The 72,089-nt window shown below is 41.0% G+C and overlaps 1 protein-coding gene, 1 long non-coding RNA gene and 1 other non-coding gene across 7 annotated transcripts in view; 1 reads left to right on the forward strand and 2 right to left on the reverse strand.

The window, feature by feature from the left end:
* Positions 1 to 4,793, reverse strand: part of CPOX (coproporphyrinogen oxidase) — a 14,578-nt gene extending 9,785 nt beyond the window's left edge. The window contains exons 1-3 of the mRNA XM_019968039.2: positions 4,118 to 4,793; positions 1,673 to 1,816; positions 476 to 586 (exon numbers count right to left, since the gene is read on the reverse strand). Coding sequence (XP_019823598.2) covers positions 476 to 586; positions 1,673 to 1,816; positions 4,118 to 4,658 — 796 coding nt within the window. The 5' untranslated portion in view covers positions 4,659 to 4,793. The remainder of the gene's footprint in view (positions 1 to 475; positions 587 to 1,672; positions 1,817 to 4,117) is intronic.
* A 6,419-nt stretch (positions 4,794 to 11,212) lies between these two features.
* LOC109564677 (uncharacterized) lies at positions 11,213 to 44,878 on the forward strand. 5 transcript variants are annotated; one of them, XR_011565959.1, is made up of 4 exons: positions 11,213 to 11,416; positions 38,259 to 41,904; positions 43,362 to 43,487; positions 44,563 to 44,878. It is a non-coding gene; the product is annotated as an uncharacterized lncRNA (long non-coding RNA). The 5 variants fall into 5 exon arrangements; XR_011565961.1 differs by having other exon boundaries at positions 38,259 to 41,615; positions 41,700 to 43,487; XR_011565953.1 differs by having other exon boundaries at positions 38,259 to 38,358; positions 41,342 to 43,487.
* LOC139185328 (small nucleolar RNA SNORA68) lies at positions 20,313 to 20,449 on the reverse strand. Its single transcript, XR_011568952.1, has one exon. It is a non-coding gene; the product is annotated as a small nucleolar RNA SNORA68 (small nucleolar RNA).
* Positions 44,879 to 72,089: the final 27,211 nt, after the last annotated feature.

Genomic DNA, 72,089 nt, shown 5'->3' on the forward strand with positions numbered 1-72,089 from the left:
AGCCCAACTAATGGCACACAGAGGCTGGAACTATATTTACATCACGAGGCATGATCAACTGTACCCCATCTTAAAGCCACTGATAATGGACTGGGACTGGCAAAGCTACGTATGTGGAAAATAATTTCCAAAAGCAAGTTCTCAATGGCAACTTAACAGGGCCCGTGAGGTTTCCCTTTGTTCATAATAAACTGCTATTTGCAAAGACCCCTATGTGCACTTTTGGTTCAGGTGCATTACACCATTCCTTGTGTTGGAGGAAATATGGGGACATCAGAGTCCAGCCAATACTCCTTTCACTTTTCACGTCTAGTGTATACAATCCATTGCACCTGCCAAGGAGTAAGCCTTCACGTGCCTCCTGAAACAATTAAGACTGTACTTGATTTTTCTTGACTTTAGATGTTATGCCTAGTAACCTGTTTTAAAATACTCATTTTGCACAATAATACTTTTCACAGCTTGAGACACTTACCGTCCGCTTCTTCCACCTCGAAGTATCTGTAGTTGAAATGGATAGTAGGAGTATGAGGATTCTTGGGGTGAATGACAGAGCTCACGCCCATAGCAGAAAACGGCAATTTACCTGGAAAGGAATACAGAGAACTGCACTTGAACACCTGGCTTGATACAAATTAACTCCGACATGGTTTCTGAATCAATTTTCAAAGGCCGCTTTTTAATTTATCTCTTAAAACATAATTTTAAAAAAATAATTGTAAGGAATCCCCAGGTGATCCAGAGCTTAGGACTCCTCGCTCTGACTGCCGAAAGCCTGCAGTTCAATCCCTGGTCAGGGAACTAAGATCCCACATACCTCAGGGTCAAAAAACGAACAAACAGACAACTGTTAACATTTTAGCACATGTGCCTATGTGCAAATGTGTGTGTGTGTATATATACTACATGTTTGTGTGTATGCTTAGTTGCTCAGTCATGTCTGACTCTTTGCGACCCCATGGACTGTTGCCCACAAGGTTCTTCTGTCAATGGAATTCCTCAAGCAAGAATACTGGAGTGGGTTGTCATTAAAAAAGAGTAACTGTGAACAGGCTCATCTGGTATACGCACCTGAATGGAATTTTACAGAATCAATGTTAATTTTACAAATAAAACTTATAGAGAGAAAAGGTTTGCAGGAACTATTAAAGGCTGCTGAGATTGTCTGCATATTAAAAAGCAGAGACATTACTTTGCCAACAAAGGTTTGTCTCATCAAGGCTATGGTTTTTCCAGTAGTCATATATGAATGTGAGAGTTGGACTATAAAGAAAGCTGAGCACCGAAGAATTGATGCTTTTGAACTGTGGTGTTGGAGAAGACTCTTGAGAGTCCCTTGGACTGCAAGGACATCCTAAAGATCAGTCCTGAGTGTTCACTGGAAGGACTGATGTTGAAGATGAAACTCCAATACTCTGACAACCTAATGCAAAGAGCTGACTCATTTGAAAAGACCCTGATACTGGGAAAGATTGAAGGCAGGAGAAGAAGGGGACGACAGATGGTTGGATGGCATCACTGACTCAATGGAGATGAGTTTAAGATGAGTTTGAGTAGACTCCAGGAGTTGGTGATGGACAGGGAGGCCTGGTGTGCTGTGGTCCACGGGGTCGTGAACAGTCGGACATGACTCAGCGACTGGACTGAACTGAACCGAGATTGTCTGATTTACCATCTTTTGTCTTCAGTAGTTTTCCTCTGCTTCTCATTTGTTTTGCTGCTTCCTCAGAAAGATTTCCATGAACGACAGAAATGCTAACCCCAGCCTTTTCAAAAACATGCCCATCTTGAAGTACACAGCTGATGCCACCACCTCCTGTGAAGAGAAATGTAAAATGAGGAGAGAATGTAAGGGTATGTGCAAAGCTGAAAACTACTGCTGCAAGAAGAAAGTGGGATTAGGAGTTATCTTCCTTCTCTACTTTCCAAATCGTCCATAATATCAGTATATTTATAAGTGTTAAGTACAATAAAATTAGATAACCAGCTTAGCACTATGATATTTTCTATTGACTATTAGCAAATATTTTAACTCTTCACATCACCATTTCTTCTATGTCATTGTTTGTTGTTGTTTAGTTGCTAAGTCCTGTCTGACTCTCTGCAACCCCATGGACTGTAGCCCACCAGGCTTCTCTGTTCATGGGACTTTCCAGGCAAGAATACTGGAGTGGGTTGCCATTTCCTTTTCTAGGGGATTTTCCCAACCCAGGCTTGGAACCCATATCTCCTGCATTAGCAGGTAGATTCTTTACCACTGAGCCACCTGGGAAGCCCCTACATCCTTACATCATCCTCTAAATTACTGAAATAGTTTCCCTTTAAATAAGACCAATCAGAATGGCATCTATTTGTTATGGGATGTGAGAAAACTAAGATTAAAAACTGGAATGAATATATTTGAAGAATGTTCTATTACTACCAAATTTAAGAGTTCCATATTGTTTCAATTGTTTTTCTCTCAAGTGTGCTGTTTGCCTTTTCATTTTGTTTAGAGGTAATTAAAAAACAGTAGATATTTGAATGCTTAAGGGATTCGGAGGCTTAAACTGAGTGAGATACATATTAACATTTAGGTGTATGACCTTTAAGGCTTCTCAGGTGGTGCTAGCGGTAAAGAACCCGCCTGCCAATGCAGCAAACGTAAGAGAAACGGTTCGATCCCTTTGTGGGGAAGATCCCCTGGAGAAGGAAATGGCAATCCACTCCAATATTCTTGCCTGGAGAATTCCTTGGACAGAGGAGTCTGGGGGGCTATAGCCCCTGGGGTTGCAAAGAGTCAGTATGAGCTTTACTCCCGGTAGCTGGTATGTTTGTTTTTTAGGACACTAGAATTAATTGTTTCCTGAAGTTTCATGTTTGGCTTGTTTTATTTCTAAGAATTTTTAGAGCTGGATGGGATCCAGTACAATCCTTGTATATTTCAAATGAGAAAACTGAGGCCCAGAAAGCAAAACACCATCTCCAGAAACACACAACTAGCAAATGGCCCAAACAATTTGTCTAAGTGCTTTCTAAGCATCAAACAGTATCTGCAGCAGTTCATATATAGTCATGTTATTTTATCGTTACAATACCCTCATATAAAATTTCATTTCATAGATGAGGAAACAGAGGCACAAAAAGTAACTTTCGAAGGTCACACAGCCAGTCCAGGTTGTCTCCTGAATCAACAGTCTTCACTTATAAACATTACAAGATAGGGAATTCCCTGGCAGTCCAGTGGTTAGGACTCTGAACTGTAACTGCTGAGGGCCAAGGTTCAGTCCCTGGTCAAGGAACTAAGGTCCCACAAGCCACGAGGCAAGGCCAGGAAAAAAAAAAAAAAAGAAGAAGGCTTAAAAAAAAAAGCTACAAGATGGAAAACACTAAGAAAACCAGATTTAGTTTCATTTAAAATAAATGGGTCAATATCACAATCCAAAACCAGCTGATAAGAAGTTGCTGTAGTATTTCCAGGTAAGAAGGATCAAAAATCCTTTAAGTTTATAACCAAGATACAGGGTTTCACCGTATAGGTAATAACATGAATATATGACTCTATAAGAACTGGGCTTTAATACTTCAGTATTTTGCCAACTGAGGTAAAGATTCTTCTAGCAGGAAATATAACGGGTGCACTTGGCTGAACTGCTAGCCATTTCTTGCAAAACCTGGGTAAAAGACACAATGACACAACACCCTCAGCAGGAGGAGTCTAGCTGACAGTAAGGAAGAGACTTTCTCTTTCCATCTCCAGAGAAGGAGAATGGGTAAACGAACCCGGAGAAAGAGATAAAATGTAGAGACAAACCTATGCTGAATTACAACCTTGGGCATCCTTGCCTGTGGGTTAAAACTGACCTTAAGACTTCTTTGAGAAGTGCCATATAAAATTGCAGACTTTGGAAATGTTCAGTACTAGAGTGACAGCAGGTTTGGGTCCACACCTGCAAGGTGAGGGCTGATGACCCTGTCAGTGTCAACCGTTTTAAAGGTGAACCTTTTAACCTGGCAGCCGCTGTGTAGGTACCCCTTCCTTACTCCCATTCCTTATTCTGAGTCATTTTCTCCCCGCAAACTAAAACCCGACCTCTTTTCCCCATCTCCACCCCCCGCTAGGGGCCGACCTCCTCACCTTCCTTCCTCTCCCACCGGTCCACAGAGAAGCGGGCGCCCCCGTCCACCTGTGCCAGCGCCTGGCACACCTGGGCCTGGGTCTCCAGTATCAGCAGCTCCATCTTGGTCTTCATGTCGTCCGGCCTCCTCCGCAGCTCGCGCAGGTCGGTCACCGGCGGGGCCATGAAGCAGCGGCAGCGGCGGGCCAGCTCATCGTCCTCCTCCTCGGGCCTGCCGAGAGATGCGCTCTGCGCCCCGGAGCTCTTGCGCACCATCTCGGCCCGCTCCACGTGCCCGAAGGCGACGGCGGCCAGTCCCACCAGCCCCGCGAGCCCCGCGGCTAGCCGAGTTCTCAGCCGGGAGCCGCCTCCCACGGGGGGTCCGTACCCCAGCCCGCGGCTCTGCTCGCCGCAAGCGGTACCAGGGGGGCGGCACAGGCGTCCGGCTGCGCAGCGCGGGGACCAAGCGCGCAGCATCCCGTAGGCGCGCAGCTCCCCGCAAGCGCCCCGCACCGCGCGCCAGCAGGGACCCGCGCTCAACCAGCGCAGATTCATGGCCATGCTCTCGCGCTGTCACCCTGAGCAGTGCCCGCCTCCCGCAGGCCGGCCCCTGAATCCCCCAAGATCCCCGGTGGCAAGTGGCGCCGGTACTGGGAACCTTTGCTGGAGAAGAGATACTACCGGGTCGATCCCCCGCGGCGGCGGAGGCGGCGGCGGCGGGCGGGAAGTGAGGAATGCCGGGATCTGTAGTCCCGGCTCATATCGCCGCCTGCAGGGGCGCGCCGGCGAGATAAAAGAATCCAGCGTCCCCAGAAGGGCGGATCCCATGGGAGGAGAGCTGGGGTGCTGGGTAGGAGAGGGCAGGGAAAGCGAAGGCAGAGATAAAAGAGGCCTTCTTATCACATACAACCTCTGTCGGTTCAACCAATCACAAGGAGAAGGCAAAATAGGGCTGGCCGAGCCAAGGGCTAAGCAGAGTAGAAATACGGCCAGAGACCCCTGCCCCAACTTTTATTTTTATATCGAGTTGCAAATCCTGACTCTTGTGTTTCCCTTTGTTCCCAATTCTAGTCCTCTAAGGCTTCTAGAGCTTGGACGATTGTGGGGGGAGCCTGGGAAACTCCTTACCGATGAACTAGTTTTTTTGTTTTTGTTTTGTTTTACAATATTGTATTGGTTTTGCCATACATCAACATGAATCCACCATGGGTGTACACGTGTTCCCAATCCTGAACCCCCCTCCCACCTCCCTCCCCATACCATCCCTCTGAGTCATCCCAGTGCACCAGCTCCAAGCATCCTGTATCCTGCATCAAACCTGGACTGGTGATTGGTTTCTTATATGATATTATACATGTTTCAATGCCATTTTCTCAAATCATCCCACCCTCTCCCTCAGAGTCCAAAAGACTGTTCTATACATCTGTGTCTCTTTTGCTGTCTTGCATACAAGGTTATCATTACCATCTTTCTAAATTCCATATATATGTGTTAGTATACTGTATTGGTGTTTTTCTTTCTGGCTTATTTTACTCTGTATAATCAACTCCAGTTTCGATGAACTAGTTTTTAAAGGGAGTAAGAAAAGCTATAATTGGGCCCATAGGAGAATTCTGAGAAAAGAATTTCTGGAGTCAACTACATAGCACAGGCCTAGCATTAAAATCTTCCCAGGCCTTGCCTACACAGTGCCCACTCAATTATTTTAGGAATAAGAAAAGCAAAGTATTGTACTGTTGACGGAGTTTGTAATTTCCTCCAGTTCTGTCGCCTCACAACAAAAATTTGAAGCAGCCGATAGACCAGCTTTACAGCCCATGGACAGATCAGTGTAACAGCCCTGGGTTGGACTAGTGTTACAGCTCTGTTTTGCAGCTGAGTTTTATTTAGAAAGTAAAGGAAAATGCATCCTCAAGCCTTGAGGGCATGCCGACTCAGAAGACCTGAAGAGAGGCCCCCAGCCCAATTTTGGCTCCTCTTTTTAGGCCAGGAGTGCTGTTTTACCTGAGGTCCTCACTCTGGTCCTCTGACCTTCCTTTGTTTTATTTTCATGGGTTTTTCCCTTCCTTGTCTTTTAGCCACCACCATTCTGGACTCCTTTTTCCTGTTCTAACTACCTAATAGAACTAAACTGCATAAAACTCATGACCTGGTGTGTTTGAGTGATCAAGGAATGGAGATTTAAAAAATACTTATCATACAGTTGTAGGATGCTGCCAAGTATTTTTCATGCTTCGAATAACTCCTGTTAACTAGGCAGGACATTCACCTACCCCCTCAACACACACACACACACACACACACACACACACTCTCTCTCTCTCTCTCTCTCTCTCTCTTTAGAAAAACAAGGAAAGAAGCTAAAAGATTTGATAGATTATTTTTGTTCCCGTATCCATGTCACAGTTCCATTATGTCTGGAAGTGTAAGAAGGAGGAACTTCCCTGGCAGTCCAGTGGTTAGAGGCCGCCCTTTCACTGCTGTGGGCCCCAGTTGGATCGCAGGGGGGAAACTAAGGTCCTGCAGCCAGGCCATAAAGCCAAAAGAAAAAGAAAATGTAAGAAGGACTGTTATGGGCGAATTTGTCCCTTAAATCTCCAAGATGATTTTAATTTCTAGTAGTAGATAATTAAGCCATTGGTGGTGGTTTCTACGTTTTTTCTTTGTGGCTAGATGCAGCAATGGAACTTCCATGGCTACAGGTCAAACTAGTTGTTCAAGGCAGATATTTTATCATCCACAGATAACTACATCCAGTGGCTCTCATACAGAGAACATTCTTGGCTGGATGGGTGTGCTTGACTTCCTAGCAGATTCAATGAGTGTTAAATGCCTGGATTAAGAAGTGAATAAACCACATTAGGGAAAGTTTTGGCCACAGTATAACTTGCTGGGAGGCTGAGTTGGCAAAGGAAAAGAAAGATAACTATCGCTGTATAACGTGACCCACTGCAGGGAACATGGGGGCTGGGTGAGCACCAGGAGGGGACCAAGTCCAACCTGGAAGCCTGGTAGGTCTTTTGGCAGAAGAGGCACCAAAGCTGAAGAACCTTAAGGCGGTTTGGCCCTCAGCAGGGACAGGGAGGGTCTGGGGGGCTTGGGTGAGGATAAAGAAATGTTGTTGCCAAAGTCTACTTAGTTGCTTAGTCCTGTCCAACTCTTTGTGACCCCATGGACTGTAGCCCACCAGGCTCCTCTGTCCATTGGGTTTTCCCGGCCAGAATACTGGAGTGGGTTGCAATTTTCTTCTCCAGGGGATCTTCCCAACCCAGGGATGGAACCTGTGTCTCCTGCATTTACAGGCAGATTCTTTACCACTGAGCCACCAGGGAAGCCCAAAAGAAATGTTAGTTGGTTATTAACACTTCTTGTGGAGAAGGTAATGGCACCCCACTCCAATACTCTTGCTGGGAAAATCCCATGGATGGAGGAGCCTGGTAGGCTGCAGTCCATGCAGTCGCTAAGAGTCGGACACGACTGAGCGACTTCACTTTCACTTTTCACTTTCATACATTGGAGAAGGAAATGCCAACCCACTCCAGTGTTCTTGCCTGGAGAATCCCAAGGACGAGAGAGCCTGGTGGGCTGCTGTCTATGGGGTCACACAGAGTCCGACATGACTGAAGCGACTTAGCAGCAGCTACCCTTCTTCAGTGGTCTAGACCATTGAAAAGAATACAAACTTTCAGTTATAAAATAAGCCCTGGGGCTGTAAGCTACAGCATGATGACTATAGTTAACAATGCTGCTGCTACTGCTAAGTCGCTTCAGTCATGTCCAACTCTGTGCGACCCCAGAGACGGCAGCCCTCCAGGCTCCCCCGTCCCAGGGGTTCTCCAGGCAAGAACACTGGAGTGAGTTGCCATTTCCTTCTCCAATGTATGAAAGTGAAAAGTGAAAGTGAAGTCTCTCAGTCGTGTCCAGCTCTTAGCGACTGCATGGACTGCAGCCTACCAGGCTCCTCCATCCATGGGATTTGCCAGGCAAGGGTACTTGAGTGGGTTGCCATTGCCTTCTCCAACAGTTAACAATACTATATTGTATATTTGAAAGTTGCTAAAGGAATAGGTCTTAAAAGATCTTATCACAAGAAAAAAATGTTAACTCCGTATGGTGATAGATGTTAACTAGCTTATTGCAACCATCATTCTGCAATAGATACATGTTTATAAAATCATTATGTTGTACACCTAAAATTAATTTAATATTATAGGTCAATTATACCTTAATTAAAAAAAAAAAAGAAAAAGAACTGTCACTCAAGAAAGGGTTTATTTGCCTTTTTCAGATGCCTGTGATGGAATTTGACTGAGCCTGGTTGTGATGAATGAAATTGATTAATAAAAAGGAAACTCTCTGGCCCATTAGTGCCTTAATTCTGGGAATACCCATAAAGTTAGTAAAAGATAAGCAGGCACAGGCTATTTTGAACATTTGTTCAGGCAGATAGGCTGGTCTTGAGCCCAACTGTCTGCTAGTTTCCAGATTTCCACCCCTCTTCATCCTTAGCTTTTCTATGCCCGGGGCCTCCTCATTTCTTCTTCTGGTTTCCAGTACCTTCCCTACCCTCACCTTGTTATGCTATGTGCTGGGAGCCAGCGTGAGGAACTCCACCCGTGGCAAAGGTCATGAGGAAGGAGGCTAAGCATACGCAAAGGTGGGATCGAGCCTCAGGAGTCCCTCTGGATATTCTCAAGCATCTACCCCCAAAACCAGAATCTGCCTACTTTACTGTTTTGTGTTCTCACCTCTGACTTTACGGGGGGCTGTCCCCCACCACCATCTCGCTCTCTCTGAAAAAGAGTTAACTTACAGCTCCAGTTTATAAAGTTCCTGGGCATAATAGGAGTGTTTAAATCCAAACCCCTGAGATGGCTCTCTAACTTGCCTGACAAGTTTACCTGGACTCCTACAGCTGTGCATACAATTGTTTACAGTCTCCCAGCCTCGACAGGCACAGGAAGCTTAAGATATTCAAATAGCTTAGAGCCTCTTGAAGAGTTAGAAACTGTCAGAATAAAACTAGTAGAAGATTTCATTGATGAGCCAATGCTTGCTGCCAAGTTTCCACATCCCCTGTATTGTATCCTTGAACGTGTATTAATTAATATAGTTGGTATGTAGAAAAAATAAGCAGTGGCCTTGGTGTTAGCAACTTTAGACCCTTAAGGTAATAAATTCTTTCCTTTGTTGTAAACCCACTGTACCTCTGCCCTATAGGAATGCAACTTTATCTAACACCTTTGGAGGATGGTGCCAAACCTTAAAATAATTACTCTTAGAGAAAATAAGTCTTATGGTTGACAAACCTTTGTCAGAGTCATAAAATATTAATAGGCCTTCTGGCCAGAAGATGATGTAAATCACCTAAACCATTTGTATACAATAAGTTTGCAGAAAAAAAAACCCTGGTTTTGATAAGGATCAAAGACTGCTGACTTTGCATGATTTCACACCCCCTATTATCCTCTATGTGTAACTTATAGTATAAAAGCCCCTGTTGAAAATAAAGCTACGGGCCTGCTCACCGAAGCTTGGTCTCCCCACGTCATTCTTTTTTTCACATTCTGGCTGAATACCCATCTGGAGCGTGGAGGTCCTCTGCGACCACTTATTTGCCTGGGCTTCTAAGACCCACTCGAGAAGGTGCCTAAGGTGGGGCACCTTCTGCTATTCAAGAGGGTGCCTGCAGCCTCCATGGTCAGAGCTAACCTGATGTCACAGGTTATATTGATTTTCCGCGTAAACCAAGTTATTCAGCCTCTTTTCTCCACTGAACTTTCCTCCTGAGCTATCCTCATTCTATTACTCTTTATATCTTTGATGAATATTTAAATAAATCTATTGTATCCAGTTCACTGAAGCCATCTCCCCTTCGAACTCCCTGGATCAGCCGGGGCTGGACCCCGGCAGCTATGCTTGAAAAAGACCTTAACAGCCTGATCAGTGTGAATTTAAACCACAGTTCCTAGGGATTCAAATTGTCTCCAAGGAAGACGCTAGTATGTAAGTTTTATTTGTCAGTGTAGAGTAAAAGACAAGCCCTCATCAAGCAAGTTCAAGCATCAGAAAGTTGACAGGGATAAAATCTTGCAAGCTTACAGTAAGTAGTAAGACTCAAGGTGTAAGGTAGAGGTTCTCATCCTTTTCGAACCCAGTTGCCTGCACTGCTCTGTGTTCCATGTGACCCTACAGCCAAAAGATTCTGACTAGCCTTATTCCAGGTCACACAGTATAGGTACATTATCCGTTTTCAAATCCACATGCTTCCCAGAATCCTTATGGGCTTTCCCTCCTCTATGCCCTAAAGTTGTCAACTAAAAAACATTTCACAACCTAAATGTTAACAGTTATGTTTCATTTGATGATAATTTTTAGGAGGCAGCATCTCAAGTAATCCTGAGAGAACTGTTTTGAGAAGGTGAGGGGTGGAGGTGGGGAGTCAGGATATACAGAAAATTTGCAACAAAGGGCAGGTAGTCTGAAGTCAAAGGTTATTAACAATAAAGAAAACCAGATAGCTCAAGTTAAGGAATTTAGTGCTTTTTCTATGCATGAGAAGGTGGAAGAGCCTGGGCTCACTGAAATCATTCCTGTGATATGCACCTCACCTATCTGGGGCCAGTATCCTGTGTTTTCACAAACCTGAGTTCCCTCAGGGCTCACTAGCTCACTGTCCAGTGGTGGCTGCAATCTCTGATGATTGTGATAGCCTTTGTTTACTGATACGACAGGAAATATCCCATTTATCAAAGCGCTGTTGAACATAACTGACTTCAGGCCTGCCAATAGTACATGAGTCTGCCCTTTAGTAGAGAGAATTAGAAGAGAGCCTGACATCCCTCTGGTAACTATCCTGCCTTCTAACAACACACACAGTCATAACTCCACTGTATTTACTAAATTGTACTATTTTTACCCATTCCCAAGTTTGGAGAGCCAAACTTAAGAAATTTATTATTCAAGTGACTCAGTTTGGTTACTTTCAGCTAGCTACAGAAAGTCAGGCTAATTGTTAGCAAAGTACTATATTGCAAAACAGATATGTTTGCCTTGGCTTACTTAGGCCAATTTATCAGAAATTCTAGTGGGAGTGGTTGTTGGTTTATAGGGCTTCTCAGATATTGCTAGTGGTAAAGACCCCACCTGCCAGTGCAGGAGACATAAGAGACTCGGGTTCTATCCCTGGGTCAGGAAGATCCCCCGGAAGAGGGCATGGCAACCCACTCCAGTATTCTTGCCTGGAGAATCCCATGGACAGAGGAACCTGGAGGGCTACAATCCATGTGGTTGCACAGAATCAGACATGACTAAAGCAGGTTAGTACACACAAACATGGATTGATAGCAGTGAGATTATCAAAGAACTGGAATTTTTGAGATTGTTATTCTATTTTTGACTGAGAATTTGCATTCTAAACTTTTAGGTCTTTAGAGGCAAATATTTACATGAATCATTAAAATGATTTTTAAAGCTAAATATAAGCTAAATATCCAATTCAGTGTTGATGACTTGTTCTTTTTCTTTACTGAAATAATTTCAAAATTAGTTTTTCATAGAGGTATAGATACTACCAAGTATTCCAGAAAATTTTTATAAAATATAGAAAACCATGGTGCCAGCCCCTTAAGTCTTTCAAGTTCCATCTTTAGCTCCTCTGTAATTCTTCCCTATAGTAATATGTATGTGATACGTGGAGTTGCAGCAACCATTTTGTGACCAAGATTAAGGAAGTCCCACGAGAAATATATTTCTTCTTCAATATTACAGAGTAGTAATGGCTCCTGATGACATTCTCAAGCAAATGCACCAGCCCTGGGCTGTCTACCTTTGTAGTTGTTGTTATACAGGAAAAAATAAATAAGGTACTAGTTGTCAGACTTTGTTTTACTTGCAGCTTAAGTCTTTCTAATACTTTAATTATTCCTGCTCACCCTGCAAGCAATCAACAATAGCTAAGGGTAGGAGATAGGATCATGTTAAGACACAGGGGACCTCCCTCTATAATTAGTGTTGGAGAGAATGAGTGGTGAGTGTGGGATGTCATTTCTAGAAAAGGGGAAATATGATAAGCAAATGATATTGTAAATGCCTACTTTAGAGAGAAGTTTTTGAAGATGATTCCAGCTATTGAGCCAATGTGGATCTAAAATTAACAAAAATATGAAATTCAGAAAGAGAAGAGATAGGAGGGAATCACTTTGATCCAGACAGTTATTGAAAGAGTTGTTTCCACCAGCTTGACTGAAGCTCTCCAGATGTTCATTTGTGTGGATGCAGGAGTTCCATTTCTTTCTACCCACCCCTTCACTATCCTATGTTCTCAACATCCATTCTAGGAGGCTTAAGAATATCATGGGTCAACTGAAAAGAGGGGGCAGGGGAGTCATTTTGGAAAACGTTAGGGAAAAAGCGTGATATATGCAAGTGTCCTTTCTGTTAGGCAATCAAGGAACAATGGGCACTAGATTGCTATTGAGTAATCTTAATAAGCAGACAGAAATAAGAATAACAATAACATTGCTCCTGGGTACCTGCCCCCGTGATGACTTCATGACACTTGCAACTGGTGGTTTTTGCATAAGAAATGAAAGCTGCTTCTTCCATTCATGTCATGGAGAATTCATCTCAGGTGGTGGATGGACTAGAATACTGTCTTGGAAAAGGAGAGGGTAACAGGAAGGAAGGCTAGGGGCCTCCAGAGGAACTAGGCTGCAAGTGTCAGATGATTTTTGTCTCTCTCTTAAGTGTCAGGAGGGAAAAAGCTACAAGTGTCAGATTTTTTCCCCTTCTCTGTACAAATTTAAAAGGAGGTTTCTTTTAGAATTCTGTGTTGCCATGACGGTACCTAGTTCCACCTGAACTTAACTTTTCTCAAACCTTGAGCTAACCAATGTGTTTTTCTTATGGAAATATTCTTCTTAAGCTATGTTAATGAATTATGTATTTACCTTAAGTCTTATTGCCTAAGACTCAGAACCTATAGTGGCTCAACAACCCAGTGTGTTTTACCCATGGAAATGTTCCCCTAAGCTATGTTAATGAGCCTATGTATTTGCTTGGAAACCTGCCTTTCTTCAAGGTTCATGTCAATCGTTTTATGGCCCAGGATGACTCCCCTTGTGCCAGTGTTATCTCAGTATGAATGTTGTGGGTGAGGGGCCTGGTGCCACTCTCTGAGTTTTGAGACATTTCCTTTCTCTAATTAGCAGCCTGCTGATAGGTATATAACTTCTTGCTAAAAACTAGCAATGGGGCACTCTTTCTGCCCTGTCTGATGTCTGTGTCACAAGCTTTCTCTCTTTTACACTTTAATAAAACTTTATTACACAAAAACTCTGAGTGATCAAGCCTTGTCACTGGCCCTGGATCGAATTCCTGTCCTCTGGAGGCCAAGAATCCAGGCATCTTTCTTGGCTCAGCAGCAATCTTTCAAAAAAATATACATCTAAAGCCTTTTAACGTAAACCCATAAACCCAAACATTTTAGTAAGTTTAGGAGTCAAGAATTAGTTTCCTTTGTTCTCTGCATCTATCTAGAGTGACCTTTTCTCCCCTATCTGTTTAGCTAGGGCCAGGAGTTGCTTCTAGAAGTGATGGGGTTGAATGAATGTAGAGGGAGAGAGAAGCACATTTGAAACAATTCCCTCATTACAGACACATTGAACTTAATATCCTGGTGGTCTGTGTAAACTGAAATGTGGGTCTAGAGAGGCATAAGGACTGAAAGGGTAGATTTATGAGATACCCATAGCTGAAATGATTAAAAGTTCACAGAATAACTTTGAAACAAAGGGATGAAGGGCTCAAAGTTAGAAGACAGGGCACCAGACACATTTAGGGACAAAAGAAACTGGAAGTCCTATGTCCCAGAAGCATGCAATGGGGAGCCAAGGAGGAAAGTGTGGCCAGTGGATAGAAAGTTGAACTTTCTGATTGGAGAGCTTAGTGCTGAGTACTGGATACTAGAAATTATGAAATCACTGGATGCCTTTGTGACAAGAGCTTCAGAAAACCAGAGGAGAGGGCAGGTAATTTAAAAGAATGCATAGAACAATAGTAGCTTGGGTAGGCACTTATAAGACTGATCTTTTGTCTAAGTTGGAAGACTTGAGCATGCTTTTGTTTTTTGCTGAGAAGAGTGAGGCAACAGAGAGAACTAAAAATGCAAGAACAGGCACCATTAGGAGACCCCAAGGCCAGACCCAAGGTTTAATTCCTTTGATCCTTTTCCCAAACTGAACCATTCAACCTCCAGTAAGAGAGCACAAAGGTCAAGGGGAATAGGAATGAGGACTGAGGGAAAAGATTAAATACTTTTGGTCTTAATATATGTAGCTTCAAGGGATCAGGCTTTCTTGCTCTAAGTATTTGACCCCCCTCTCACCCTCATTCTAACTAGTTCTGAGGCAGCCTGTCCTAGTCTCCACTTTAATCAAGAGGTTATGAGAACTTTGTGGGATAATTATTCTCAGTCATACTGAGTCCTGGTCATTCATTCTTCCTACAGACATTTATTTAGCACATTTTATGTGCTACATTGAAAACAACCCCATAAAAGAAAGAACCACTGTTACTACCCTCACATGATGGATCAAGAAACTGAAGCTTAGGTTTAGACATAGAGCAAGCGTGGAGTTTGTTTCTAATGTTGTTTTAACATTACTTTACTATCTGATTCAGAGCCATTCTACTAAAACAATGAGACCAGTGTTTTCTAAATCCCTACATCTTGCTAGAAACTTAAGAGTACACAAAGGAGCTAATACCCTCTTCCACTCTCCTAGAAAGAAATTCCATTTGAGCCACCAGACAATCTCCTTAAATGAAATATCACACAGTCAGTACCCATTTTGCATGGTACTTTGGGATCATAAAAATGATCGTGCAAACAGAAGCCAAACAAATCAATCTTAATAATGTTAAAAAAAAAGAACTGACTGTTCTGTAATCTTTAAAATATTTTGTCAAAACACTAAAGATTTGGTTACTGTAAGTTATAAATTAAAAAATATCAAAACTGATATTTACTTAGTTCCCTTCAATTTAAAACATTAGAAACATTCAGAAGTAAAGTGTTTTATTTCTTTGTACTTATCAAGAAATTTTTGGGAATTGCCTGGCTATCCAGTGGTTAGGACTCTGTGCTTTCACTGCAAGCACACGGGTTTAGTCCCTGGTCGGGAAACTAAGATATTGGAAGCAGCGAGGTATGGCAAAAATACTGCCTTTTCTGTTGTATATCTTGCAATATGAAACAAGCATCTTTTCTATTCCTTGGTGAATTGTCAGTCTTCTTTCTAAGTTTGTATTAGCTTCTAATATTTTATCCTTGCACTTTTGGTGGTGTCAAATATTCCAAGAGTTCTGTAATCTGAAGATTTCCTGTTTGTTTCTTTGTTTACCACCAACACTTCCTCTGGGACATCTTTATCTGGCTTGTCATAACCACTTTTTTCATCTATGTCAATTAGTTAACCTTCACAAAGTTCCTGTCATGCTTAATGTTATGTGTCAACTTGGTTGGGCCATTGTGTCAAGATATTTAGTCACATCTTGAATTGCACCATCAGCTTTCACTTCGGTCTCCAGTACACTGGTTCACTCTGCACATTTTCACTTGTCGGCCTCCAAAGTCATGTGAGCCAACTCTTTAAAATACGTCTCTCGCTATGTGTATGTGTATATATATATGTAATATATGTTCTATTGACTCTGTTTCTCTGGAGAACACGGACTAACAGGTCCTCTAGCTAAGCATCTGTGTCTCGAACAGTGGCAGTGATGACATTTCCTTGATCAGCTTTTTCTAATTCCATTTATATTCGATTAGAATTTCACTTTTTGTTTCTTTACTCCACTTTCATCTCTACTGTCCAGTTATCATTTTTGTAAAATGTCACATGGGTTTATCACTGGTAGACAAAGAAGCAACATAGCTACACACTTTGCTCTCTGTATGTAAACTGGCAGCAGATGTGCAGTGGCCAGTCACCACAAACCGTTCTTTTTTTAATTTTTATTTTATATTGAAGTACAATTGATTGACAATGTTGTGTTAGTTTCAGGTGGACAGCAAAGTGATTCAGTTACATTGATATGTATACATCTATTATCCCCTTAATTTTCAAGTTCTCTTCCCATATAGGTTATTAAAGAATATTGAGTAGAATTCCCAGAGCTGCACATTAGGTCCTCATTGTTTACCTGTTTTTAAAAATAATCCATCTTATTTACTTTTGGCTGCACTGGATCTTCATTGCCGCATGCAGGCTTTCTCTAGTTGCAGTGAGCAGGGGCTACTCTTCATTGCAACACATGGGCTTCTTATTGTGGTGGCTTCTCTCGTTGCAGAGCACAAGCTCTAGGCACACAGACTTCAGTAGTTGCAACACTCGGGCTCAGTAGTTCTGGTGCATGCGCTCAGTTGCTCTGTGACACGTGGGATCTTCCTGGACCAGGGATCAAACCTGTGTCTCCTGCATTGGCAGGCAGATCTCCATCCATTGTGCCACCAGGAAAGTCCTAATTATTTATTTTGTATATAGTAGTGTATATATGTTAATCCCAACCTCCTAATTTATCCCCCACCCCAGCCCCATTTCCTCTTTGGTAACCATAAGTTTGTTTTTGAAATCTGTGAGTCTGTTTCTATTTTGAAAATAAGTTCATTTGTATCATTTTATAAATTCCACATATAAGTGATATCATATGGCATTTTTCTTTGTCTGACGTATTTCACTTAGTATGATAATCTCCAGGTCCACGCATGTCACTGCAAATGGCATTATTTCGTGTTTTATGGCTGAGTAATATTCCACTGTATATATGTACTACATCTTTTTTATCCATTCTTCTGTCAATGGACATTTAGGTTGCCACCAATAGACTTTCAAAAAACATAATGTGATTGGTCAGTGAATAGCCTGCGCATCTCTTATCTATGTAGTGATCTGTGGACTGAAGAGCTAGCACCAAGTTTGTACTTTATATATCCATCTCTATCTCTGTGTACCACATGTGTGTGTGTGTGTGTGTGTGTGTAGTAACTGAAATTTGAACTGTGTGGCTGGTCAACCAGTGGTACTTAACTAAACCACAGTAACTAATTAAATGTATGCATATTGAAGCCATGCAATGCAAGGACTGCTTCTATTTACTTTTGAACTAATTGTCTAGGTCCATAAATCTCTACTATGAAGGACAGTCCCTTGAACAGCAAAAAGATCAAACCAGTCAATCCTAAAGAAAGTCAACCCTGAATATTCATTGGAAGGACTGATGCTGAAGCTGAAGCTCCAATATTGTGGCCACCTGATTCAAAAAGCTGACCCATTGGAAAAGACCCTGATAAAGCTTGCAGGCAGGAGAAGGGGGAAACAGAGGATTAACTGGTTGGACGGCATCACCAACTCAATGGACATGAGTTTGAGCAAACTCTAGGAGATAGTAAAAGACAGGGAAGCCTGGCATGCTTCAGTCCATGGGGTCTCAAAGAGTCATATACAACTTAGCAACTGAAGAACAACTGTGATGGATAAGAAAACCGGTTCTCAACTGAATCAGCAGCACCCCTATGTAAAAGTTGTATCATTTTATTAACTGTTATCCTTGAAATACCAGATACTTGCTTTCTTGCCTATTATCTGTGAATAGCTGGCTGCTTAGAAAATCACATAAAAATGTTCAAATATAGAAGGTGGTTTGTGGCACAGACAACTATTTGTCCACTGAAAATCCATTCTCCAATTCTTCCTTGAATTGTGAAAGTCAAAGTTTTATTGGGCCATATAGCTTTCTCACTAAAGACTACATTCCCACCCTCCCTTGAAGATTATGGCCAAATTCTGGCCTATGGGATGTGAGCAAAATTGTTGCATGCCACTTCTGGGTTTGTCATTAAATGGAAAGGATGTGTTCTTCCCTGGCCATTTTTCCATTGGTTAGGATACAGATGGAAATGGATCAGCTATTCTGAACCCCAAATGGAATCTGTATGTTGAGTGTAGATATCAGAGCTACTATCTCTAAATAGTTATATTAGAGGGAATAAACGTCAATCTTGCTTTAGCCACTACATTTTGGGATCTGGTTATAGACATATAATTCTAACTAATGGATGGTTTCCTGTGTGGGAATACGCAATAGTGTAACATAGTAATACAGGGGATTTACATATATTTATATCACACTAAAGAGTTAATTGATTCTCTTCCCTTCCAGCTCTAACTTAAAGAGGATAAAAAAAAAACAAGGTTCTAAGTATAATCCCCTTCTGAGAAAATAAATTGAGCAGAACCTGTTGAAGACAATTAATGACGTCATGAAGCCACCACAGACAGGATGAGTAAGATCTGCTACTCTGCAATGTGCATTTGATGTTTCACATTTAGCAGTTACTGTGCACTAAGGCTATGAGCCTCTATTTCTAGTCACCAGACATGCTGGGATGGAGGCTTCCAATAATTAAATTTCCAGGAGCTGCTAAAATGTGATGAGAGACAGTTACTGGAATAATTACATAATTTTTGTGGCAAAGTAAATTTAATATAGTGTTAATCAGTTAAGTCATTGACATGGAAATACTTTATCCTAATGCAGTTCTTAAAATTTGTGCATCAGGAAATGTGGCTCTTCAGTAAGCAACAGATTAGAAAGATCTGATTTAACACGAACAAATGCGTAACACTTCCCTTGTGCCTCAGCTGGTAAAGAATCCGCCTGCAATGCAGGAGACCTGGGTTCGATTCCTGGGTTGCGAAAATCCCCTGGAGAAGGAGAAGACTACCCACTCCAGTATTCTGGCCTGGAGAGTTCCATGGACTGTATTTGTTAGTCCATGGAGTCGCAATTTCAAGTCAATTCAATGTGTAACATTTGTGTATATGCACTAGAGGGCACTCACCTACTGTTTTCTAGTTGAGCAAAATGGTTTCAAACAAGCCTATTGAAGAATTACCTTCGAATCTTGTTTAAAACGTAGACTCTTAGACTGTAAAGGAACCCTGTGAATCTGCATTTTTAGTAAGAGCTTATTATAAGGGAGCATGGTTAAGAGGATGACTTGTGAAGCTTGACTGCCAGGATTTGAAACCTGGCTTTGACACTTGTGAACTTGGGTAATTATTTAATCTCTCTTCTTTGGCCACCTCATGCAAAGAGTTGACTCATTGGAAAAGACTCTGATGCTGGGAGGGATTGGGGGCAAGAGGAGAAGGGGTCGACAGAGGATAAGATGGCTGGATGGCATCACTAACTCGATGGACATGAGTCTGAATGAACTCCGGGAGTTGGTGATGGACAGGGAGGCCTGGCGTGCTGCTATTCATGGGGTCACAAAGAGTCGGACACGACTGAGTGACTGATCTGATATGATCTGATCTTACCTAAGTTTCCTTATCTGCCAGATGGAGTCAGGAATAGCACCTATGTCTTACGTTGTTGAAAAGATTAGAGAGTTAACCTAGAACATACAATATAATGCCTGGCAGTAAATATTCACTCTATTATTAAAAGTTTTTTGTTTGTTTGTTTTTTGTTGTTTTGGTTTTTGGTTTACCCAAAGAGTTTTATTTGGGCAGCTCTGGGGACTGGGAGGGACTGCACATAAAATAAGGTGTTGGGCCTCTTGTTGGTGAAGTGTGGCTTGTGCTAGCAACACAGGACCTGATGGGGCAGTGCGAAGTTGATCTTGGAGTAGTGGAACTGCTTGACTCTTGGTCAGTGGCACTTATACTGACTGTGGTCTCCTCCACCTTCATGATCTGTATTCAGTGTGCTCTGCTGCTGCTGCTGCTAAGTCGCTTCAGTCGTGTCTGACTCTGTGCGACCCCATAGACGGCGGCCCACCAGGCTCCCCCGTGCCTGGGATTCTCCAGGCAAGAACACTGGAGTGGGTTGCCATTTCCTTCTCCAATGCATGAAAGGGAAAAGGGAAAGTGAAGTTGCTCAGTCGTGTCAGACTCTTCGAGACCCCATGGTCTGCAGCCTACCAGGCTCCTCCGTCCATGGGATTTTTCAGGCAAGAGTACTGGAGTGGGGTGCCATTGCCTTCTCCATCAGTGTGCTCAGGCACCCACATCTCTGTCTGTAGGGATTGAGAGAGGGCACGGTACATGTGTACATTCCCCCAAACTTCCCATCACGTGTAGGGGAAGAAGGCACTCAGGGATCCAATGGCCACAGCATCTGTCCGCAGCAGGCACTGGCTACCAGAGCTGTAGAACCTTCAAATTCATTTTGAGGGGCAAGGCCAGAGCCTCCCAAAGGCAATGAAATCCACTTGGTACTAGCACCTCTGTTTAAACTATAGCTATAATGAACAGCAGGCTTCCTTGGTGGCTCAGTGATAAAGAATCCACCTGCCAATGCAGGAGACTCAAATTGGATCCCTGGGTCAGGAAGATCCCCTGGAAAAGGAAATGGCAACCCGTGTCTAGTATCCTTGCCTGGGAAATCCCATGGACAGAGGAGTCTGGTGGGCTACAGTCCCTGGGACTGTGAAAAAGTCAGACACGACTTAGTGACTAAACAAGAAACAGCAGTTTTCAGGTTTAGGTGCTTAGAAGTTTTTTTTTTTTTTCAATAAAGATGCACATTGATATTGTTGCAAGAAGACTTGAGAACTACTCTTGAGCAACACAAGACTATTTTTAAAAGAAAAAAAGAAGATATTCTCAACATTCTACCCAGCTGGGCTAAAACTTCAGGTTCTGACCCCCAGCTAGAGTGACCACAGAATGGGAAGAACCAAAGGTACCAGATAAAGCTGGTGTTTGTATGTTCTGCCAAACAGTTTTTACTTTATTCAGAAGTCAATGGAAAGTCATCTCAGGCATTGAGGCAGAAGATGGCATGATTAGGTCTATATTTGAGATGGATTACTCTGCAAGCAGAGTGGGGGTTGGAATGTGATGGGTTACACTGGAGGCAGATGGGTGAGGGAGCTCGGGTAGATGCAACGCTTTTCCTTTTCCAGCCCAGAGAACGGTCTCCAGAAAGCATTGCAATTATCCACATTAGTGATTCTAGTATTAACAATTTGAACCTTATAAATCTTTTCTTCTTAGATGAAAATAGAGTGGAGTTTGTAATGAAGCACTCTGTGCCAACCCTACCTGATGTTTTATACACAGTATAGAGCACACAGTACCTGGCAGGCATCCTCCCTAAGTTTTGAGGCAGCCAGTCCTGCAATGAAAGCTCATTAGCTGTGCAGTCATCAAGGAAAAACTGGACCGCTTTCCACCATATCAGAGGCTGTGAAAGGACCACATTCTGTGTCTCAACTGGTGAGCCTGTCGAGGTTGGGGTAGATTTCCAGGAACTGTGGCAGCTTTGAAGTGTCTGACCTAAGAGAGATTAAAATAAACTTCAGTTCTGCTCTATCACACCCCAGCCAAAATGGGAGGCACCGCGAGGGGGGCAGGAGAAAGTGGTGGAAGAGGAAGGGAAAACTGAAGTCACAGTCTCCTCATTGGCTTTGCCTTGAATTCACCAACACTGCTCTGCTGTCATCAAATTAGCGGAGGCAACAGTGCTTGGGGAAATAGCTACAATACATGAGTCTTTTCTCTAGTTGCTGAGGAGTGGCTATGAATGATTTTATGAGAAAAGAATCTATCCCTGGGGCCCCATCTAACAGGATCAATTCCTACTTGCTCCCTCAGCCAAGTCTCATGTATCGCCCATGTACCTAGTCACTTAGTTCCTTAGAAACATATCTGTTTCTGAGTCTCTGAAAACACGCGAAATATAAAAAGATAAAACAACTCTTCCCTCTGTTAAGACGCAGAATCAATCTTAGACTGCTTAGAGCTAGAAAGAATCTAATCCAACGGTTTTCAAGTTCGTTTTAGTATCTGATCCCTTCAGATGAAATCCGGTGAAGAAGTTCAAATAATATGTGAACAGAAAGCAGAGCTGCTTTTATTGAAAGGCATTTCTGGCTGGGCAATGCCTCTATTTTTGTCACATCTCCAACACCCTATTTTGTGAATTAATTCTTTGAACAGCCAGGACTTAAAGGAGCAAAGTCTGAAAGTCATGATGAAACAAGTTCTTCCATTTTACAGAGGACAAAAATGAGTCCCAGAGAGTTCATAGTTATTTGGTTTTATGAGGGCTCCCCAGAGTAGTCATTTGCTAAGAAACACTTGTGAAAAAAATAATGTTTTCTTGATGGATGATGACGTAGGTGCACAGATATATTAAATGCAACTTGAGCATTTATCAATGGATATTATTTTTTATTCAGCCCCTTAATTTTCACATCATATTTTAAAAGGTAAAGGAAGTGAATTTGCCATTAACCATATGAAATTTTTTGGAACTAACTGATTCTCCCTAAAGCTTACTAAGAGAAAAATTTAACCCTAAAGCTATAACCAAATGTTTGAGACTGTGAGAAAATCAGAATACTCAAAAATTAATCCAGGAAATGAGTGTATCCCACGTGTGCATGCAAGCTCAGGCATGTCTGGCTCTTTGAGACCTCATAGACTGTAGCCCTCCAGGCTCCTCTGTCCCTGGGATTTCCCAGGCAAGAATACTGGAGTGGGTTGCCATTTCCTTCTCCAGAAGATCTTCCTGACCCAGGGACTGAACCCACATGTCTTGCATTGACAGGTGGATTGTTTACCGCTGAGCCACCAGGAAAGCCCATGACACACTTTATGACTTGTATTTTTTATATATATATAGCAGCTTTATTGAGCTATAATTCACATATTATGCAATTCACCATTTAAAATATACAGTTAAAAAAAAAGTTAAAAAAAATATACAGTTAGGTGGCTGAGATTGTGGAGTAGGAAGAGCCTAAGCTCATCTCCCACAGGCATATCAAAATCACAACTGTTCACAGAGCAACTATTAATGAGAAGGACATGAAGACTAGCTGAGAAGATCTTCTACAGCTGAAGATATGAAGAAGAACACTACAATAAAGACGGGTAAGAGGGGCAGAGATGTGAGATACGTGAGACCCACATTCCCAGGTAGATGACTCACAAACAGATAATTGCAGACATTCTCCCCAAGGAGCTAGGAGTCTGAGCCCAATACAGAGCTCTAGGCCTAAAGAATCCTAAACAGTTGGCTTGGAAGGCCAGTGGGGTTTTATATACATATATGTGGTATATTAGACCACAAAACCCATCTCAGTGAATTTAAGAAGACTGAAACTATATCAAGCATCTTTTCCAACAACAATATAGGACTAGAAATCAACTACAAGGGAAAAAAAATGTGGAAAACCACAAACACACATAGGCCAAATAATATGCTACTAAACAACCAGTGGGGCTTCCCATACGATGTAGAGGTAAAGAATCTGCCTGACAATGCAGGAGACTCAGGAGACACGGGTTCAATCCCTGGATCAGAAAGATCCCCTGGAGAAGGCAATGGCAAGCTGCTCCAGTATTTTTGCCTGAAAAAAATTCCATGGACAGAGAAAACTGGTGGGCATGAAAACTGATTCACAGGATCACAGAGTCAGATGCTACTGAACGACTGAGAACACACAACCAGCCAATGGATCAATGCAGAAATCAAAGAGGAAATTAAAAAAAAAAAAAAAACACCTGGAGACATGAAAATGAAAACAATGATCCAAAAATCTGTGGGATGCAGCAAAGCAGTGCCAGGAGGGAAGGTGATAGCAATACAACCCTTCCCTAAGGAAATAAGAAAAATCTCAAGCAATCTAAACATACGCCTGAAGGGACTAGAAAAAGGAGGACAAACCAAACTCAGTTGAGAATGTTTCCTTTAAATCAAAGGTTAACCGATGTAGCTCACCATTGTAACAGAATAAAGAGAAGAAAAAAAACCCATAGAACTAAACAGGCGACGATAAAGGCATTTGATAAACTTCACCATTTATCCGTGGTTTAAAAACCTCTGTGGTACAGCCACACTGGGAAATAGTTCAGCACTTCCTTATAAAACTGAACATGAAACCACCATACGACACAGCAATTTGCACTCATGGACATTTATCCTGGAGAAGTGAAAACTGACATTCACACAAAAATCTATACATAAATTTCCAGAGCAGCTTTATTTGTATAGCCCCAAACTGAAACAACCCAGATGTCTTTCAATGGGTGAATGTTTGCACAAAGTGTGATATATCCATACTAAGGAAAGCAGTAAAAAAGAATGAACTCTTTATCTGTGAAACAACTTGGATGAATCCCCACGGAATTATATTGAGTGAAAAAAAAAAACAGTTCCTGAAGATTGCGTACTACATGATTTATTTGATTTGTATAAAATGTTTGAAGATGAAATTTTAGAAATTAAGAACAGATTAGTGCTTCATAGGAGTTAGGGAAAGAGATGTGCATACACATGAACAATCTTTGTGGTGATGAAAATGTTCTGTATTTTGACTATGGTCAACTTACATGTGATGAAATCACACAGAACTAAATACACATGAGTGTATAAGTGTATAAGTAAAATGGAGAAGGAAATGGCAACCCACTCCAGAGCTCTTGCCTGGAAAATCCCATGGATGGAGGAGCCTGGTGGGCTATAGTCCACAGGGTCGCAAAGAGTCAGACACGGCTGAGCGACTTCACTTTCGCTTTCACTATAAGTAAAATGGGAGAAGTCTGAAAAAGATTGTGGGATTGTAATGTCAAGGTCCTGATTGTAACATTACACTATATGTCTGCAAGATGGTACCATGGGAAGAAACTGAGTAGATGGTACAGACTTTCTCAGTATTATTTCTTACAACTGTGTGTTAATCTACAAATTACCTCAAAAGAAAAGTTTAATTGAAAAAACTTCTCCTAAAAATCTAGTAATAGATGAGAACTTCCAAATCTAATCAACAGTAGTTCTAAAAAGCATGTAACAAACATACTTTTGGGGAAAATATTGAAAGCTTTACTTGAATATTAAGAACAAGATAAATGCCTGCTTTTCCCCATTTTTACCCGGCACTGTATTAAAGGTTGCAGCTACAGAATAATGCAAAAAAAATTAAATGTAAGTTATAAGGGCAGGAAAAGAACTAAAATTACTATTAGTCACAGGTCATATGGCTGCATATGTAAAATTCCAAAAGGAAGTACAGTTAAATTTCAGAATCAATGAATGTATTAGCAAAGCTACAGGAAAAGTCAATGTATAAGACTGTGTTATAGTATTCAAAAATCAATTGTAACATTAGCCAAAAGAACCCCAAAATATTTAAAATATGGCATTTAAAATAAAATTAAACACATGAATAAATCTACCAAAAGATATGCAAGGCCTCTACACAGAAAACTATTAGGATTATTAGGAAAAATTGTTGTTCAGTCATGTCCAACTCTTTGTGATCCCATGGACTGAAGCATGCCAGGCTTCCCTATCCTTCACCATATCCAGGAGTTTACTCAAACTCATGTCCATCGAGTCATTGATGCCATCCAACCATCTCATCCTCTGTCATATACCACAGATGTTTTTAAATGCCCATATTATAAAGTGGTCAAGTTCCTAAGTTAATCTATGGAGCAGGTGCAATACTGATCAAAATCCCAATGAATTTCTGTTATTGGCTTTTCTGAAATTGACAAGTGGTTCCAGTGTTCTTGCCTGGAGAATCCCAAGGACGGGGGACCCTGGTGGGCTTCCGTCTCTGGGGTCGCACGGAGTCAGACACGACTGAAGTGACTTAGCAGCAGCAGCAGAGAGGTAAGGAAAGACAAACTGAAGTTAAACAACATCATGGGAAGGACTTCCCTGGTCATCCAGAGGCTAAGGCATCACACTTCCAAAGCAGGCAGCCCAAGTTTGATCCTTTGTCCCGAACTAGATGCCACATCTACAACTAAGTTCACACGCCACAGCTGAAAAAAAGAACCTGCCACAAAGAAGATCTCGTGTGCCACAACTGAGACCCAGTGTAGCTAAATAAATTATTTTTTTTTTAAATCATGGGAAATTTTGCTCTGAGAATTAGTTAACAGAACTACTTAAAATATTAAAATCTTATAGAAGTTAAAGGAGTACAATTTGTTGTTGTTCAGTTGCTAAGTCGTATCTGACTCTTAGTCGAAACCCCATGGACTACAGCATGCCAGGCTCCCTTGTCCTTCACTATCTCCTGGAGTTTGCTCAGACTCACGCCCATTGAGTCAGTGATGCTATTCAACCATCTTGTCCTCTGTTGCCCACTTCTCCTGCTACCCTCAATCTTTCCTAGCATCAGGGTCTGTCCCAATGAATACAAATTTTGTGCAATACTGGCACAAAAAATGGACCAAAAGACCACTAAAACAGAAGAGAACATGTAGAAACAGGCAGTGAATAGATGGATACACAATTATGACAAAAGTGGAGCTACAGGGAAGTGGGTAAAAGACAGTCTTTTCAGAAAATAGTGCTGGATCGATGTGTAAATTTTCTGTAGCTGCCATAACAAATAACCACAAACTTAATGGCTTAAAGCAACACATTTATTATCTTACCATTATTTAAGTCAGCATTCCAACATAAACCTCACTAAGATAAAATAAACGATTGGCAGAAACGTTCTTTTCTGGAGGCTCTAGGAGGGAATTAATTTCCTTGCCATTTCCAGATTTCTAAAACCACTGGAGAATCCCAGGGATGGGGGAGCCTGGTAGGCTGCAGTCCATGGGGTCGCTAAGAGTCCGACGCGACTGAAGTGACTTAGCAGCAGCAGCAGCAAAACCACCCACATTCCCTATTCTACATTGGCTTGTGGCCCCTTTCCTCAATCTTCAAGATCAACAGTGTTGCATCTCTCTGGCTTGTTCTTCGCTAATTAAATTTCCCTTTGACCGCAGCCTGGAAAGATTCTATTTTAGAGCTCAATTTGGTTAGGTTGGGCTCAGTCAGATAATACAGGATAAACTGTCATCCCAGAGTCACATCTGCAAGGTTCTCTTTGCAGCAGAAGGTAACATATTATGAGGCTCCAGGGATCAGGACCAGGACATCTTTGTGGGGTCCTCATTCTGCCTACCACAGTCAACTAGATACTCTTTGTAAAAAATAAGAAAACTTCCTTCATCACTCATCAAATACAAAATCAATTCCAGATAGGCCATAACTCTACATGTGAGAGTTTGAAAAATTAAACTTTTGGAAGAAAATATAGAAAAATGTTTTCATGATATTGGGGTGGTGAAGGATTTCATGACCAGAACAACAACAACAAAAAAACACCTTAAGATTGAGAAATTGATCTAGATTAAAGTTAAGAATTTTTCATCAAAATCTCCTAAAAATAATGAAAATGCAAGCCACAGAGTGGGAGAAGGTACGGGCAATACACATCATCAATGAACAGCTGTGTCAAAGTTTGGGTTCCCCTGAAAGCAGAACCTGAGAAAAAGGCTTGGTACAGGAGCTTCCAGGGATCCATCGTGTGTGTTAGGCTTCACAATAAAACAAGTTAACACCAATAAAAACAAAAGTCTTAAATGTAGTAGCTAACATTTATTCAATGCTTTCTATGTACTAAACTCTGTTCTAAGCATTTTATGCAAATCAACTCAGTTAACACCTCAGACATGCCCAGAAGTAGATGCCTTTATGGGCTTCCCTGGGGGCTTAGACGGTAAAGAATCTGCCTCCAATGCAGGAGACCCAAGTTCAATCCCTGGGTCGGGAACATCCCCTGGAGAAGGGCATGGCAACCCACTCCAGTATTCTTGCCTGGAAAATCCCACGGACAGAGGAGCCTGGCAGGCTACAGTCCATGGAGTCGCAAAAGAGTCAGACGTGACTGAAGCGATTTAGCAAGCAAGCAAGATGCCTTTGTAATCCCTGGGGAAGGACACTGAGTCACAGTTAGTTAATGTCCTAAAGCTACTAGGCACGGTTTGTGATGGCAGGGATTGTTGCCTGTTTTGTTGGCTGCTACTTTCCCACTGCCTGGAAAAATGCCTCTTCATTGAATAAAGTGGCAAAATAAGATTCACACCCATGCTGCCTTTGGCAAATCTTGCATTCTTAACCATGACACAGAACAGCTCATAATGTTATTCACTTAAAATCTCCTATTCAGATCCAGGGTGTAAGAATGAAGATAATAAAAGCACAGAAAAATTAAAATTATTTTTTAATTTTAAAAATAAGTTTTTATTTAAAAAATAAAGATACATTTAAAAATAAAGATACAATTTAAAATCCATTCATCTAGATTTCTTAGAAGAAAGGGGGATGGGAGAAACCAAAGGCCAGAAGAATGTTTTCAAATACTTTTCTTCCCCACAGGTTTGTTTAAGATCATATTCCCGTCTTTGCCAGCCAGCATTTTAGCCCTTGCCAATGAACTTCCCAGATCATGGAAAGCCACCTCTTAACCCTTTTCCCAAGACCTGAGCCTAATCCCAACCCTCTCTCAACTGAAAGACATGTTCGTGTTGACTGTCGGTTCAGCAGTTGTGTTTCTAGCCACTGAATCAAATTAAACTGAAATCAAAACCAAACACACGTTCCTCTAAGAAACAGCCAAGACTTTCACGCTAAATACCAAACATTCTCCCCGCCAGCAGTTCAGGCGTTCTAGCACACAACTTTAAGATGTTAACCAAGAATTGTCCAGACTACAGATCATTGCTTGGAAAATTTTCGTTGCTACTGGTGGCGATGATGTGTGTGTGTGTGTGTTTTTAAAACCAATGTAGAAAAGTTCATGCAACAATGTGCTCCCATTTTAAGAAAAAATGATTTCAGTATAATTTTGTACAATAAAGTCTCTTCTGAGAGATCACAATTTTTCTTCTGTTGGATGATGTTTTTGGTGGTCAAGAGAAATATTGAAAAGTAGTATTCTTTTTTTTTTTTTTAATGAAATGGGCATTTAAATGAACCATAAATCAACATTGGTCAGTTGAAGCTATGGAAGTGACTGTTACAATGACTTTATTATTTTTTTTTAATATTGGTGTAGATCAACAATGTCTTGTTAGTTTCAAGTATATAGTAAGGTGATTAACTTATACATACATATATATTCTTTTTCAAATTCTTTTCCCATTCAGGTTGTTACAAAATATTGAGTAGAGTTCCCTGTGCTATACAGTAGGTCCTTGTTGGTTATCCATTTTAAATATAGCAGTGTGTACATGTCCATCCCACACTTCCAAGGTTTTGGTGCTTATGATAATGTCTCCAAAGAAACTATACAGCCTAAAATAATAATATATCACTACTCTTTGTACATTTTACTTTCTATGAACTATATTTATGTGCATATCCATTTTCATATCAAATCATCAGATCAGATCAGTTGCTCAGTTGTGTCCGACTCTTTGTGACCCCATGAATCACAGCACGCCAGGCCTCCCTGTCCATCACCAACTCCCAGAGTTCACTCAGACTCACGTCCATCGAGTCAGTGATGCCATCCAGCCATCTCATCCTCTGTCGTCCCCTTCTCCTCCTGCTCCCAATCCCTCCCAGCATCAGAGTCTTTTCCAATGAGTCAACTCTTTGCATGAAGTGGCCAAAGTACTGGAGTTTCAGCTTTAGCATCATTCCTTCCAAAGAAATCCCAGGGCTGATCTCCTTCAGAATGGACTGGTTGGATCTCCTTGCAGTCCAAGGGACTCTCAAGAGTCTTCTCCAACACCACAGTTCAAAAGCATCAATTCTTCGGCACTCAGCTTTCTTCACAGTCCAACTCTCACATCCATACATGACCACAGGAAAAACCATAGCCTTGACTAGACGGACCTTTGTTGGCAAAGTAATGTCTCTGCTTTTGAATATGCTATCTTGGTTGGTCATAACTTCCCTTCCAAAGAATAAGAGTCTTTTAATTTCATGGCTGCAGTCACCATCTGTAGTGATTTTGGAGCCCCGAAAAATAAAATCTGACACTGTTTCCACTGTTTCCCCATCTATTTCCCATGAAGTGATGGGACCGGATGCCAAGATCTTCGTTTTCTGAATGTTGAGCTTTAAGCCAACTTTTTCACTCTCCACTTTCACCTTCATCAAGAGGCTTTTTAGTTCCTCTTCACTTTCTGCCATAAGGGTGGTGTCATCTGCATATCTGAGGTTATTGATATTTCTCCCGGCAATCTTGATTCCAACTTGTGTTTCTTCTAGTCCAGCGTTTCTCATGATGTACTCTGCATATAAGTTAAATAAACAGGGTGACAATATACAGCCTTGATGTACTCCTTTTCCTATTTGATAGGAAATTTTCCTATTTCCTATCAAATCATAATGCCTGTTTATTATTATTTCCTTGAGCCTATTAAAATACATGATTTCTATTTTCCCAGAGGTTCATATACAGTGTTTTTTTTTTATTCAGTCATAAAAAACATTTTTAAAAACTAAGATCATGGCATCCAGTCCTATCACTTCATGGCAAATAAAAAGGGGAAAACTAGAAGCAGTGACAGATTTTACTTTCTTGAACTCAAAATTCACTGCAGACAGTGACTGTAGCCATGTAATTAAAAGACAGTTGTTCCTCGGAAGGAAAGCGACGACAAACCTAGGCAACATGTTAAAAAGCAGAGACATCACTTTGCTAAGAAAGGTCTATCTAGTCAAAGCGATGGTTTTTCCACTGTCATGTACAGATGTGAGAGTTGAATCATAAGGGTGAGCACCAAAGAACTGATGCTTTGGAATTGCGGTGCTGGAGAAGACTCATGAGAGTCCCTTGGACTGAAAGGAGCTCAAACCAATGAATCCTAAAGAAAATCAACCCTGAACATTCATTGAAAGGACTGATGCTGAAGCTGAAGCTCCAATACTTTGGCCACCTGATGGGAAGAGCCAACTCACTGGAAAAGACCCTGATGCTAGGAAAGATCAAAGGCAACAGGAGAAAGACGTGGCTAGATAGCATAACTGACTCAATGGACGTGAATTTGAGCAAACTCTGGAAGATAGCAAAGAACAGGGAAGACTGACGTGCTACAGTCCATGGGGTTGCAAAGAGTCAGACAAGACTGAGCGACTGAACAGCGACAATGAACAATAAAACTCTATTCATTCAAATTATTGACTTAAGAAATATAAATTAAAAAAAAGATAAAGTAGACAGTACTGCCTTGTAACATGTCACCAGAGCTTTGTGCTAAGGTGTTTCCAGTCCAACAAATGGCTATCTTTGATTTTCAGATGCCTGCTAGTGTAACTATATGTATTATCATCTGGTACATATTTCTACATCTTTTCCACAAAGATATAAAAGTCTTTAGTTGTATTCTGGCATTTCTCTCCAATATTTTTTAAACATTACCAAAGTGCTTCCTATAGTCACTTACAGAAGTCATTATTCCAACCAAAGAATAAAGTTCATCTAGACCTGGATGTGTTCTACCTAGATTTAAATTATCTAGTTACCCTTATTCCCTACTACTCTATCTGGACTTCCTTCAGTCTTCTTGGGTGGCTCAGACAGTAAAAAAAAAATCTGCCTGCAATGTGGGAGACTTGGGTTTGATCCCTGGGTCGGGAAGATCCCCCAGAGAAAGGAATGGCAATTGACTTCAGTATTCTTGCCTGGAGAATCCCATGGACAGAGGAGTCTGGTGGGCTATAGTATATGGGGTCGCAAAGAGTCAGACACAGCCCGGTGACACACACACACATACACACACACACTACTTCCTACTTCCCTACTACTCATATTTCTCTATTAATATTTGAGATTTGGTTTATCTACATGTTTCTCTTTTATATACCACTTCAGTTATTCTGCTTTCTCTCTGTCTTTGTCTAACTTCAATTTTTGTCCCATTAGTGTGTCTCTTTCTCTCTACTTTGTTCTTTTTTTTTTTTTTTTTTCATTTAATTGTATTTATTTTTGGCTGTTCTGGGTCTTCATTACTGTGAGCAGACTTCCTCTAGTTTCGGCAGGTGGGGGCTGCTCCCTAGTTGCGGAGCTTGGACTTCTCACTGCGGTGGCTTCTCTTCGTTCCAGAGCATGGGCTCCAGGTGCACAGGCTTCAGTAGTTATGGGGCACCGGCTTAGTTGTCCTGAGGCTTGTGGAATCTCCTTGCACCAGGCATCAAAGCCATGTCCCCTGAACTGGCAGGCAGACTTTTAACCACTGGACCACCAGGGAATTTCTCTACTTTGTTCTTTTTGGCCAAAAACATCTCCATCTCCTAATCCTGCCATGTACTTCTTGCCTCAAACCTTTGTTGCTGTTAGCTTGAAACATATGAAAGTATACATTGCCTGATATTTTTTTTACATTTTCATTCCCCCCATATGTTTGTCTTCCATGTTTCTGTTTTTGCCCTCCCAGTGTTTGACCATTTACTTATTCACTCTTAGTGGATGAATATCTATTGACGACCTGCAATGTCCAGGTCTATGCTAGATGATGGCAACACCAAGTCATGACCCAGCAAGCACCTTCAAAGAGCTCATGAACTAGTAGAGAATTCATACAGATAAGCAAGAAGTTACAAAGATGTGGAAAGAATGACTATAACCAAGGAGCACAAAGGTGGGGATACTAAACCCAGACTGTGGAAGTCAGAAAACATGTTCTGGAAGGTAAGACAGCCATTCTAAGGCCAGAAGTAGAGGCTACAGGACATATGTGCAGGCCCACAGATTTCTGGAGATGTCATCTTTTTTCATCAGAATCACTTGTGACATCTTAACTTTTAAAGTTTACTATTTCACTATCTTGATAAATTACTTCTCACTCTTTCATTAATAAAAATTTTAAGGACCCGCTCAGTACCAGGACCACAATAAGTGTGGTCTTTTCTTTTTAAGGCCCACTGTTTAATATCTATTTTTATTTATTTATCTCGTCTTAGCTGCAGCACGTGGGTTCTTCGATCTTTGTTGAGTCACACAGAATCTTTTTTAGTTGTGGCTTGTGGAATCTATTTCCTTGACCAGGGATCGAACCTTCATTGGAAGCATGAAGTCTTAGCTACCAGACCACCAGGCAAGCCCCTAAGACTCAAATTAAAGACTCAAGGCAAAAAAAAAAAGACTCAAGGAATTCTCTGCTTTCACCCTCCCCCATAATTTGGGGGAACTTTTAACCTGTTTTTCCAAAATGCAAAGTACTCATTTGGCTCTTGCTACTGTTTCTTCCTCAACAACAAATAACTAAATTTTTAGTTTCCTTTTTACTTTGAAATTGCTCAGTGTAATTTATTGAGTGCTTTCTATGGACAAGGCACCATACTATGAGCTCTGGGAGATATACAACGATGACTAAGCTTCCTCATGAAGCTTATAAACTAATAAGGGAAAGGTGCACAAAGAACAGGATATAGAGAATAATAGATGCTCTACTAAAGATATTTTATGTTTAAAGATTAGAATTTCTTAGTTTTAATTAAATTCAGAAGAGGATTGCTTGTTTTTTCCTGAATCATTAGCAAGTTGATAAGATTAGGACAGAAAGTCTAGATCAAGTCAAAACATTTTTGAGAGGCATTGTGTAATTTTTTTAAGCTATTTTTGTTTTCAATACATCCCAGAGGAAAGGGTGCCTGTACCAGTCTGATTGTATCCAATAATTCAGAAGTCAGTTCATTAGATTAACAAAATTTAATAGTGGTATTATGGATCAAATTAGATTTTAAAATAGGTATTGGAATTTCAGTGTTACCCCTGGGCTTTCACATTCTACATTATGTATTTCTGTAATTTTGGAATACTTCTTAGTAATGATAATGTGTTACTTTTTTAATTAGAAAAAATACATTCATAAATACATATATGGAGCTTCAATTAGGAAGATGAATGTGTGCCCTAAGTCGCTTCAGTCATGTCTGACTCTTTGCAACTCCTCTGTACATGGAATTTTCCAGGCAAGAAATCCTGGAATGGGTTACCATTTCCTACTCCAGGGGATCTTCCTGACCCAGACTGAACATTCACCTCTTATGTCCTGCATTGGCAGGTGGGTTCTTTACCACTAGTGCCACCGAGGAAGCCCAATCCAACTCTAGCAACCCCATGGACTGCAGCCTACCAGGCTCCTCCATCCATGGGATTTTCTAGGCAAAAGTACTGGAGTGGGGTGCCATTGCCTTCTCCAATTAGGAAAATACATTGTGCTAATTCTCCAGAAAGGTATCTGTTAGCTTCCTTTTTCAAAATGAAATATATGTACATATGATTATAAAAGTTGAAAAAATATGGAAAAAAGAAAAAAATTACCTATAAAGCCACTACACTAACTCAATTGTTTTCTATGATGTGTTTTTCTCCTCTTGTTTTTTTTTGTACATTGATGAGGTTGTTTTTAAGTGATGAGATAGCAACAGTTCATTTTAAAATTTTAATTTGTCTTATTGAAGTATGGCTGACTTACAATGTTGTGTTAGTTTCTGATATAGAGCAAATAATTCAGTTATACATGTATATAATAGTTTACATTTGTTTATCCCAAACTCCCAGTGCATTCCTCCCCAGCCCTCCTCCTTTTTGGCAATCACGAATCTGTTCTCTATGTCCTGTGAGTCTGCTTCTGTTTATAGATAAGTTCATTTGTGTCATATTTGATTTATTTATTTTTATTTTATATTGGAATATAGTTGATTAACAATGTTGTGTTAGTTTCAAGTGTACAGCAAAGTGATTCCGTTATATATACATATATGAAAGTGAAAATCAGTCATATCTGACTCTTTGTGACCCCATGGACTATACAGTCCATGGAATTCTCCAGGCCAGAATACTGGAATGGGTAGCATTTCCCTTCTCCAGGGATCTTCCTAACCCAGGGATTGAACCTAGTTCTCCCGCATTATAGGCAGATTCTTTACCAGCTGAGGCACCAGGGAAGCCCAAGAATATTGGAGTGGGTAGCCTATCCCTTCCCTAGTGGATTTTCCTGATCCAGGAATCAAACCATGGTCTCCTGCATTGCAGGCTGATTATTTACCAGCTAGTCAAGGCTATGGTTTTTCCTGTGATCATGTATGGATGTGAGAGTTGGACTGTGAAGAAGGCTGAGCACCAAAGAATTGATGCTTTTGAACTGTGGTGTTGGAGAAGACTCATGAGAGTCCCTTGGACTGCAAGGAGATCCAACCAGTCCATTCTGAAGGAGATCAGCCCTGGGATTTCTTTGGAAGGAATGATGCTAAAGCTGAAACTCCAGTACTTTGGCCACCTCATGCAAAGAGTTGACTCATTGGAAAAGACTCTGATGCTGGGAGGGATTGGGGGCAGGAGGAGAAGGGGACGACCGAGGATGAGATGGCTGGATGGCATTACTGACTCAATGGACATGAGTCTGAGTGAACTCTGGGAGTTGGTGATGGACAGGGAGGCCTGGCATGCTGCGATTCATGGGGTCGCAAAGAGTCGGACACTACTGAGTGACTGATCTGATCTGATACATGTATTTATTCTTTTTTCAAATTCTTTTCCCATTTAGTTTATTACAGAATATTTAGTGGAGTCACTGTGCTATACAGTGGGTCCTTGTTGGTTGTCTATTTTAAATACAGTACAGTGTCACACCAATATTTGTTGCAGTGGTGTTTACAACAGCCAATACATGTAAGCAACCTAAATGGTCATCAATAGAATAATGGATGAATAAGATGTAGTGTATATATATATGATGGAATATTACTCAGCCATTAAAAAGAATGAAATAATGCTATTTGCAGCAACATGAATAGACTTAGAGATTATCGTACTAAGTGAAGTAAGTCAGAGAAAGACAAATATCATATGATACCACTTTTATGCAGAATCTAAACAAAGTAATACAAATGAACTTGTATTTACAAAACAGAAATAGGTTCACAAATTTAGGAAACAAACATATGGTTATCAGAGGGGAAATGAGGTGTGGTGAGGGATAAATTGGGAATTTGGGATTGAGAGAGCAATATTTCTTAATAATATTTAACCCACAGAAATAAGAACATTTTCTTCACATATACACAGTTCTGTGTTTTGGGCCCAGATGGAAAGGTAGAATCATGGAATATTTATATGAAAATACCTTATAGATTATTCTGAAATATTCAAACTCTCATTATCATCTCCCACTAGGTAAAACCATTATCTTCCAGGTTTACTACTTTGTAGATGGAGTCATATTAACAGTAATAATCCAGATTTTATTGACACTTGTCATGAAGAGAGGTTCATGACATTGTACAGGAGACAGGGATCAGGACCATCCTGAAGAAAAAGAAATGCAAAAAAGCAAAATGGCTATCTGAGGAGACCTTATAAATAGCTGTGAAAAGAAGGGAAGCAAAAAGCAAAGGAGAAAAGGAAAGATATACCCATTTGAATGCAGAATTCCAAAGCATAGCAAGGAGAGATAAGAAAGCCTTCCTCAGTGATCAGTGCAAAGAAATAGAGGAAAATAATAGAATGGGAAAGACTAGAGATCCCTTCAAGAAAATTAGAGATACCAAGGGAACATTTCATGCAAAGATGGGCACAATAAAGGACAGAAATGATACGGATCTAACAGAAGCAGAAGATATTAAAAAGAGGTGGCAAGAATATGCAGAAGAACTATATCAAAAAAATCTTTATGACCCAGATAACCAGGATGGAGGGATCACTCACCTAGAGCCAGACATCCTGGAATGTGAAGTCAAGTGGGACTTAGGAAGCATCACTGTGAACAAAGCTAGTGGAGGTTATGAAATTCCAGTTGAGCTATTTCAAATCCTAAAAGACGATGCTGTGAAAGTGCTGCACTCAATATGCCAGCAAATTTGGAAAACTCAGCAGTGGCCACAGGGCTGGAAAAGGTCAGTTTTCATTCCAGTCTCAAAGAATGGCAAATGCCAAAAAAGCTTGAACTACCACACAATTGCACTCATCTCACATGCTAGCAAAGTAATGCTCAAAATTCTCCAAGCCAGGCTTCAACAGTACGTGAACCATGAACTTCCAGATGTTCAAGCTGGATTTAGAAAAGGCAGAGGAATCAGAGGTCAATTGCCAACATCCGTTGGATCATCGAAAAAGCAAGAGAGTTCCAGAAAAACATCTATTTCTGCTTTATTGACTATGCAAAACCCTTGACTATGTGAATCACAAGAAATTGTGGAAAATTCTGAAAGAGATGGGAATACCAGACCACCTTACCTGCCTCCTGAGAAATTTGGATGCAGGTCAGGAAGCAACAGTTAGAATTGGACATGGAACAACAGACTGGTTCCAAATAGGGAAAGGAGTACGTCAAAGCTGTATATTGTCACCCTGCTTATTTAACTTCTATGCAGAGTATATCATGAGAAACGCTAGGCTTGAAGAAGCACAAGCTGGAATCAAGATTGTTGGGAGAAATATCAATAACCTCAGATATGCAGATGACACCACCCTTATGGCAGAAAGTGAAGAACTAAAGAGCCTCTTGATGAAAGTGAAAGAGGAGGGTGAAAAAGGTGGCTTAAAACTCAACATTCAGAAAACTAAGATCATGGCATCTGGTCCCATCACTTCACAACAAATAGATGGGGAAACAGTGGGAATAGTGAGAGACTTTATTTTGGGGGACTCCCAAATCACTTGCAGATGGTGACTACAGCCATGAAATTAAAAAACATTTGCTCCTTGGAAGAAAATATGACCAACCTAGACAGCATATTAAAAAGCAGAGACATCACTTTGTAAAAAATGTTCTGTCTAGTCAAAGCTATGGTTTTTCCAGTAGTCATGTATGGATGTGAGAGTTGGAGTATAAAGAAAGCTGAGCACTGAAGAATTGATGCTTTTGAACTGTGGTGTTGGAGAAGACTCTTGAGAGTCCCTTGGACAGCAAAGAGATCCAACCAGTCCATCCTAAAGGAAATCAGTCCTGAATACTCATTGGAAGGACTGATGCTGAAGCTGAAACTCCAATACTTGGCCACCTGATTTGAAGAACTGACTCATTTGAAAAGACCCTGATGCTGGGAAAGATTGAAGGAAGGAGAAGGGGACAACAGAGGATGAGATGGTTGCATGGCATCACTGACTCAATGGATATGAGTTTGAGTAAGCTCCAGGAATTGGTGATGGATAGGGAGGCCTGGTGTGCTGCAGTCCATGAAGTCGCAGAGTTGGGCTGTGCAACTGAACTGAACCTAATGTCATGAAAAGGTCCCCCAAATTTTTCTGGGACTTCAGGTAATGTTTCACTTGTGCTATAAGTAAAACCAGTTACCTGTCTAGTCACCTCCTTTTTTCTTTCCTCTTCTCAGCTCTAACCATCATGGGCTAGATGTTGCTGAGTTTCCTGATGATGCTGCTGTCCCTAGGATGCTGCCACAGATGTCCTAGAAATGCCAAAGCAGTGCTGTGGTGTGTACAGAAGCATAGACTGCACTTCCCTGGTGGTTGATAATCTGCCTTCCAATGCAGAGAACATGGGTTCAGTGCCAGGTCAGGCAAGTAAGATCCCACATGCTGCAGGGTGACTAAGCCCTGAGCACCACAGTGAAGATCCCCAGTGCCTCAACTCAGACGTATTTATGTTGATGTATGACAGAAACCAAACCAATATTATAAAGCAATCGTCAATTAAAAATAAACTTTTAAAATAATATAAAGACATTTTTTTAAACCAAAGCAAGCACAGAATGTCCCCTTCTCCTCTCCCATTGTAGGTTCCCCAGCACACCATTTGTGTCCCATGTCCTGGGACACTTTCTACTCAAAATGTGGTCCATGGACCAGCATCATTGGGCAGAATTGTTAGAAATGCAGGCTCTCAGGTCCTGTGTATCAGAATCTGCCTTTTAAGAAGAGTCCCAGGTGATTCATATACAAGTGACGGTCTGAGGAACACCTACTCAAGACACGCTCTGAGGCTACGATAAGAATTCGTTTGGGACAAGAGCAGTGTTGGGTCAGAAAACAAAAGTAGCAAATAATAGGTCCTTTTATAATGATTTCTTCTCTTTGAAGACCTTGTCTTTATGACTGGGCCAAACATAGGCTACGTGGCCCCTTCTCTTAGGATGCACTCTCCCTCAGGAGCCCCTCAATCCTCACTACCTCACCAAGAGAGACTTTTGATGACCTGTCACTTCTATTTCAGTGCAACCAGACGTGGCTTAGGCTCAAACTAAGAATCCACCACACATGGGAGATCTTATACCATGTAAAATATATATATTTATATGTATTTATATGTATATATAATTTATATACATGTAAAATAATTTTTTTTTGTAACAAATATTGATTCAGCAGCTATCATTTCCTAATGGAGAAAGAACCAAAAGGTTCCCACATGGAAGAGTTTTACTGTAGGTTGGAGAAACCAGCCTTATATCTTGACCCTACAGCGTGTCTGTGCCCTTTCTCCAGGTGAAACACCCTCTTCCAGTTCATTTCTCTACATTCTTACCCACGCTCCAAGGCCAATTTCAAATGCCAGTTTATCAATGTTCAGTTCAGTTCAGTCACTCAGTCGTGTAATTCCCTCCTATACATATGCCTTTAACAATTCAGAAGCTTCTGTGTGTTCAGTCGTGTCTGACTCTTTGCAACCCTGTGGACTGTAGCTCACCAGGTTCTCTGTCCATGGAATTTTCCAGGCAAGAATGCTGGAATGGGTTGCCATTTCCTCCTCCAGGGGATCTTCCCGATCTAGGGATCAAACTGCGTCTCTTGCATCTCCTGAGTTGGCAAGCAGATTCTTTACCACTTGAGCCACCTGGGAAGCTCTGACAAGTCAGAACTCCCATCATATCCTGCTTTAAGATTGTGTATGTTGAGGCCTTGTGAGAAGGGCATATGTCCCTTATAGGCAAAAAGTGTATTTTAGTCAGTTTTCTTAGATTCTCCATAGGACCTAACATGATATGCCGTAACTACTTTTTGAAAAAAAGGAAACAATTAAAGGTAATGAGCCTATTCTGTTAATGCTTCCCCATTCAGGAAGTGTTTAAATCAGCCTTCTCAAATCATAGTCAGAGAACATGGGGGCAAATACAAAACACTGGCTGGGATAGTTAGGAGGATTCCACTTTTTCCCAACTTTCTCTCTATCAGATTGGTTCTTTCATGCAAAATAAGGTCCTCATTAGTAGGTTAGTAGCTGTTAATCTCAGCTGAATAGCATTTCATCTTAACTTGTTTTCAGCTGAATAGAAGTGGGCTGGCTATATATATATATATATATATTTAAGCCTGTTAGTATTTAAGAAGTCTCTTACCTTGGTGGGTAGCACGTTTTATGCCTGGTTTTTCCTAAAGCTGAGATGGCATCCCAGGCAAAGGGCCTTCTTTCTGAAGAATGTAGGGATGCTCTTAATCAAGTAGCATCTTATGAGCTGCATATCAGTGATGCTTATTTATCTATGGTTAGTATGTGTCCTGGAGTCACTGTCAGGGAGGTTTCAGATCTGGTCAGGATAATATATCTTACAAAGCCTTACTTATTTTTGTTGCAGCCATGTTTCTTGTTTGATACTAGAGGGACCAATTTAGTGGCTGGGATTTTGCTTCTTTGAGGCCCAGTGATTTAGAGCTGTGATTGCAAACTGTGGGTGAATAGTTGGGAGAATAATTCTTTTCCAGAGTAGTCCCAAAACTTGTGTGGGCATCAGACACTGCTATAAATAATTTTTCATCTATCTGCTAGTTTAGAGCTAGTGCTGATATGGTAGGGTTAATGAAATAGTTTGACTTTTGTAGAGTTCAATTGTTTTAAACATTTTCTTAAGTTTATTTACTTATTGGCTGCACTGGGTCTTCGTTGCTGTTGTGTGTGCTTTCTCTGGTTATGGTGAGTGGGAACTACTCTAGTTGCGGTGCATGGGCTTCTCATTACGGTGGCTTCTTTTATTGCAGAGCTCAGGCTCTAGGGCACACGGGCTTAGTTGCCCCGCAGTATGTGGGACCTTCCTGGACTAGGGATCAAACCAGTTTCCTTTGCACTGGTGGGCGGATTCTTAAACACTAGACCACCAGAGAAGTCCCAAGATTGACTTTTGAGTGTCACTTACTTTATGCTGGACTTCTGCCAGTTGTCAACATAAATACTGGTTATAGTGCTAGCATATAGGGTTCATAAACCTGACCCTTAAAGAGGCCTAATGGCCAAATGCTAGGCACCGCGTGTTAAAACCTGGGTCACGTCTCTGAAGTAGCCTGGGTTTGAGAAGGCAGTTGGGGCCTTCTGGAAGTCAAAGAGCAAACTGAGAACCCTGGACTGAACAAAGAAGGCCTCTTTTGGACAGCCACAGAGATAACAAAGTGAGTTTGTGTGAGGTTCCAGTCCTAAACATCGACTCCTCTCACCTGCAGTCTCTCCCCATTCTTATCCCTGCTCCAGGCCTGTTATTACATTGAAGATCCAGAAGCACCTACTTTTCATACATTCTTCCAAGACCAAGCTGATGTGAAGAGGGAGCATGCAAAGCAGTTCATAAAATATCTAAGAAAGTATAAGTGTAAAATCTGCCTTCCGGTGATTAAGGTGACGATGTAGCTTTGTTATGATGATCTCTATAGGGCCTTTGCTGGGTCTGGATAACTAAGTTATCAGTTGCTATCTGACTTGTTCCATTACTCATGTTCCTACATGGGATTATAGAAGCTGACTGAGGGTAAGCATGTATCTTGTTTGTAACCTCTTTATATCATTTTGAGTAAATTTCAGTCACTAAATCTTAGCTTTTCTTTTCTGAAAGAGTGATACAAAGTGTGACCTCTGGACCAGCAGCACCAGCCTGACCCGGGATCTTATTAGAAATGCAAATTCATGGGCCCCACTCGAAGAAACTGAGTCACCCTCTCTAAGAGAAGGGCCCAAGGAGCTAAAGAGCTTAATAAGCTCTCCAGATGATTCTAATCCTCTGTATAGTTTGAGAAGATCTACTGTTCTCTTCTAGAGTGGTTTGTATCTTATGTTAGCTCTTTAATTCAGATACACCCTCAGGTATTTAATACAGCTGCCTCTTCAATGTATTTAATAAAACAAACTTTTTTCCCACTGGAACAGACTCTACATTTGTAGAGTTGTACATTCTATTTGCTACATGCTGCTGCTGCCGCTTAGTTGCCTCAGTTGTGTCGACTCTGTGCGACCCTAAGGACTGCAGCCTGCCAGGCTCCTCTGTCCATGGGATTCTCTGCTGCTGCTGCTAAGTGGCTTCAGTTGTGTCTGACTCGGTGCGACCCCATAGACGGCAGCCCACCAGGCTCCCCCCTCCCTGGGATTCTCCAGGCAAGAACACTGGAGTGGGGTGCCATTGCCTTCTCCTGGGATTCTCTGCTGCTGCTGCTAAGTGGCTTCAGTTGTGTCCGACTCTGTGCAACCCCATAGATGGCAGCCCACTAGGCTCCCCCATCCTTGGGATTCTCCAGGCGAGAACACTGGAGTGGGGTGCCATTGCCTTCTGGGATTCTCTAGGCAAGAGTAAAAGAGTGGGTTGCCATGCTCTTCTCCAGGGGATCTTCCCAATCCAGGGATTGAACCTGGGTCTCCTGCATTGCAGGCAGATTCTTTAATGCTGAGCCACCAGGGAAGCCCTATTGCTACATACTTGTCTCTTATTTCCTCTTTCTTAAGAATAATTACTATTACCAACTTAAACATTATGAATAGGGACACACCCAAATGATAGAGAATAGGTATTTATGTTCTAAAGGGCTTCCCCCATGGCTCAGATGGTAAAGAATCTGCCTGCAATGTAGGAGACCTGGGTTTGATCCCTGAGGGACTGGCAACCCATTCCAGTATTCTTGCCTGGAGAATCCAATGGATACAGGAGCTTGGTGGGCTACAGTCCATGGGGTCTCAAAGAGTCGGACACAACTGAGCAACTAACACAAACATACATATTTATGTTCTAAAACCAAGAAACAGAAAAAAGTGACAATCTAAAATTGATTTACTCCTAATGTTTTTGATATACTCTAAAGAAACGATCTAAACCTTAGTTGATGCTATTACATGTGGAAATATGCCTCCTTATCTGAGGGGTTCTTTTAACTCCAGGTCTCTAAAGACAACTAAATGTCTGGTGATAACTGAACTGAACTACTCTCCAAAGCTAAAGAAATTCCAAAGCTAATGAAGAGTGCACATAACTGTGCTAGTGGTAGCTGTGCTTTGCAGAACATTAAAGTCACCTGGAGAACTTTTAAAAGCCCTGCTCCTCAGTACCAATTAAGTCAGAATGTCTGCAGCTGAAAGCCAGACACCAATATTTAAGGGGCTCCAGTGATTCCATCATGCCACAAAGCATGGAAACTACTGGCCTTTGCAAGCCTGTAAATCTACCCAGGAAGTAGGGAGTGACTAAACTGTGCCTTAGCTAGCAGAGTGACTCCCTGTTTCTCTCCAATAGAGGCCTGATATAGATAACTGGGGAACTGGTAAACAAGCTCTACTGTCTGCTCTGCAGTTGGAGAATGAGTTAAACAAGCTCCTGCAAGACCTGAAGGCCTCAGCTTCTAGGAATAAAGAAACCAATGTAAGTAGTAAACGGGTCATTTCACTTCTAGGTGATGGCTTGCTTTTAGGAAATGAACCCAAGGCAATGGATCATCTAATGTGTTTATTTCCTCTGAAGGAAGTATATGAACTTATTTCTTAGAGTAGTTGGGAGGTGGGAGGAGCAGTGGCCCTGGTAAGGAGGAATGCAACTCAATACAAGATGGAGAAGTCTTTTCAGGAATAATTTGCACTCTTGATATTTAAATCCATCTTGAGAACCGCTATCCTAGACTACCCCCACAAAAGTGAATGTCAATGGTGACCTATTCTATAGACTTCTCTGAAGTGTTCTTTGGTTAATGGTGAACACTCTATTGCAGTGATAACATTTCTCACCAAACTTCTTAGTTTCTCTGGAAGTTGAAGAAAATAATCTGGTAGAAAAGCTATCAACCTTGCTGCTATTGAACTCACTGTAGAACCCTGAAAACTATCAAATACCTGAGCCTTACACCAGAACCCTAAAATTTCAGTGCTTGGGAATGAGGTCTGGGAAGCTACTTGACACTTACCTATGATTCAAATAGGGTGAAAAATCATTACAGTATAGCTTATTAAATTAATCTGTGCTTTTGATGAGATGCTTTAATACTCATACTCGTTGAAAGTGGATGTTTGGTGGGAGGGGGGTTCAGGATGAGGGGGGGAGACACACACATACCTGTGGCCAATTCATGTTGATGTATGGCAAAAACCATCACATTATTGCAAAGTAATTATCCTCCAATTAAAATAAATAATTTTAAGAAAAGATAACATTGTAAACCAACTATACTCTAATAACTTTTTTAAAAAGTGGATGTTTGTGTTCATCTGGAGGTCTTGAATGTCAGAGATCAATGCCTTTGAACTTCATCATGCATGTAAATCATCTAGTCCCTTCTTAAAACATAGATTTTGATTTAGTAGGAGTGGAAGAGATTCAAGATTCTGCATTTCTGACAAGCTCCTAGAACTGCTGATCCATGAGCTATAATTTGGGTAGCAGATTAGATTGCCTCCTGCTGCAGACAAGGTCCTTAATGAGTTTTTTCTTGTTTTTATTTCTGTAGCTCTTACGCTTCATGAAAAAGTTCCTGGATGAACAGACCAGGAACATAAAATATCTGGAATACCAGCTTAACTATCAGAAGGAGTTGGAAATGTCAACCCAGAGTGAAGGACAGCCTGAAAATGCCCCCGGAACATCTGCAGCAGCAGGTCAAGAGACAGAATCTACAGGCAACTCTCCAAGTCCTCCTGCCCAGAAGGTCCCAAAGTCATCTCCTTAAGAATCCTGATCTCCATTTGACAGAAATATGCTTCTCTTTTCATCTCAGATCCTAATCCTCCTGTTGTACATGCAAATAAATGTGTTTTGCATTATGATTATGTGTAGAGAGATTGCTATTGGAGCACAGGAAAGGTTAGGTTCATAAATGGGAGTTTGAAAGCTTCTTGAGGTACCATGGATACATTAGACTTAAAAAAAAAAAAAAATTCTCAACACCAAGATGTAGAGTCAGGTTCTAGTAAATTCAGTTAGTCCAAGTGGATACAGATGAAATTAAGTATCATAACCTAATGTCTTGCTAATTCTCCTCCCCACAACTTAATATATTGCTGCTGCTGCTAAGTCGCTTCACTTGTGTCTGACTCTGTGTGACCCTATGGACAGCAGCCCACCAGTCCCCTCTGTTCACAGGATTCTCTAGGCAAGAATACTGGAGTGGGTTGCCATTTCTTTCTCCACTTAATATATTAAGTTTACAAAATAGTAGGGTTTTCTAATAAATGCAAAGCTAAACTTAAACAAGAACTCTTGGTCTAGAAAAGATGACTTCACTTGAAAGGTATACAGTGAATAGGCAGCTGCAACCCAGGTGCCCTCCCAGTGCTGGACGCAGGCATAGAGAATGGGTACACATGTAACTAAGACACGACAGACAAGTGTTAGGATGGCCCTACCCTCTCTGCTGTGGGCTAGCCAGCAGCTACTGGGGAAATTGCTTTTAGGAGCAAAGAATGAGCATGCAATCTTGGATCACACCCAAGGGCCTCAGGTGGCTAGTAGCACCTAGGTAAAAGAGGCGTCTATAACGGGTGCCTAAACAGTGGAAACAGTGTCAGACTTTATTTTTTTGGGCTCCAAAATCACTGCAGATGGTGACTGCAGCCAGGAAATTAAAAGACGCTTACTCCTTGGAAGGAAAGTTATGACCAACCTAGATAGCATATTCAAAACATTATTTTGCCAACAAAGGTCTGTCTAGTCAAGGCTATGGTTTTTCCTGTGGTCATGTATGGATGTGAGGGTTGGACTGTGTAGAAGGCTGAGTGCCACAGAATTGATGCTTTTGAACTGTGGTGTTGGAGAAGACTCTTGAGAGTCCCTTGGACTGCAAGGAGATCCAACCAGTCCATTCTGAAGGAGATCAGCCCTGGGATTTCTTTGGAGGGAATAATGCTGAAGCTGAAATTCCAGTACTTTGGTCACCTCATGCGAAGAGTTGACTCATTGGAAAAGACTCTGATGCTGGGAGGGACTGGGGGCAGGAGGAGAAGGGGGACGACAGAGGATGAGATGGCTGGATGGCATCACTGACTCAATGCACGTGAGTTTGTGTGAACTCCAGGAGTTGGTGATGGACAGGGAGGCCTGGCGTGCTGCGATTCATGGGGTTGCAAAGAGTCGGACACGACTGAGCTACTGAACTGAACTGAATTGAAAACTCTGGGATGTAATGTCTGATCTGAGGTGGAGTTAGTGTAATAATAATAGAAATAAAGTGTGCAATAAATGTACTTGAGTCATCCTGAAACCATCCCCAACCCCTGGTCGGTAGAAATATCTTCCTTGAAACCGGTCACTTGTGCCAGAAGATTGGAGACCACTGCACTATAGGATTGTGTCCTGACTTGAAAACTAACTCAATGGCTTTGAATAAGTTTTTATTTGCCTTAGGCATTGATGCAGTTTAATCATCTGTAAAGTGGGATTACTATTACTTAGTTCATAAAGTTAATAAAAGGATTGTGCTGTGTTGTGCTTAATTGGTTAGTCCAAATAAAAGGATTAAGGATTATATAAAGTATCTAACCACAGCGCCTGCTCAGATTATGTATTCTGTTATTTGTACAATAAATAGTGCCACTGCTTAAACATGTGGAAAGCCAGTACATAACAGAAGCACTGACAGTAAGAAAACAAATCACTGAAATTAAGCCAGAATCTTAATACATTTAATCTTAAAATAATCTTGTTTGAAACAAGGATAAGTGATCATGAGAAAGAACCAACTATATATCTTGGAAAAACTGAAGTTAACAAATGGGCTGAATATTCAAATAAGCACAGCTAATCAAACAAGTGATCTAGAAGTAAACTAAGAAGTTCTCTGGCAAAAGAAATGGTCTTCAAAAGTTAAAACATGGAGTTGCAACAAAAGATCTAGTTAGAGTTCCAAGAGGAAAGGAATCAAGAGATCTATTATAGTGAAATTTTAAAGCGTCAAGGATGAAAAAGTTTGCCATTAAGTCATCATTTAAGGAAAACTGATGTATTAATAACAGCTTTTTCACCAATATTAGAAGCAGAAATAAAAATCTTCCAAACACTGGAGGGGGAAATTAATAGACCTAGGATAGAATAGCAGAGAAGGCGATGGCACCCCACTCCAGTACTCTTTCCTGGAAAATCCCATGGATGGAGGAGCCTGGTAGGCTGCAGTCCATGCGGTCGCGAAGAGTTGGACATGACTGAGCGACTTCACTTTCACTTTTCACTTTTCACTTTCATGCATTGGAGAAGGACATGCAACCCACTCCAATGTTCTTGCCTGGAGAATCCCAGGGACGGGGGAGCCTGGTGGGCTGCCGTCTATGGGGTCACACAGAGTCGGACACGACCGAAGCGCCTTAGCAGCAGCAGCAGTAACAGCAGCAGGATAGAATAGACTAATTCGGGTATTCACTATATTTATCAGAAGTTTTTAACCCAAAGACCTTTACTGTGAACAGTATCACTGTTTCAATAGCAAAATGTAAGGGCATGGGCTTCTATGGGCAGGTTTAAAGTAACCTAGCTGATATTAATATAAGTGTGCTATGCTTGAGCAATTCTAATGGGAAAGGGTATGCCCCGAGGGAATAGTCAACCACATCATGGATTTTTCCTACCTTTTATACAAGTCACACATCTTGAAAATCATTGCCATGGCAAGCTTGTCACCACTGGAGAAATACTAGTGTACAAAACACTCTTGAGTAAAGTTCTCACTTTTACAATTACTAATTTATATTAATTTTATACTTATTAGTGAATGATAGAAATTCACATTAAATTGAGAATAAGACCACATTATCCTCAGCACTAATTATTGCGTTCTGAACGTTCTCAAACAGCATTTCTGAACCTCAGTACTATTTTTTTTATTGATGATATTCCCCATTCTATGTATTACATCCCTGTGACTAATTTTTTTATAATTTTATTTATTTATTTTTGGGAGTGCTGGGTCCTCATTGCTGAGCAGGCTTTTCTCTAGTTATGGCGAGTGGGGGGCTACTCTCTGGTTGAGGTGCACAAGCTTCTCACTGTGGTGCTTTCTCTGGTGGAACACGGGCTTCAATAGTTGCAGCACATGGGCTTCGTAGTTTCAAGTGCCAGGCTCTAGAGCACAGGATCAATAGTTGTGGTACAAGAGCTTAGTTGCTCCATGGCATGTGGGATCCTCCTGGAAAAGGGATTGAACCCATGTCTCCTGCATTGGCAGGCAAATTCTTTACCACTGAGCCACCAAAGAAGCCCTCAACCTCAGTACTATTAATATTTTGAGGCTAAAGACCCATTGTTATAGGGAGTAATCCTTCCCATTGTAAGGTGTCAAGGAACATCCCTGGCCTCTAACTACTAGATAGAGCCTTCTCCAGTTGTAACAAAAATGTCATTCTCTTTTGTGGCTAAGCAATATTCTATTGTATATACATATTACATCTTTATCCGTTCATCTGTTGATGGATTCATAAGTTGCTTCCATACTTTGGTAATTTTAATTCCATACTTTGGCAAATGCTGCTACGAATGTTGGGGTACATGTATCTTTCTGAATTAGTGTTTTTGTTCTTTTCAAAATTTACCTAGGAATGAAATTGCTGGGCCATGTGGTCTGTCTATTTTTAGTTTTTTGGGAAGCCTCCATACTGCTTTCCACAGTGGCTGCACCAATTTACATTCCCACCAACACTTTAGGAGGGCTCCCTTTTCTCCACATCCTCACCAACATTTATTTCTGCTCTTTTTTTAAAATGTGACTTTGGATTGTTCTTTTTATATTTATTTATGTTCCACTTCATGGCATGTAGGATCTTAGTTCCCCCACCAAAGATGGAGCCTGAGGCCCCTGAATTGGAAGTATGGAATCTTAACCACAGACTGCCAAGGAGGTCTCCTATTTGTGTTCTTTTTGATGATAACCATTCTGACCACTATGAGGCGATAAGCACATTGTGGTTTTGATTTGCATTTCTTTGATGATTAGTGATGTTGAGCATCTTTTCATGTGACTTTTAACCATCTCCGTTTCCTCTTTGAAAAATATGTATTCAGTTCTGTCCATCTTCTAAATGGATTGTTTTTTGATGTTGAGTTATATGAGTTATTTATATATGTTGAATATTAACCCCTTATTAGTCATACCATTTGCAAATATTTTCTTCCATTCAGTAGACTCTCTTTTTGTTTTGTAGGTGGTTCCCTTTGCTGTGCAAAAGCTTTTAAGTTTAATCAGGTCCCACTTGTTTATTTGTTCTTTTGTTTCCTTTGCTTTGGGAGAGGGATCCAAAAAAAAAATATTGCTGCAATTTCTGTCAAAGAGTGCTCTGCCTATATATTCCTCAAGGAGTTTTATAGTATCTGTTCTTACAGTTAGGTCTTTAATCCATTTTGAGTTAATTTTTGCCCATGGTGTTAGAGAATACTTTCATTTCACTCTTTTATATGTGTCTGTCTAGTTTTTCCAGCACCACTTATTGAAGAGATTATCTTTTCTCCATTGTATATTCTTGCCCCCTTTGTCATAGACTAATTAATCATAAGTACATGGGTTTATTTCTGGGCTTTCTTTCCTGTTCCATTGATTTATATATCTGTTTTTGTGCCAGTTCCACACTATTTTGATTACTGTGGCTTTGTGGTATAGTCTGAAGGCAGGGAGTATGATTCTTCCAGCTCTGTTCTTCTTTCTCTAGATTGTTTTGACTATTTGGGGTCTTTTGTGTTTCCATACAAAATTTAAAGTTATTATAGTCTTATGAAAAATGCCATTAGTTCTATTTTCTTGAATCTGCCACCTCTGGGTGACTCCTCATCCGAACGTATTCTACTTCTAACTCCAACCCTCTTGTTGCACTAACCCTCTTTGATCATAGAAGTTCTCACTGATAATGGGACCTCATCCTTTTGGGAGTGAATATTTACTATTGATTTCTGACACCTACCACTTTTGCAAATCCTATTCTCAGAAACAGCTGCAGCACTGTTGTGGCTTTCTGAACTAAAGCCTATGACTTCAGATGCTCCAAACAGTTATCACCTAGGATACTTAAAGGAAGAGAACGAGGAGGAAAAAACCCATTAATAATAGAGTGTGTGTCATAAAGCACACACACTAAAATGTTTACTTCCTAAAAGTGAGGAATACTTCTTGAGTGCAAAAATTATATCATTTACCTGCTAATGAGGTTTCAGTAATAGGGCTATGCTAACAGAAGGTCCTTTTGGAAACTTTAGGTACATAAATGCAAAAAGGCAAGCCCTCATAAAGAATCATGAAGGCAACCTAGATTGGAGGAAGCCAGTTAATTTTGTGACTACAGAAAAGAGATACTGCTTTAGAAAAAAGTATCAAAATCACTTAGCCTAGATGGCTATCCTGGTCATTTCTCACCTACAGGAAATTCTTAAAAATGAATGATTTAGAAATCCCCATCTCAAGTAACAATGATCAATACAAAAGAAGAAAGGGCTTGGTGGGGAACTGATATGTAGATGCTATTAGAGAAAAAGGAAGGGAAATAAACCATAGTTTATTAACATATGAGGACTACTTTGATATGGAATAGTTGCAAACTGTGAACAAATATTTATTTATTTACTTGGATCTTGTTTGTTTATTCATCAGCCACTCAATATGTTTTGGCTGGGAGTTTAACCCATTTGCTGCTAAGTCACTTCAGTCATGTCTGACTCTGTGTGACCCCATAGACGGCAGTCCACCAGGCTCCCCCATCCCTGGGATTCTCCAGGCAAGAACACTGGAGTGGGTTGCCATTTCCTTCTCCAATGCATGAAAGTGAAAAGTGAAAGTGAAGTCGCTAAGTCGGGTCCGACCCTCAGTGACCCCATGGACCGCAGCCTACCAGGCTCCTCCATCCATGGGATTTTCCAGTAAGAGTACTGGAGTGGGGTGCCATTGCCTAATTAAATTACATGTAAATTACTGATGGGGAAGGGCTTTCTATTGCCATTATACATTGTTTTCTGTATGTCTTTAGTGACTTTCTTACTGCCTTTCATTGTGTTTTTTCTTTTTTTTAAATATAAATTTATTTTAATTGGAGGCTAATGACTTTACAATATTGTATGGGTTTTGCCATACATTGACATGAATACACCATGGGTGTACATGTGTTCCCCACCCTGAACCCCCCTCCCACCTCCCTCCCCATCCCATCCCTCTGGGTCATCCCAGTGCACCAGGCCCGAGTACCCTGTCTCATGCATCAAAGCGGGACTGGCAATTTGTTTCACATATGATAATATACATGTTTCAATGCCATTCTCCCAAGTCATCCCACCCTCACCCTCTCCCACAGAGTCCAAAAGACTGTTCTATACATCTGTGTCTCTTTTGCTGTCTCGCATACAGGGTTATCGTTACCATCTTTCTAAATTCCATATATGTGCGTTAGTATACTGTATTTGGTGTTTTTCTTTCTGGATTATGTCACTCTGTATAATAGACTCCAGTTTCACCCACCTCATTAGAACTGGTTCAAATGTATTCTTTTTAATGGCTGAGTGATACTCCATTGTGTATGTGTACCACAGCTTGCTTATCCATTCATCTGCTGATGGACATCTAGGTTGCTATTATAACAGCACTGCGATGAAGATTGGGCTACAAGTATCTCTTTCAATTCTGGTTTCCTCTGTGTGTATGCCCAGCAGTGGGATTGCTGGGTCATATGGCAGTTCTATTTCCAGTTTTTTAAGGAATCTCCACACTGTTCTCCATAGTGGCTGTACTAGTTTGCATTCCCACCAACAGTGTAAGAGGGTTCCCTTTTCTCCACACCCTCTCCAGCATTTATTGCTTGTAGACTTTTGGATAGCAGCCATTCTGATTGGCATGAAATGGTACCTCATAGTGGTTTTGATTTGCATAATGAGTTATGAGATGTCAATGGATTTGGTGTGACTTTGGGCAACCTGTATATTGAAGCTCAGGGCTATGTTCCTATGTTGCTGGAGAATTTGAGTGGTATGTCTTGCCTGGAACTTGTTGGCCCTTGGGTGGTACTTGGTTTCAGTGTAGGTATGGAGGTGTTTGATGAGCTCCTATCAATTAATGTTCCCTGGAGTCAGGAGTTCTGTGGTGTTCTCAGGATTTGGACTTAAGCCTCCTGCCTCTGGTTTTCAGTCTTATTCTTACAGTAGCCTCAAGACTTCTCCATCTATACAGCACCATTGATAAAACATCTAGGTTAAAGATGAAAAGTTTCTCCACAGTGAGGGACACCCAGAGAGGTTCACAGAGTTACATGGAGAAGAGAAGAAGGAGGAGGGAGATAGAGGTGACCAGGAGGAGAAGAGGGGGGATCAAAAGAGGAGAGAGCTAGCTAGCCAGTAATCACTTCCCTATGTGCTCTCCACAGTCTGGACCACTCAGAGATGTTCATGGAGTTATACAGAGAAGAGAAGAGGGAGGAAGGAGACAGAGGTAGCCAGGAGGATAAAGGGGGGAATCAAAAGGAGAGAGACAGATCCAGCCAGCAATCAGTTCCCTAAGTGTTCTCACAGTCCAGAACACACAAAGAGATTCACAGAGGTAGGTAGAGAAGAGAAGGGGGAGGGAGGAGATAGAGGCGACCTGGTGAAGGAAAAAAGAGAGTCCAAAGTGGGAGAGAACAGTCAAGCTAGTAATCTTGCTCCCAAGTAAAAATGGGTACTGAAGATTGGGTTCTTAAAGGTACAAAATTGATAACAAATACCAAAAAGTAAAGATTAAAAATCTAGAGTAGAGGTTAGATTCTCAAAAATACAATAGTAAAGAAAAAAAAAAGTCACAAAAGTTATAAAATATATATATGAAGTTTGCTTTAAAAAATAGGGTCTTTATTTTTGCAAAGTAATAGTAGGTTATAAAAATGAAAATTAAAGGAATAATAGAGGACTTAAAAATAAAAAAAAATTTTTTTAATTAAAAAAATGATAATAGTAAAAATATATCTAGGACTCTCTCTGGTGTTGTTGTGGACAGTGTGGGGTCAGTTCATTTTCAGATAGTTCCTTGATCCAGCTTATACTTCTCGAGATCGATGCTGTGCTATGCTAAGTCACTTAAGTCGTGTCCAACTCTGTGTGACCCCATAGACGGTAGCCTACCAGGCTCCCCCGTCCCTGGGATTCTCCAGGCAAGAACACTGGAGTGGGTTGCCATTTCCTTCTCCAATGCATGAAAGTGAAAAGTGAAAGTGAAGTTGCTCAGTCATGTCCGACTCTTAGCGACTCCATGGACTGCAGTCTACCAGGCTCCTCCATCCATGGGATTTTCCAGGCAAGAGTACTGGAGTGGGGTGCCATTGCCTTCTCCTCAAGATCTATAGGCCCCTTCCTATATAGTTGGTGCCAGCTACAGGGTTTTAATCTATTGCACCTGTCACTTCCAAGGCAGTTCCCTCTGTTTTAGCTTCTTCTGTTTGTTGGTCTCTTCAGTGTCTAATTTCCACCCTGACACAAGGGGGCGGTGGTGGACACTTTTTTAGGCTCATTTGTTCAGTCCTGCTGTGGAGAGGGAAGAACACTGCAAACAAGTAACACTGGCGTGTGCTCGCAGTGTCTCAGCCACACTGGGTTTGCCCCCATCACAGCGCGTGTGCTTTCCCTGTTTACACTGCTCAGGGCTTTAGGTTGCTCTGCCGGGACTGTCTGAGGCCGGCTCTGGGTTGTATGTACTTCCCAGGTCCAAGCCGCTCAGGTTCAGGTACTCAGGTACTCCACAAAGGCACAGACTCGGTTGGGCCTGCATTTTGTGCCCTTCCCAGGTCTGAGCAGCTCAGGTGACCAGGTGCTTGGCGAGCGCGGTCGCTGCGACTTATCTCCCCCGTCCCTGCTGCTCGGTTTTCTGGGTGTACAATCAGCGCACCTTCTCAGCTGTGCTGTGTGTCTCTTCTGGGGAGCTGATCTCTGGCTGCGACCCTCCTGGCGGATGTTGACTGTCCAGAATCCCAAGAAGTCTTGGTTAGCAATGAAGCCTGCTTGCAGTTTGGTAGTTGTTGCCTCTCTGGGGCCTCGATTGCCCCCTTCCAGCTCTGGCTGCCCTCGCCTGCCTGTCTCCGGCGGGGGATGGGCCAGTCCACAGCCAGCCAGCTCTGCTCAGTCCTTTGTTCTGTGAGCGGGCTTGGCGATGTCTTAGGTTAGGGGTTTTGGCAGAATAGCTATCCCACAGTCTGGTTTGCTTTCTCAAGTTAGTTCCCTCAGATTGCCCTCGGGGCATTCAGGCCTGATCCTTACCCTAAGCAATGCAGCCCGTCCCTCCCTGACCAGCCCCCGCTTGCTGGTGGCGGATGCGGGCATCTGTGCTGCTTCTCTGCTGGGAGTTACCATAGGGCACGTAATCTGTGGGTTTTAATTATTTATTTATTTTTCCTCCCAGTTCTGTTGCCCTCTGAGGTTTCAAGGCTCGCCACAGACTCGTCAGTGAGAGTGTTTCCTGGTGTTTGGAAACCTCTCTTTTTTAAGACTCCCTTCCCGGGACAGATCTCCATCCCTACCTCTTTTGTCTCTTTTTTTGTCTTTTATATCTTTTCCTATCTCCTTTCGAAGACAATGGGCTGCTTTTCTGGGTACCTGATGTCCTCGCCAGCATTCAGAAGTTGTTTTGTGGAATTTACTCAGCATTCAGATGTTCTTTTGATGAATTTGTGGGGGAGAAAGTGGTCTCCCCGTCCTATTCTTCTGCCATCTTAGGACCACCCCCCAAACATTTTAATTTTAGCTATTCTAGTGGATATACAGTGCATCCTATTGTAGTTTTCATTTGCATTTCCCTGATGACTATGAAAAGCAAATGTTTAAAACTGTTACAAAATAATATTGGAGAATAACTTAGCCTTCTGCCCTGGTTTTTTGAAGGAGCAGAACTGAGTCTGATTAAGAGGAATATTACAAATGCAGTCTGCTAGAATGGCAACATACAGACACTGAAGGCTGTCTAGGATCCTACCTGTTAGCATTAGAGGTATGAATACTGGGTCACTGCATGGAGGTTTGCTGATGCTCACAGATACTATTATTACCAATATTGTTATGCATATTTTTATTTTTTGTTATTCATTTATTTTTGGCTGTGATGGGTCTTTGTTGCTGTGTGTGGGCCCTCTCTAGTTGTGGCGCACAGGCTTCTCATTGCAGTGGCATCGCTTGTCATGGAGCTAGGGTTCTACGGCGTGCAGGCTTCAGCAGCAGCGGCAAGCGGGCTCAGTAGTTGCGGCTCTCAGGCTCTAGAGCATGAGAACTCAGTACTTGTGGCACAGGGGCTTAGTTGCCCTGTGGTATGTGGGATCTTCCTGGAACTGGGGTTGAAACTGTGTCTCTTGCACTGACAGGCAGATTCTTAACCACTGGACCACCAGGGAAGTCCTGTTTTGTTTACTTGAATCCTAAAAGATGAAAGAGCAATTATGCCTGTGCAAATAATTTATCCATGCCTCTTTAATTCCTAGCAATGTGATGTTACCAGTAGAAAAAATTTTTCTTCTTAAAAACACTGCAGAGAACTCTTCTTAAACATTAGAAAACAAAACTGCTAGATTTTGTATCTCTTCAGTAATAATAAATCAGCTCAATTAAACAAGTACCTGTAGAGTACCTTCTATTTATCATGGACTTTACTCGGATGCTGGGAATACAAAATTGAATGCGCTTTGCCATCAAGATGTGCACTATCTAGTAAAGGATGCATAGTTATGTAAATAATTAGAATTCAATGTGGTAAATGCACCAATAAAGGCCTATGTGAGGCAGAGTAGAAAACAGAGAGTGACCATTTGTGTCAGTGTAAGGGGAATACAGGGCTTCCCAGGTGGCTCAATGGTAAAGAATCTGCCTGCCAAGCAGGAGAATCAGGTTTAATCCCTGGGTCAGGAAAATCCCCTAGAGAAGGAAATAGCAACCCACTCAGGTATTTGTGCTTAGGAAATCCCATGGACAGAGGCGACTGGCAGGCTATATATAGTTCATGGGGTCACAAGAGTTGGACATGACTTAGTGACTAAACAGCAGCAGCAACACCAAGGAGGATGCAGCCTAAAAAAAGCATCTGATGTGGACCTGGGTGGATGACTCAGAGTTCAGTGGGATGGGGAAGCAGAATAGAAACTTCAGGCTTAGCCAGTGGTATAAGGTCAGATCCTGAAGTGTTTTGCAGCATGTTAACATCCCTTAATTTTGTTCTTCAGAGGGTGGGAACGAAACAAGTAGTTTAGACAAAGTTTATGCCTTGATAAACTTGGTCAGTTTATGACTTGATCAGTTTTGCAGTTTAGAACAATAACCATGGTAGCACAGTAGCTGATGGTGTGTTATTCTGACATCACTATCTGTATTATGTGATAAAATAAATAACTATTTATGTTGGTGTTTTTGAGAACTGAGATTTTCTGTGTGAAATGAAAGTGTAGGATCAATGAGATCAAGTAAAAATCCTATAGATATTTAATTGTAAAGATCAGAATGAGCTCATGATATAGTTATCTTTTAAAGAAAATTCTTAACTGTCCACTGAAAAGACTTAGAAACAAGTAGCAAGGGGCACCCCGACAACCTCATTTTGGTCTCTAAATACTTTTTGTCACTAAAAGGAACAAGGGCTCATTTGAGAAATGGCTGCTTGTAGTTCTGAGTCAGGAAATATATTAAATAATCCTGAAACATGTTATCATATAAGAAATCAAAGCTATCAAAAAGAAGTCAGAACAGAGCAAACTAGTGGTCACCAGTGAGGAGGGGCAATATAGACTAAGTGGGGGAGCAGGAGGTACAAAGTATCTAGTGTAAGATAGGCTACAAGGATGTGTTCTACAACACGGGGAATATAGCCAGTATTTGTAATAACTGTAAATGGAGTGTAATCTTTAAAAATTATATTTAAAAAATTTTAATTGTAAAAAAAAGAAAGCAAACTTGAAGAGGCTTCCTTTGGGTAAGGTTAGCCACTTTGAGAAAAAATAACTGCAGTGGATTACATGTGTGCTAAGTCACTCAGTTATGTCCAACTTTTTGCAACCCAACCCTATGGACTGTAGCCTGTCAGCCTCCTCTGTCCATGGGGATTCTCCAGGCATACTGGAGTGGGTTGCCATACCGTCCTCCAGGGCATCTTCTCAACCCAGAGATCAAACCCATGTGTCTTATATCTCCTGTATGGCAGGTGGATTCTTTACCACTAGCGCCACCTGGGAAGCAGTGGACTAAGACATACCAGATGCTTGAATTTATGAATAAAATATTGAACAATAATAAAGTATTAATAATTGTTACTATTTAATAATTATAATAAATGATACTAAAAAATAGTCACCTTTGGAGGATAGTAGAGACCTAACTGAAAACTGTATATTGTCACCCTGCTTATTTAACTTCTATGCAGAGTACATCATGAGAAACACTGGGCTGGAGGAAGCACAAGCTGGAATCAAGATTGTTGGGAGAAATATCAATAACCTCAGATATGCAGATGACACCATCCTTCTGGCAGAAAGTGAAGAAGAACTAAAGAGCCTCTTGATGAAAGTGAAAGAGGACAGTGAAAAAGTTGGCTTAAAGCTCCACATTCAGAAAACTAAGATCATGGCATCTAGTCCCATCACTTCATGGCAAATAGATGGGGAAACAGTGGAAACAGTGACAGACTTTATTTTTTGGGGGCTCCAAAATCACTGCAGATGGTGATTGCAGCCATGAAATTAAAAGATGCTTACTCCTTGGAAGGAGTGTTATGACCAACCTAGACAGCATATTAAAAAGCAGAGACATTACTTTGTCAACAGAGGTCCGTCTAGTCACAGCTATGGTTTTTCCAGTGGTCATGTATGGATGTGAGTTGGACTATAAAGAAAGCTGAGTGCCAAAGAACTGATGCTTTTGAACTGTGGTGTTGGAGAAGACTCTTGAGAGTCCCTTGGACTGCAAGGAGATCCAACCAGTCCATCCTAAAGGAGATCAGTCCTGGGTGTTCACTGGAAGGACTGATGTTGAAGCTGAAACTCCAATACTTTGGCCACCTCATGCAAAGAGCTGACTCATTTGACAAGACTCTGATGCTGGGAGGGATTGAGGGCAGGAGGAGAAGGGGACGATAGGATGAGATGACTGGATGGCATCACTGAGTCAATGGACATGAGTCTGGGTGAACTCCGAGAGTTGGTGATGGACAGGGAGGCTGTGTTGCAGTTCATGGGATCACAAAGAGTCAGACATGACTGAGTGACTGAACTGAACTGAAAACTGGTAAAAGAAAGAATCAAAGATTTATTTTAACCTGTCTTTCCTACATGAACTAACTTAGAATAACCAAATTGTCATAAGGGAAAGTTTTTCATTCTAGAAAATAATACAGTGTGAAATTTACCCTTTTGCCAGTCTTTAAAAATACCTAGGCAATGATCATCAATGGCTATTAACAGAAGGAAAACCAATCAGGCATTTTGTGCCCGCTAACAAAATCACACACTAGTACTTATGAAGTCATTTTGAAAATAAAAGGTGAAACTACATCATATCAAGCCTCAAGGTTTCACTTGCCCCTTTAGGAAATATGGGAGAGAAGTGTCTAGTGAAGAACAACAGAAATGCAATCAACAAAATCCATAATGTGAGAAACTATTGAATGAACGTCACAAGTTCTCCAACAAATTATATGGGGGCAAAAAGGAGAAAAGAGGCGTGTGGCCTTTGATCCTAATTAAATCAAATTTCTAAAACTTTAAAGAATTTTGTCTCATAAACTTTATGAGACAACCGGTAAAATCTGAACATTGATAATATTTTATGTTAAGGAACCATTATCAATTATTTTCAGTATGATCATTATATTATGGTTATGTATAAAATAAGAATCTTTACATTTACATTTTAGAAATATAAATTAAAATATTTATAAATGAAATGATGAAATTTTAAAGGGAGAAGGGAGAATGGGGTAAAGATGAAGCAAGATTGGTTATTGTTGAAACTGGGTAATGGGATCCTTTGGGGTTTATTACACTATACTGTATACTTTTCAAAAATAACTTTTTAAAGTTGCTTTTGAAGGGCAATTTTATCTCTTTAATATCTGATTCAGAACAGGCAAGGTCAATTCACCACAATCTCTAGGTGCTGATACTGGCACCCTGAATTTCTTGCCCAGGTGTCCATCTTTCCTTCACAGAGATCTCTGTAATCATCTTTACATTAATGTTCACCTTGTCGTGCTTTACAGAGAGGTCTTTTTAATTTTTATTAATTTATTTATTTGTAACTGTGCGGGGTCTTCGGTGCTGTGTGGCTTTCCCTAGTTGCCGTGATTGGGGGCTTCTCTTGCTTGTGGTGCGGTAGCTTCTTTGTTGAGGAGACAGGCTCTAGTGCGCAGGCTCAGTAGTTGTGGGGCATAAGCTTAGTTGCTCCCAGGCAAGTAGGCTCCTCCCTGGCCAGGGATGGAACCCATGTCCCTTGCACTGGCAGAGGGATTCCTAACTGCTAGACCATCAGGGAAGTCTCAAAGAGGTCAGAGTTTGGAGAACTAGTCATGTAGTCTTTTTCAAGTTGCTACAGTTATCACTGGGCCCAAGGATGTCTGGTTTCCTATTTCCTTGAATAAAGCACAGTGCACATTGCCACCAGTCAATTACTGGACTATTTTAAGAGTGCTCTTTTCTGCCTAGTTTTTCTTTAGAACAGAAGGGTTTCCAAAAATGGCCTCCAAACCATTTTGTCCTTGATGTCGCTGACTTTCACACCAAATCAAAAGGGTCTCACTTAACATCTTCTCAGGTGGGCTCCTTGTGTGTAGTCCATGCACCTGCTATGAGGATTGAGTTCTCACTAGCTTCATCTTATGCCTGCATATGAGTGCATTGCAGATTTTCCTGAGGAGTCAGAAGTAATAAGTGAAAATTACACAAAGCATAAAAAAGGCAACACGTAAATAGAATACTAGCTGTTTCACTGCCCCAAAGCCTCTCAGCCATCCTGCTATCTCTAGCTATCTTCTTTTCAGAATCAACCAGAATATTGTGGGTCCACACCTCTCTGTTCTAGGCTTTCTCCAACATCTCAGCATTTGGATCTCCATCATGGACTAGTGAAGAATCAAAAAATTATTCCTTCTTTAATATGAAAGCCCTAAACTCATCTTTGTCTGAACATGACCCAGAGGGCCAAAATCTGCTCATGCATTTTACTGAACAAATGTGCAGCTGTCTTTCCAACAGGAATTCTGCTTTCCTCCAAGCTAACAAGCTTCAACTGGTGCTTACCTTCCAGGATAACAAACTTTTACAATTAAGTTTTTCTCTTTTCCTTTCACAGTATTTCTCCTTAAACTACAGTAGGCACTATGACTTTCCTTACACATTGAAAGAAAAAAAATAAGATGATCAATTATGCACACAGAAAAAGAACATCTAGTTGGGAGCAAATATACCCACAATAAATATACCCAGATATACAAATATATATATATATTTGTGTTTTAGGATGTGTATTGTCTTAAAATATTGTCTGGAATGGGAAAAATGACCTTCCTATACTGTGACTAAATTTTGCTTTTGTTTGTGGCAAGCTGACCTATTATGAAGCTGAAATTATAAACATACATGAAAAAGCAGCTTAAATGTGCTACTTACTAATAAGCATAAAATGATGTAGAAGCATGACACATTTTAAAAACTACCTTCTGGAGTTGGGGTGATGACAATAAAAGTCAATGTTTCCCGAGGGCATGTGATGTTATACTTCTAAATGCTTCACATTGGTGCACTTGATTACCTTAATCATCCTAAATGGTTCTTTAGAGTTAATGCAAGGAACACTTTGCAGAAAGTACTGATAGTAGTTCCAACTATAGTGAGGAAACTGAGAGGCTAAGAAATCAGTAAGTCAGTCTGGTGAGTTACTCTTAAGCCAGTGGTCATTACCTGCTCAGTTATGTCCAACTCTGTGACCCTTTGGACTGCAGCTCACCAGGCTCTTCCCTCCATGGATTTTTCATGCAAAAATGCTGGAGTGGGTTGCCATTTTCCTCCTCTAGAAGATCTTCCTGACACAGAGATTGAACCCAAGGCTCCTGTGTTTCCTGCATCGCAGGCGGATTCTTCACCCGTTGAGCCATCAGGGAAGCCTTGCTCCATGGTAGTGACTGTTATGAGGATCCTAAGTGATCTGAATTAGAAACAAAGGCAGGTAATCTCTTGGTTCCTTGTTCTCTAGAGCTATATCATGTTTTGTCCTGTCTCTATATGTGCACCTGCATCTTTCTTTTCCTTTTTCCAGTTTCTCTATGTTGTTAGCTCATAGTCAACTGAGTCCTCTCAACTTGGTATATCCTTCATTTAAGCAACCAGCAAAAACTGACCACTAGCTTTGAATTTCAATTCCAAAGTACTGTGAGAAAGACTTCAATTAGCCTTAGGAGTCAGGGTTCCCTTGCCCCTGGGGACAAAGGCAGTGGCTATAGGAGTAAAGCAAGGTCATATACTATAAATATATTATACTGGTGTAATATGTTCACTGAATTGGTATCTTTTGCATGTACAAGTCTATTTGGATTAAAGTCACAAGAATGTTTTTAGACAGATACACTCTTTCAGCCCATTCCAGAACAATGATTGTTTGTACTCGTCCATGGCCTGACAAATACAGAATCTGTATAGACGTACAGCAGAAATCTGGGTTAGCTCTCTGGAGCCACCACAACAAACTAGGTGGCTTATAAGAAATTCATTTTCCCACAGTCCTGTAGGCCAAGGTCCAAAATCAAGGTGTTAGCATGGTTGATTCCTCCTTGAGACTCTAAGGGAGAAAATGTTTCATGGCTCTCTCCTAACTTCTGGTGATTGCTGGCAACTCTTGGCATTTCTTGGCTTGTGGAAGCATCACTGCAACCTCTCTCTTCACATTGCCTTCTCCCTGCATTTCCCCTCTCCTGTCTCCTATAAGGACTTTGCATTGGATTTAGGGCTCACCCTAACTCAGCATGATTTCATTTTGATCCTTATTCTAATTATATCTGAAAAAACTCTTATTGCAAATAATATCACATTTTGAGTTTCTGCGTAGATATAAATTTAGGGGGACATCATCCAACCCACCAAAACATCTATAAAGTGTCTTTGCAACTGACACCATAACACCCCTACTTATTGCCTCTAAATTGATTTGTTCTACTTTTATCAAATACTTACTCTATGGCAGGTACTGTTCTCAGTATTTCACAGATAATAATTCATTTAATAGTTGTTATCAATTGGTGGGGGCTTCCCCAGTGGCTCAGTGGTAAAGAATCCACCTGCCAATGCAGGTAGACATAAGAAATGTGGGTTAGATCCCTGGATCAGGAAGATCCCCTGGAGGAGGGCATGGCAACCCACTCCAGTATTTTTGTCTGGAGAATCCCATGGACAGAGGAACCTGGTGGGCTACAGTCCACAGGGTTGCAGAACCAGACATGACTGAACCAACTTAGCATGTACACACACACACACACACACACACACACACACACACATGAACTGGTCTTGTTTTTCTTCTGGGTTATTGCTCTCATGTATAAAAGACAGGCCACACTTTCCTTTGCAGCTGGTCCAGTGCTCTGTGCTCTGTGCGTGGGAATTTTGATAAAGACTAAGCTGAGACCCAGCTGCAGTGCCTGACTCTTGACAGTTCATGTAGTCTCTCACTTAAGAGTACTGTGTCACCTCCTGGAGACAGCTAAGTAAGACATTCAGGAAACTAACACATAGGACTTAAGATCCCTTGTGTAAGTATCTCCCTGGAAAATGAGCAGCAGGAGAGCTCCATAAGGAAAGAAAGGGACAATAATGAAGATGGCCACACAGCCACAGCAGGAAGCAGAACTGGCTGTGTCATTCCCCGCGGTGTTCAGGGATGTTCCCAGAGTTTCAGGGACAGGGAGGAGATGTCCAGCTCATGTGCCCCACCCACCAAGTTTTCCTAGATTGCTGCTTTTGTCTTCTTCTCCTCCACTTAGACCCAGAGGGACAACTAAGTAAGGTGCTAGGTTGAACTGAATATTTGGGTTTTGTTTTAAAATGCTGTGAGGATCTATAATGTAGCAATCTGGGAGCCAAAATAAGAATCCAGCAAATGGGGACTTCCCTGGTGGTCCAGCGACTAGGACTGTGCCCCCACTGCAGGGGTCTTGGGTTCAATCCCTGGTCAGGGAAATCGATCCCACATGCCACAGCTAAGAGTTCATACGCCACAACTAAGCTTTGTGCAGCCAAATAAATAAATAAAAGTAAATTTAAATATTAGAATCCAGCAAATGAATTGTATTTCCTTTTAGTGGAGTAACAAGTATTAAGAGTATATGTAACATTTGGAGCTACTGATTTACTTGGAATGTATATGTATCAGCCTGGGATTCAATGCTATTTATTCACTATACTTATGCCTTCACAAAGCACAGATGAGCTGAAGTTTTTATTCTGTAGGCACTCCATAAAATCTTATGATACTTGTGGTCAGCTGGAAGGATTAACTTCCACCAATGATAAAGGCAGATGTCACAGAACACTAAAAGAATAAAAATGACACATGTGATAGAAATTTTTTTTTTAAAGAATAAAATCTTACATTTGGGACAACATTCTAAGGGGTATTATGCTATGTGAAATAAGTTACAGAAAGACAAATACTGAATGATTTCACTTATATGTGGGATCCAAAAAACAAAACAAATAAAAATGTACAAACATTAAAAAAACCAGAAACAGTTACAGATACAGGGACCAAAAGGTGGTTGCCAGAGTAGAGGGAGGTAGGGGGAAGAAAAAAATAGATGAGAGAGATTATGAGGGACAGACTTCCAGTTATAAAACAAGTGAGTCACAAGTGTAAGTGTATAGTGTAGGGAAGATAGTCAAAAATTATGTAAGAGCTTTGTATGGTGATATATTATAAACAGACTTACCTTGATGATCATTTTGAAGTGTATGGGGGGAAAATCACAATGTTATGTAACAGGAATCAAGGTAGTGTTGGTAATTATACTTCAAAATTGAGTGCAATCACATTCATAGAAAAAGAGATCAAATTTGTGGTTATCAGAGGTGAGGGGGTGGCGTGCAGGGAGAAGGAATTGGGTGAAGGCAGTCAAAAGATACAAATTTCCAGTTACAAGATAGATAAATACTAGGGATATAGCATACAATATGGTAGCCATAATAAACATGGCTATATGGTGAGAGTAAATCCCAAAGGTTTTCATCACACAAATTATTTTTTACTATTTCTTCAATTTTGTGTCCGTGTGAAATGATGGATGGTCACTAAATTTTTGGATAATAATTTCATGATGTATTTTAAATCAAAACATTTTGCCCAAAACCCTAAAATTATATAATTCTACTTTAATTATATTTCAATACAACTGGAAAAAAAATATTGGCCACAATAGGAAGTATTGAAAATTGGAATAAATTTTGATGTCTTCTATTCCAAAAACAAGGAAATGGACAACTACAACAACCCAGTCCAGGCAGGATTACTAAGAGCCTCTATCTTCAGGAATGAAGGTTTGGGTCACCCACCAAACAAGGAACTACGACTAACTATAACTAACTGAGGTGCTTGCTGAAGACAAAAGAATACATAGTGGGTAGTAAAAGAAGGTAGTTATAAATAGCAGCTACAATCACATGACCAGTCAGAAGTGAGGACTATACTGGCTATGAGCATTGACTCCTTATTATTAAGGAATATTAATAAGGAGCATTTCTTCCTATTTTATTATGAATAGATTTGTATGTATATGTTGATATATAAACAGTTGACCCTTGAACAACTTGGGTTTGAACTGCATGGATCCCCTCATACATGAATTTTTTTCAGTAGTAAATCCTACAGAACTACATGATCCATGGTTGGTTGACTCCACTGATGCAGAACTGAAGATATAGGGGGCTGCGGATATGGAGAGTCAACTATAAGTTGCAGACAGATTTTCAACTGCAAGGAGGGCCAATGCCCTTAACCCCCCTGTTGTTCAAGGGTCAACTGTGTATCTTAGTTTTCTTTCCTCTTTTATTCCCTTACCATGTAACATAGATGTATTGACTTTATATCATGGTCACTTTTTATTGATTACATATAAATATTAATTTAACATAATAGTATTTAAGTTATAGGATTTTAAGGAAAAGAGTAAGCATCACTCAAGGACTTTACCTTCTCTTCTGGGGAAAGAGTTAGTGCTTTTTTTTCCCCCCTTGGCTACACCATGAAAAATGTGGGATCTTTGTTCCCCAAGCAGGGATCAAACCCACACCCCCTGCAATGAAAGTATGGAGTCTTTTCTCCTAGACCTCCAGGGAAGTCCCAAGTGCATTTTTGATTATATACAGAATAGTTGTATCATGTTAGGCATGATTGTCTGGTCATTGTCTTTGAGATTAAGCATGATTGAAGGAGATGGTATGGGTGCCAAGTTAATAAGGGTTGGACTTACGGTTAATTTTGTGTGTCAGCTTGATGGAGTCATACAGTGCTCAGATATTTAGCTAACATTTTTTTTTCTGAGTTTGTGAGGATGTTTCAGGATTACATTAGCATTTGAATCGGTGGACTCAGTAAAGCTTCCTTGATGTGGACTCAGTAAAGCAGATTGCCTTCTTCATCCAATTCACTGAAGGCCTTGAAGGCCTGAATAACATAAAAGGCAGAAGAAGGGAGAATTCACGCTTTCTGCCTGATGACTTGAGCTGAACACTGGTCTTCTATTGCCCTCAGAAAGACTACCATCAGTTCTCCTGGAACTCAGGTCTTTGGACTTAGACTGAACCACACTACCAGCTCTCGTGCATCTCCAGCCTGCAGATATATCTGATACCAGATATATATGCTCCAATACTTTGGCCACCTGATGCAAAGAGAGGAATCATTGGAAAAGACCCTGATGCTGGGAAAGATTGAGGGCAAGAGGAGAAGGGGCAGCAAAGGATGAGATGGTTAGATACCATCACCAACTCAATGGACATGAATTTAAGCAAACTCCAGGAAATAGGGAAGGACAGGGAAGCCTGTGTGCTGCAGTCCATGGGGTCACAGAGAGTCAGACATGACTTAGAAACTGAGAAGCAACAAAAAATCATATATATATGGTATATCTGATATCAGCTATATATTTTTTTAAGATTTTCTTTGATAAACTGGCTCATTTGATTAGGAAAACTGAAAAGTCCCACAGTTTGCAAGGGGATATATATATATATATTTGTGTGTGTGTGTGTGTTAGTTGCTCAGTCTTGTCCAACTCTTTGTGATCCCATGGACTGTAGCCCATCAGGCTCCTCTGTCCATAGGATTTCCTAGGCGAGAATACTGGAGTGGCTTGCCATTTCTTTCTCATATGTGTGTGTGTGTATGTGTGTGTGTGTGTGTGTGTGTGTGTGTATCTAGATTAGAATAAAATTAAGTCCAATCTCGGAGAAGGCAATGGCAACCCACTCCAGTACTCTTGCCTGGAAAATCCCACGGATGGAGGAGCCTGGAAGGCCGCAGTCCATGGGGTTGCTAAGAGTCGGACACAGCTGAGCGACTTCACTTTCACTTTTCACTTTCATGCATTGGAGAAGGAAATGGCAACCCACTCCAGTGTTCTTGCCTGGAGAATCCCAGGGACGGCGGAGCCTGGTGGGCTGCCGTCTGTGGGGTTGCACAGAGTTGGACACGACTGAAGCGACTTAGTAGTAGTAGTAGTAGTAAGTCCAATCTGAATTTTTACTTGTCTTTTGGGTTGGAACAACAACAAAAGTCATAATGGCTAAATTTTTCAAATTATACCTGAGCAAGGGAAGTGACATTGGTAGGTAATTTATCTAACCACTTTATATAGAGAGAGTAATTTGGTTTTGAAACCTATCAGGAAATCTAAGCCTGATCATTTAAAAATAAATTTTACTTGTGTATTTTTCAACCTTTGTTCATCTTATTTTATTTTTTTACTTTTTAAGTATTTTTATTTATTTATTTGACTGCACCAGGTCTTAGTTGTGGCTTGTAGGATCTTCCGTCTTCATGCTGGCATGTGGGATCTAGTTCCCTGACTAGGGATTGAACCCAGGCCCCCTGCATTGAGAACAGGGAGTCTTAGCCAGTGGATCACCAGAGAAATCCCTATTTCTCTAACTTATTTTAAAATTTACAAATAGTTTCAAGAAAAAAAGACAAATCTTTACATGTCTCTATAGCACTTCACTGATTTAAAAATCTAGCAGATATAAAGTAAAGCAAGATTTCATATTACATGGCTATGTTTTTTCAAATTAGCCTTGGAGCAAAATAAAATAATTTCCCTCTGCTTTTTGCCATTAGCTGCCTATCTGCCTACCCCTGATTGATCTCAGGCCCTTGCCAGTAACCTGCAGCTCTGACTTGAAGGGGTAAAAGAAAAGTAGAAATCTGTAGTTCAGAACTGGCTCTCCTAAAATTTGTCTTCCTTTGCCTCTAAGGAGGATATTCCCTTTAAAGATACCCATATATACTTCCTCCAAAATCTTGAACTTGTTAATAATACCCTAGCTTGGGTATGATGATGAGAATCAAGATTTGGAGCAAAAGACCTTGATCCTAATTCTGCTGCTCACTGTATGATGTCAGGCACGTCACCTGACTTCTGAAATTTCAGGTTCATCCCGTGTAATCACTGACAATCAGCTATATCTCTAAGAATTATAGTAAATACAAGAGAAGTGAGTAACTTCTCAATGACTAATATATTGTTGGATGAGGACAAATGCTTATTCTTCATAGATAAAATCAGTCTATTTTATCTGTTTATAGATTTTATGTATTCATAGATAAAATCAGTCTTCATGACATATCTGAAATTTCTTCCTACTGACTAGTCATGGAAATTTGCTCAAAACTGAAAATTCAATCTAATTTAAGAAGTGCCTGTTACCTACTAGGTATTTTGAAAAATTCAGGATAAGAATGAGATACTGTTTTGCTTTCAATTTTCTCATAATATGATTGCCATAATTTACTCTGGAATTTTAAACTCCTCAGTGCCTAATGCAAAAGTCACATTAATTTCCCCTTCTTTTTTTTTCTTTTTTGTTGTTCAGTCGCTAAGTTATGTCTGACTCTTTTCAACCCCATGGACTGCAGCATGCCAGGCTCCTCTGTTCTCCACTATCTTCCAGAATTTGCTCAAATTCTCGTCCATTGAGTCAGTGATAGTATTAACTATCTCATCTTCTGCCACCCCCTTCTCCTTTTTCCTTCAATCTTTCCCATCATCAGGGTTTTTTCCTAATGAATCGGCTCTTCAAATCAAGTGGCCAAAGTATTGAAACTTCAGCATCAGTCCTTCCAATGAATATTCAGGGTTGATTTAGAATTTACTGGTTTGATCCCCTTGCTGTCCAAGGGACTCTCGAGGCTTCTCCAGCACCACAATTCAAAAGCCTCAATTCTTCAGTGCTCTGCCTTCTTTGTGGTTCAACTCTCACATCCATACATGGCTAGTAGAAAAGCGATAGCTCTGACTATACAGACCTTTTTTGGCAAAGTGATGTCTCTCCTTTTTAATACAGTGTCTAGGTTTGTCATAGCTTCCTTGCTTCCAAGGAGCAAGCACCTTCTAATTTCATGGCCACAGTCACTGTCCACAGTGACTTTGGAGCCCAAGAAAATAAAGTCTGTTCCTGCTTCCACTTTTTCCCCCATCTATTTGCCATGAAGTGATGGGATGAAATGCCATGATCTGAGTTTTTGAATGTTGAGTTTCAAGCTAACTTTTCTTTTATAGCTAATTCTTATTAAAATACAGAGAATAAAAGCAATAGCTAAATAACAAATACCATTGGACATTTCTAAAAAAAGTTTTTTTGGCTGAACTGGGTCTACACTGCTTTGCACAGGCTTTCTTTAGTTGCAGGAAGCGGGGGCTAAACTTCGTTGCAGTGCGTGGGCTACTCATTGCTGTGGCCTCTCCTATTGTGGAACATAGGCTTTAGGCACACAGACTTGAGTAGCTCAGGTCCACAGGCTTAGTGAAAGTGAAAATCACTTAGTTGTAGTTGGGGTTACTCAGTTGTGTCTGACTCTTTGCGACCCCATGGACTATACAGTCCATGGAATTTTCCATGCCAGAACACTGGAGTGGGTAGCCTTTCCCTTCTCCAGGGGATTTTCCCAACCCAGAGATGGAACCCAGGTCTCCTGCATTGCAGACGGATTCTTTACCAGCTGAGCCACAAAGGAAGCCCACAGGCTCAGTAGTTCGGTTAATGGGCTCTAGGCCTTGGGCTCAGTGTTTCCAGTGCACAGGCTTAGTTTCTCTGCAGCATGTGGACTCTTTGGACCAGGGATCAAACCTGTGTCCCATGCATTGGCAGGTGGATTCTTATCCACTGCATATTACTAGGGAAGTCCCACATTTGCACCAACATTCTACAAAATTTGTGACCTCATTTAGGAAATGGATGTGCATAATTTGAAAGTCTTCAATATTGTCACAATTGCTTGGCGAATCAACAAGTAGCTTTACAATAAGGGAAGAGAGAATTGTACTACACAAAGGGAAGAAAGGATGAAAGAAAAGCTAGGGAAGCAATTTATTATTTTTTCAATTTTAGAAAAAAATATTAAAAATATGTTTCATTTGGTTTAACTGAGTTAGCATTGCTTCATCTTTAAAATATTTACTTGCAGGGAATTCACTTGCAGTCCAGTAGTTAGGACTCGGCACTTCCACTGCCCAGGGACTGGGTTTGATCCCTGGTCAGGGAACTAAAATCCTGGAAGCCATGCAGCACAACCATCCCCACCCTCCCAATTTTTTTTTTCTTACTTGCAGAATCCTCTTTGAATGCAGTTGAGAAAGAATACTATTTGAGTTTTTCCAAAATTATAGAATACATTATGATGTTAACTAATCAAATACTTAAATAAAGAAAGAGGCTAGAAAGAACAATAAGATGTGTGTGAAAACCAAGTTGTTACCTAAAAGAGTCAGGGCTTTTGACCTATAATCCCACTATTGGGAATATATCTTAAAGAATAAAAGTTATGTGTACATACCTTTGTAAAACAGTATTTGCAAAAGCAGAGTGCTAAAAACAATTTACTTGTGCAGCAGCTACACAATGGCTAATGAACAATGAGGGAATCTGTGCAACCACTAACAATATAAATAGACAGCTGCAGAAACGTGAATGCAAAGCTTTTAAGTGCAAACAAAGTAACTATAATTAGGTGAAATTAAAGTATGCATACATGTAACAGAAGAAGTGGTGCAAAGACATAAATAACTCTCCCGTATGAAAGCATACTTTTATATTAAAGGGTTTAGAGAGATACTGGGTTGGCCAAAAAGTTTATTCAGGGGTTTTTCCATAACGTCTTGTGGAAAAACTCGAACAAGCTGTTTGGCCAACCCAATATAGTAAATATACCATAAGAGTCATCTGTTTAAAGTTTACCATTCAAGGGTTTTAAATATATTTATAGAGTGCTTATTTTTTAGAATTATTAAAATTTTCCTTTCTTTTTTTTTTTAAAGATGAGATCAGTAGATCTAATTGCCTGGGACAAAGAAAGAGGAGTCACATTTTCATTTAAGATCTATTTGTTTAAGATCTTTTGAAAACTTGTTGCTGCTATACCCAGGCAATGAATATAATTTCCACTTAATATCTAAATAGATGTCCAGGCAATCCAATAAGACTTTCTTAAAAATCCAAATACACTGCTGACAGTAAATTACCTCTTCATTTTTCAGCTTACATAAGGTTTGTGTAGTCTGGTCCTTGCAAGTTTAAATCCACCTCGTCTACTGTCAAATACAGGGACACCAGTCTCTAGTGCATTCTGCACTGATATGAGGCTTTATTCTCAGGAATAAATGTGGTAAACATGTTAGGCTTTGAATTTAGACTTTCTGTTTATAAACAGTCCTGCTGGTTATCATCTAATCTTGGCCTCACTTGCCCGGTTACTTCATCTGCAGAATGGGGATAATGGCATTTTCTTTCAGGGTGGTAACTGGCATGATGGATACAAAACAACACAGTAGCTGAAATGCTGGTGAGGTTCACTCACTGTTATAATTACTACCATTATTCCTCCTATTATATTAGTATAGACCGAAATAACCACAAACAAGTCTTGTTTCTCAGATTGACCAACCATGAGTAAACCAATTAAGGACATGAATTGCTCCTAAGGAATTCTTCAGCACCCCTCCCATTTCCTGGGGTGCTCCTTTGCACCAACACTCAGGCTATGTGCCATTCCAGAAAGGAGGGGAGACTAGCCACCCTGTTCTTCTGCATGTGTGTGCATGCATATCCATGGAACTGTTCGGTAGCTACAACACCTCCAGCACTAATCTTCCTACTGCACTCATAACCTGCCCCCAAAGGGCCATCCACTCATTCCGATATGTGGCTCTGCTTTACTCCCAACTGTAGCTTTGGGGAAATTCCAAAGGATGGTCTTATCAGAGGAATAACCCAGTCATATCAGCCTTTGACTGTAAAATTAGCTAAAAGTTCTGCTATGTTGGCAGCAGCCTCACAAACCTATTTGCAAGAATATTCTGTACCTATACAGATACAAACCTGCTTAAACTGTGATCCAAATATTTTTGAGATGTGCCCAAAGTGCTGCCCAAAATATTTTGGTTATAGGTCCCTCGGGTTCTTTCAACAGCATTCTTGTAATTCTTATGTGTGTGTTCTTACATGTGGGCTCAGAAAGATTGCTTCCTAAAGAGGGTAAGAAGGTTTTGTATTATAAGACCCTGAGCTTCACTTTTGCCAGGAAAGAAGTTTAAAAGGCTTTGTTTTCAAAAACCTGGAGCAGAGTCTCCGAGGTCAGTTGTCTGAAAAGATCAGGGTTCCAAGATGGAAATAGAGTGGAGAGGCCTAGACTTGAGGGACAGGGGTGGTGGGAAAGACTGACACGACGGGGCTGCCCACTTCTCACACTTCTCATACCTGCCTGACTGCATGACAGTGAGGTTCCTGACAGTGTAGTTGGGGGTGGAATACACTATTTAACTTGAACAGTAAACAGTTTTGATTG

Source organism: Bos indicus, chromosome 1, assembly GCF_029378745.1.
Source record: "Bos indicus isolate NIAB-ARS_2022 breed Sahiwal x Tharparkar chromosome 1, NIAB-ARS_B.indTharparkar_mat_pri_1.0, whole genome shotgun sequence".
Lineage (NCBI taxonomy): Eukaryota > Metazoa > Chordata > Mammalia > Artiodactyla > Bovidae > Bos > Bos indicus.